At 43.6% G+C, this 71,092-nt stretch overlaps 3 protein-coding genes across 3 annotated transcripts; all 3 read left to right on the plus strand.

Annotated features, from left to right (window-relative positions):
* Positions 1-2,482: 2,482 nt before the first annotated feature.
* LOC136652387 (vomeronasal type-2 receptor 26-like) lies at positions 2,483-29,653 on the plus strand. Its single transcript, XM_066629323.1, has 8 exons — positions 2,483-2,571; positions 14,383-14,674; positions 17,698-17,788; positions 18,952-19,048; positions 21,435-21,726; positions 24,533-24,742; positions 27,637-27,763; positions 28,749-29,653. The coding sequence occupies exons 1-8, from the start codon at positions 2,483-2,485 to the stop codon at positions 29,651-29,653; spliced, it is 2,103 nt and encodes a 700-aa protein (XP_066485420.1).
* A 29,985-nt stretch (positions 29,654-59,638) lies between these two features.
* Positions 59,639-60,601, plus strand: LOC136652388 (olfactory receptor 6B1-like). The gene has a single exon (XM_066629325.1). It carries the CDS (start codon positions 59,639-59,641, stop codon positions 60,599-60,601), a length of 963 nt encoding a protein of 320 aa, XP_066485422.1.
* A 5,717-nt stretch (positions 60,602-66,318) lies between these two features.
* Positions 66,319-67,281, plus strand: LOC136652389 (olfactory receptor 5G3-like). Its single transcript, XM_066629326.1, has one exon. The coding sequence runs from the start codon at positions 66,319-66,321 to the stop codon at positions 67,279-67,281; it is 963 nt and encodes a 320-aa protein (XP_066485423.1).
* Positions 67,282-71,092: the final 3,811 nt, after the last annotated feature.

Here is a 71,092-nt window from a genome sequence, read left to right on the forward strand (position 1 = left end):
GGATCTTTGTAACTTAGGAAAATAATGACCTTGGGGACACAGAGGTCTTTGTTCTTGTTTGGATATTGATCTTCTGGGCATTTGACACAATGAACTGCATCTGAAAGAGACAAATAGAGAGTCAACAGGTGTTGTCTTTCATGTAGTATTTGATTCCTTAGAAAGTCAGAGAAAAAGAGGTGCCATGATAGAAAGGAATGATTTTGGGAGGCGGAGCTAATACTCAGTGCAGTAGCAGTGAACTTGGAGGGCTCTCTGGGGGATCTGCTAAATGGATGTGTTTTCCAAAGTTCCTCATTATTGAGGAATACTTCGTTGCCAAGAAGAAGGGATGAAGGCTGAGAGCGTGAACCAGGATTATCTTTTGAAATGGCAGTTTCAAAGATATACTGATTTTGCTCTGTGCTGGAGCACATTCCATCCCAGACGCCATCTTGGATAGATCTGGAAAACTGAGAAGACTCCCCCCCATGGCCCACTAGATTCAACATGAAAGCGAACAAAGGTTTTAACCGTGAGTAATCAGATCATTAAATTTTAATTGAGAAATTTGAAGGAGGGAAAGATATCTTTAGGACCATTTACGTTGGCTGGCAGCCACCCAGAGGGGGGAAGTAGCGAACTCAGAGGTTAAAAAGCCCCGTCTGGAGTATTTTTTTTTCTAATAAGGGTGATTGGAAGAAAAGAAGAGAGATAAGAAGGAAAAAATAAAGGAAGATTATGTAAATCACCCGATTGTAATGGTATACATGCAAAAAGAATAAGCAACACTTTTAAGAGGCTTGTAATTGGATTCAGGCCTGGTGTTGCAGGAGGCTTGAACTGGATTTAGAACTGAGCATTTAAAGAGACAGTAATTTGACTTGATAGTGTTATTGATTGGAATTGGAACTGGATTCAGGCCTGTTGTTGCAAGAGGCTTGAACTGGATTTAGAACTATTTAAAGAGGCAGTAACTTGATTTGATAGTCCATGTCTTTTGAAGACTTGGATCTTTTTTATTTGTTGGAGAAGTCTTGGGACTATAAAATTTGGATTAGCCTTAAAAGAAGGTGAAGCAAGAATAAGACTGAGATTTGAGACAGAGCCTTTAAAGATTCATTGATTTGAGCTGATATTGGAGCAGATATTGGTATTGATTTGTCTTAAAGTGGATTATTGGTTTTTTCTTCTTTTTTTTGATATCGAATTTGGGGATTAGCCTTGCAAGAAGGTGAAGTAAAGTACCCCTTTTTGGATATAACTTGGGGTTTAGCCTTACAAGAAGGTGAAGTAAGATTGAGGATTAGCCTAGCAAGAAGGTGAAGTAAAGTATTTTTTTTTAAATAAACTTGGAGATTTGCCTTACAAGAAGGTGAAGGAGGAAAAAAGACTGGGGGGAATGTTTAAATGTTAGACTAATGACTTTTTTCCTTTTCCTTTTTTTATTTTGTGTTGGTAATTTTGTGAAGTTATTGAATTGTGATTATGATGGTGTTTTGTATTGTTTTGTTTTGAGATATTTGAGATATTGAGAGTGTTATTTTAAGGGATTAGATGGATTAAAAGAGAAAAATAGCAAAAAGGGAAAAATGACATCAAAAAAAGAAGTTAGTAAAACTACGTTGAAGACATCACCATCAGTTGGATCACAAATTGCTACATATGCAGCTATGGAACAAAGGAGAGAAAGTCAGACTTCACTATTTGACCTGATGAAAGATTTTAGAAATGAGATGAAAGAACAGATAGGCAATCTCTCTGACCAAGTGAAGCAGATAAATACTTCTTTGATAAATATGCAGGACCAGATTACAAAAAATAAGCAGGAAGTCAAAAATTTAAAGAGAGCTACAAAGAAAATCAATAATATTATGGAAGAGATGGAAAAGAGAATGGATCGAATGCAAAAGCAAAATGAAGAATTAGAGATTTCTGTAATGAGACATGAGATGGAGAAAGCAGCATTTATTATTAGAATACAAAATTTAAAAAAAAAAATCCCCAGAAGATATTAGAGGTCGAACGGAATAATGGTTGTCAATCGAGCTGGAATTGGAGGAGGATCAGATTAAAGAGATGATAGATACTGTATACAGGGTCAATTCTAGATATGCAACACTAAATAAAAAGCCAAGAGAAATAGTGATGAAATTTATGAAAAGAGCTGCAAGAGATAATATACTAAAATGATTGGAAGAAAAACAAAGAATAGTCGAGGGAGACCAAGTGAGAATTTTGAGAGAAATACCCTGGAAAGTTCGCCAAAAGAGAGCATCGTATATAAACTTTGCTGCAATATTAAGAAGAAATAATGTGAAGTATTGGCAAATTCCAGAAGGTCTCCTGTTTGTTTATGAAGAGAAAAGATTTAATATAAATTCAGTGATGAAAGTTCAACAATTTTTATCAAAATATGGAGAAAGTCTGGGAGAATAAAACAGGGAATTCTCAGAGAAAGAGAGCACTTCCTCTCAAGAAGAGGAATAATTCTTAGACCAAAATGAACAGAATGGAGGAAAGCGAAAAAAGAAAAAGGAGCAAGATACAGATGACAGCCAAGAACAAGAACAAGAAGAAGCACAAGGAGCAGTAGGAGGAAGAAGGACTGTACAAGTAAGACAGAAAACAATTAGATTAACAAGAAAGACAAAACAAATTTCTAAGTGAAAATGGCTGAACAACAAGTGAAATTTTTTTCTGTAAATATTAATGGATTGAATTCTCCTCAGAAGCATAGAAGAATATTTCATCAATTATATCAAACCAAAGCAGATGTAATCTTTATACAAGAAACACATATTAGAAAAAAATGATGCTAGATTTCTTAAAAATAGAAAAATAGGAACTTTATTATTTGCCTCAGACTCACACCAAAAGAAAAGGGGGGTAGCTACATATGTTTACCCCAAATTGGAACCCGAATTGAAATGGCAATCGGAAGATGGGAGAATTTTGATTGTAGAGATCCAAGTTGAAACAAGGAAAGCATTAATTGTCAATATTTATGCACCAAACACCCATCAAGATAAGTTTTATAGAAGACTACATGAGAATCTTTTTCTATTTGGAGATTTTAATGCGGTCTTTCAAATTAAATGGGACAGAAAATTTAACAAAAGACCTTTAAAAAGAGGAGGAACCCTACCCAGATTTTTTTTGGAAATGGCAGAAGAATTACAGATGATTGATACATGGAGAACACAATATCCAGAGAAAAAACAGTTTACATATTATTCAAATTCACATAACTCCTGGTCTAGAATTGATATGTGTTGGGCTTCAATATCCGGTTTAGGTGGAACGTTTCAGTCGGAAATGGAATTTTTTTTTAAGACCAATTTTCATTCAGAAACTAAAACACAAATGGTGTGGGAGGCAAGTAAAGCATTCTTTCCAGGATTAGCAATAAGAAATGCAGCAAAACAAAGAATTGGACAAGAGAAGAAAATGAAAGATCTTGTACAAAGATTAGAGAGTGGCGAAAAGGAATTACAGAAAGAACCTACAAATCAAAGAATCCAACAAAGAATTAAGAAAATACAACATGAAATTAAAATATTCCAAACTCAGGAAATGGAGAAGAAATTGAAAATGGCAAAACAGAATTTTTTTGAAAATGCAAATAAACCAGGAAGATGGTTAGCCCACAAGCTTAAAAAAGAAAGACAAAAAAATCATATTAAGACATTGAAATATTTGACTGGGAAAGAAGAAACAGAAGTAGAAAAGAAGTAGAAAAGAAAAAATCAATTATTGATCAATTTTATCAGTTATTATATGGGAGAAAAAATATAGAACACCAGAAACAAACAGTATATTTGAAGAAAAATAACAGTATGAAAATTTTAGATTATCAAAAGAATTTATTGGAAAATACAATTGCTATAAGTGAAATTACAGAAGTGATTAAAATACAAAAACTTCAAAAAATGCCAGGCCCTGATGGATTACCAGCTGAGTATTATAAGAAATTTGAAGAAGTATTGTTGTTACCATTTTAAAAAGTCATTGATGATATATGGGAGACTGGAGAAATGCCAAATTCATGGAAGGAAGGAACAATTACTTTGATACATAAACCAGACACAGATGAAAAAGAAATTAAAAATTATAGACCCATCTCGCTTTTAAACATGGATTACAAAATTTTCGCTTCAATTTTAGCTACAAGATTAAAACAAAGTATTAAATCAGATAATTAAAGAAGATCAAACTGGTTTTTTACCAAAAAGACAATTGAAAAACAACGTGAGAATGATAATAAATATATTGGAATTTTTTGAAGCCCATCCAGATAAGAATTTAGCTCTAGTGTTCTTAGATGCTGAGAAGGCTTTTGACAATTTACATTGGGACTTTATGATTAATTGTCTGCAAGAATTAGATTTTGGTCCAAAATTTATCAAGATGATACAAGGAATATATTCGGACCAGAAAGCTGGACTGGTGGAATGAAATGCAAATAAGAACAAGATTACGAGAAGACCAAAAAATAGGTCTAAATGAAGAAGATATAAGTTTTGATAAAATATTTTTGATTGATGAGGGAAAGTATATAAGAAAAATGTACAGTTTTCTCCTGGAGATAAGAATGGAAGATGAGATAGTTAAAGATGCAATGGTGCGTTGGGCAAAAAATTTTGGATATAATATATCAATGGATGATTGGAATCAAATTTGGAATACAGTGGTGCCTCGCAAGATGAATGAAAAACAATGAAAAACTCGCAAGACGAAAGTGTTTTGCAATTTTTTGGTGACTTGCAAGATGAATTTTAATGACCATGCTTCACAAGATGAATTTTTTTTTATGCTTCATGCCAGTTTATGCTCACATTCACCCTAAGGAAGGGGGAGGATCTTCATGCCAGTTTATGCTCACATTCAGCCTAAGGAAGGGGGAGGATCTTCATGCCAGTTTATGCTCCCATTCACCCTAAGGAAGGGGGAGGAAGAATGTGATGTCAGTGATTGTGAGCAAATGAGCTTCATAAATTCTGACTCTAGCGATGATGAGTTCTTGGGGTTTCCAGAAAACTAGAGTACTCAAACCTTTAAATCTCTCCATTTGTTAATGACAGTGATAATGGTTCTTAATGCCACTGTTGACTGCTGTTCACTTTACATGGAGCAAAAAATATGGTATGCCTTTAAAGAGCACTTAATAAACACTTTGTAAACCAAATTTGACTTTGTTCTGACTCTTTTTGCCCATAGGAACGCATTAATTAAATTTCAATGCATTCCTATGGGAAACCACACTTCGCAAGATGAAATTTTCGCAATACGAAACGACTCACAGAATGAATTAATTTCATCTTGCGAGGCACCACTGTATAAATATTAAGATAACTAAAGCAGTGTCTTTTAAAGAGAATTTATATAAAATGTTTTATAGATGGTATTTAACACCAGAGAAGTTAGCAAAAATGTACTCTGGGTTATCAAATAAGTGTTGGAAATGTAATGAGCTAGAAGGAACTTTTTATCATATGTGGTGGACATGCGAAGAAGCAAAGAAATATTGGAAAATGATACATAAAGTGTTGCAAGAGATATTGCATTGTGTATTACTATTCAAACCAGAAATACTGTATTCCTCCTAAATGTGATATCAGAAATTAAAGACCAATTTAAGAAACACCATATTGTACATATTGTTACAGAGGCAAGAATATTGTTTGCGAAAAAATGGAAATCTATAGATGTGCCAACTAAAGAAAATTTAATAGATAAAATTTATGAAGTAGCAGAAATGGAGGTTTTAACAGAAAGAATGAAAGAGATTTAGATAGAGTAAGAAAATATTGGAAGTTTTTTATGATTGGGTAGATAAATTTAGTTAGATAAAATTGAGTGTTTCGTAAAAGTCAATTTTTTATATTGATAAATATGCGAGCCTTTGTATTGATGATTATTGTGTTTTTTCTGTGTTAACTGAATGATGTATGTTGGAATCTGGGGCCAAACTTTATGTATAACCTGTGTTGTACCCACCCAAAGTTAAACCTATTTCCTTTCCTGTATCTGTAATGAATAAATAAAATATATTAAAAAAAAAATAAAAATAAAAAGGAATGATTTTATTTTTTCCTGTTTGGCAATGCTCATTTGATGGGAATGGCTCAAATCCAGCAAAGGCAGCAGCAGGATTATAGGTGCATAACTTTATGATGGGAAGCCCAATCCTACCCTGCACTGGAAGAGGCTGATTGACTGGTTTGTACTGTAGGCCATGCAGGTTAGGAGGTGACTGGAGAGCAACTCAGGCCAAGCAGATATTTTTCCCTTATCACATATTGAACCCCAACCACCCATATGTGGCTACACAGATCTGCACATTTTGTTCTGGAGTCTCACATTTTGTATTCTCTTCCTACTTAGCTTCCAAATGTCCTTTGCATATTTCAGCTCCCATTCTGTTGCTCTTTATCTTTGGGAGAACACAACTTGAAAGAGTTACAGTACTTGTCTATTCAAACCCTGGTGTGTGGTGGGCTGAACAAGGGTTGGTTTGGGCAGGAGGGGGGAGGACTTTGGTGGCAGGAGTGCCTACCAACATCCCATCCCTCTTTTCTCAGCTTGACACACACCCCTCCAAGGCTCCTCTGCCAGTTAAATATCTGATATAGGTCAGAGATGACCCATTGGCAGTCAGATAGGGTGAAAATCATTGGTCCTTACCTCACCTGGGCCATTTGATTGCTCCCCCCAGCACAGTATGCAATGCCAGCTCTGTCAGACTGGGCTAGAAATGTCATTATAACATTTTATAAATTAAAGACTGAAAGGAAATTTTTTGTCACTAGGAGAATAACTAAAATGCTCAGGGAAGAGACAACCATATGAGGACTTGAAGTTGGGCAAATAAATATTTGCAAATGTTTCCACGCTGCTCTGTGCACTTGGACTTACCGGTCTGGTTCAATGTCATGCCTTCCGGATATGGAGTACACTCGTAGCAACAAACTGGTTTTCCTTCTTGAACTCTCTCGCTCTCTCCCACACAGCAGCTTTTGACACATTTTGAATGGGGAGGAATCTAAGAATGGAAAATGGGATCATCACTGAATCTGCCTGCTTCATTGGAAAGTTCCATGTTCATTCCATGAACACACCTCCATTGCACCACACATTTTGCCTTCTGAAGAACTGACTAAGAACTCTTAGGAACTGCCTGACTTACAGCAAACAAATTCTTAGCAAAACGAAAGAAGGATCCTTAATGCTTTTACTCATCTCTATGTTCATTCCTATTGAAATATACCTCTTGCTATTTCACAATGGCTGATTGCCATTGACTGCCATCTCCCAACATTGGATACAACATGTGGCTTCATGACATGGTTGTGGATTGGCACCAGTAGCAGGGGTAAAATTGGGGCACTAGCTAGTAGCACCTGCAACTCAAGTTGTGTACTTTATTTCTACCTGCTGAAATCTGCTATTCCACATGATGGCATCATCACTGATGGTAAGAATCAGTGACCTGTTGACCTGATGAAATTGTTCCATCTCGGAGTTTCAGGAAGGATTTATTGGGGAAAAAGTTCCAGTTGATGAGATCAAATCCAAATGATGATTCCTCATCTGCAAGCCAGACCTCCTGCCCAGCATCATGGTTAAAGTGGACATGTTTGATGAAAGAGTGCCACCAATGTGGGAGAGAATGTTGAAGGTTCATTCAAATCCTTCAGTACAAATTATATACTCTCACATCCAGTTAACTACCAACAATACTTCCCCAAACTCTTCCAGACTAATGTGCACCAATTATGAGAATTGCAGCCGATTTCTCTCAGCTTCCTCTAATCTTCCAGCCATATGGAAATTTCCTACTTTCTATGAATTTTTTTTTACTTTGTTTCTCTACATAGAGGGATACAAAGAAAACCATGAAAGTGACAAAGTTCATTCAGTAAATGTATCTTTTGCCTCATTCCTCCTCTATGGAACCCAACACTGTGTTCACAGTTTTCCTAAGAGGCTTTTCCTTAAGGTCATACCTTGAAACAAATTTGCCTATCTAGGGCACATAGTTCATCTCATTCATCTACATACCAGGGCCTGGAAACACAACTACTCAGAAGTAGTGCCCACTATGGAAAAGATTGAAGCTATCTATGTTAGGGAGGATTTCTGAAATTAAGATGGATGTATTACCAAAAATGTTGTTTCTCTTCCGGACTATACCAGTTTTATTCTCGGATAAACCATTTAAAGAATGGCAGAAAGATATGACAAAATTTATATGGCAAGGGAAAAAAACCAAGAGTAAGATTTTGCTGGATGCAAAAGAAAGAGGAGGTTTAGGGTTGCCAGATTTGAAAATTTATTATGCATCATGTTGTTTTTTGTGGATGAAAGAATGGTTGTTACTGCAAAATAGAAAAGTGCTGAATCTAGAAGGACATGACTTAAGATTTGCTTGGCATGGATATTTATGGTATGATAAAGTGAAAGTACAGGTCAAATTTAAGAGTCATTATGTTAGACATGCTTTGTGGAGGATATGGAACTGATATAAAAATAGGTTTTACAGCAAAATTCATTATCGACTTCACCACCAGAAGCACACTTTGAATTAACTACAGTACAGGGAGGTAAATGGTTATTGTATAAAATGAATGAATGAAATATTTATAACATTTATAAAAGTTTATTTATAAAATTTGCAAATGTTTTGAGTGTCTGCAATCTGCATCTTAAAGGGAAAGGTCAACGAGTCATCCAGTCCAGTAGTCTCTTTTTTTTTTCTAGTGGGCATAAGAAGCCTAAATGGCTTGTTTCACCTTGAGAGCATAGTACTCCAGGACACTGTCAGTTCTTTGCAAGGCAGACAAACTACTTCATGCAAGGTATGGCCACTTCGGAAATGAGGAGGAGGGATTAGAAAGGAGCTAAGCCTGGTCTAAAGAGCATGCAAGCCTAGCACTCACCCTGGGCAAGAGGCACATGTCAAGAGCAACCAAAGAAACAGGGCAACCACAAATCAGGGCCATTGGGAAAGGGCTCGAGAGTAGAACTCCTCTGAATATCACGTCCCTCTATAAATCTATAGTGCTGTCATATTTATAATGCTGTGTACAGTTTTGGTCACTATATCTCCAAAGGATTTGTAAAGGTAAAAACAGTGCAAAAGACATCAATAAAAATTAGCAGTGAGCTTCCTTACAAAGGTATTAGCATGGACTAGAGGCAACTAATGAGGGATATTAATGAGATTTATATCATGATGAAAAAGACAGGGAAAGAATGGAAAGAGAAAACGAATCTCCTTCTGGAACTGCTAGGACCAGGGTCCATCCAGTGAGACTGATTATCTTCATAGGGGGTGGTGCCTGAAAGTCATTGGCAGACCTTATGGGTTGCATTAAAGACAGGACCCCACCAACAATAGTGTCTCCTGACCTAGCAGTTTGTTTCCAACCATACAGTCAGCATGCATATCCTCTGAACATACAGGTGAAGGCAGCAGCAGCAGCAGCAAGAAGAGCAAAAACAGCCACCAGGCTGCAGGTTGGTGCCTAAGCCTGTCACAGCTGCACACCCACATTCTTTCCTATAGTACCTGCTGCTCTAATATGTATGGCAGGCACCCTGCAAGAACTTTGCTAAAGAGCCATATGGAAGCAGAATTCTGTTCCCACAGATTCTGCTCAGAAGCCTTTGCCTGTGTGGTGAACTGAGCAAATACTAGACAAATCCTGGGTGCTCAAGGGAGCAACACGAGTCTTCTGAGTAGCTGTTTGGAATGGAATCACCGACATTTTCATCTGAATCCATTTGGTCTTAGAAACCACCAAGAAGGAAAATCACAGTGATCCAGATAATGTCAGAGTATATTAGCAATTCCTCCCTGTTGGCCTAATTCTTTGTGCCACTCTAAAGACAGACATGTTTGTAAGAACCAGGGCTTTTTTTCTAATGGAACGCGGGGGGACGGAGTTCCCACACCTTTTTGCAGGGGCCCCTCCCCTTTGGAGGCATTCCAGGAGGGGGGGAGCAAAATAGAGGCATTCGCTGGGTGGGTGCTGGGGGGTGCAGGGTGGGCGGGCTCCTGGCCCCTGCCTGACTGCACAACAACCCCCTCCTGCCCCATCTCCAAGCTCTTGCCTGAGCCCAGCCCGCCTCCCCTCCCCCCGCGCTCTGCTTCCACTTCCACAGTAAGTTCCACTGTGTTCAATGGGGCTTACTCCCGGGAAAGTGTCATAGCCTTGCAGCCTGAGTAGACAAGCAGAGGAGGGGCTCTGTGGCTGCAGTCCTCTCCACACTTTCCTGGGAGGAAGCCCCACTGCCTCTAGTGGGACTGACTTCTGAGTAGACAGGCAGAGGAGGGGCTCTGAGGCTGCCATCCTGTCTACAGTAAGCCCCATTCACTAAAGTGGACTTCTGAGTAGACATGCATAGGATTGGGCTCTTAGGCTGTAATCCTAGGCACTTTCCTGGGAGTAAGCTCCATTGACTAGAACAAGACTTATTTCAGAGTAGACATACCTAGGATTGGGCTCTTAATCCTGGCAGAGATATATATCTGCACCCGTTTTCACATGCTAAGGGCAGGTGAAAAGGGATTCTATGTGTGTACAATGTGCTGTCCAGCCTTGCCAGAGATCCTCCTCATCCTTCCCCCACAAGCGTGCCCTCCGCCAGCCAGCCTTTGCAGCTCCTCTCCAGCAATGCACAGCAGCTGCTCAGGGCAGCAGAGAACATATAATTGCATGCCAAGTGCTTTCCCAAAGACACAGAATATTCTGATACCTGAATTAAACCATACTTAATTGCTTGTTTGCAAACGTAGCTGTTTCTATGTGCACCTAAGGACAGAATTCCTTTTTTGTTCTTACTCCCACAGTTGCTTAGAGTAATTTTACTACATGGAACTTTTCAGAATCCATTCACTGCTTCCTCTCCTTGAAGTAGTGCCACACTACATACTACACGCTACAAGTGCACCTGTACAGTATTTTTCCCCATGTGTAGAAAAAGTAGCTAGGGGGAAGGGGATGTGGAGATTGACAGCCCAATCCTATGCATGTCTACTCAGAAGTAAGTTCATCTTTAGGGGGGAAGCACATAAAAAATATTATATTTCTCCAATAAAAATGGTTTATAAATAAATAAATAAATAAATAAATAAAAGATTAACAAGTTGTGAGTTCCTGCACCTTTTTATTACAAAAAAAGCACTGGGTGCAGATATATATCTCTGCCAGGATTAAGAGCCCAATCCTAGGTATGTCTACTCTGAAATAAGTCTTGTTCTAGTCAATGGAGCTTACTCCAAGGAAAGTGCCTAGGACTGCAGCCTAAGAGCCCAATCCTATGCATGTCTACTCAGAAGTCCACTTTAGTGAAAGGGGCTTACTGTGGATAGGATGGCAGCCTCAGGGCCCAATCCTGTGCCTGTCTACTCAGAAGTCAGTCCCATTAGAGGCAGTGGGGCTTCCTCCCAGGAAAGTGTGGACAGGACTGCAGCCTCAAAGCCCCTCCTGTGCCTGTCTACTCAGAAGTCAGTCCCACTAGAGGCAGTGGGGCTTCCTCCCAGGAAAGTGTGGAGAGGACTGCAGCCACAGAGCCCCTCCTCTGCCTGTCTACTCAGGCTGCAAGGCTATGACACTTTCCTGGGAATAAGCCTCATTGAACACAGTGGAACTTATTTCTGAGTTGGGCTCTCAGGCTGCAAGGCTATGCACCCTTTCCCAGGAGCAAGGCCCATTGAGCACAATGAGACTTACTTCTGAGTAGACATGTCTAGGCTCGTGCTGCAGATTGGCACCGGGCTGCACCAGCCAGTTTCCTTCCCCTCCTCCTCTGCCAAGCCAGTACCTGGGCGTTCCGTGGGTGCCGCAGCCCTTCTCCCTGGCTGGCTGGCTGGCTGGCTGGCTGGCTGGCTGTCCATCCTCCTCAGTGTCAGCGCGTGTCCCCCGCGCCCTCCACCAGCTTGGAAGCTGCGCTGAGAAGCAGAGCGCGGGGGGAGGGGAGGCAGCTGGGCTCAGGTGAGAGCTTGGAGATGGGGCAGGAGGGGGTCATTGTGCAGTCAGGCAGGGGCCAGGCGCCCGCCCACCCTGCACCCCCAGCACCCACCCAGCGAATGCCTCTATTTTGCTCCCCCCCTCCTGGAATGCCTCCAAAGGGGAGGGGCCCCTGCAAAAAGGTGCCGGAACTCCGTCCCCCCGCGTTCCATTAGAAAAAAAGCCCTGTCTGCACCCATTTTCACATGCTAAGGGCATACAGTTGCATGCCAAGCGCCTTCCCAAAGACACAGAGTATTCTGATACCTGAATTAAACCATATTTAATCACTTGTTTGCAAATGTAGCTGTTTCTATGCACACCTAAGGACCCCGCTTGTGTAAGAATTCCTTTTTTGTTCTTACTCCCACAGTTGCTTAGAACACAGTTGATTACATGGAACTCATGTAAGCCATTTTTTGGAATCCATTCACTGCTTCCTCTCCTCGAAGTAGTGCCACACTACATACTACACGCTACAAGTGCACCTGTACAGTATTTTTCCCCATGTGTGTAGAAAAAGTAGCTAGGGGGAAGGGGATGTGGAGATTGACAGCCCAATCCTATGCATGTCTACTCAGAAGTAAGTTCATCTTTAGGGGGAAGCACATAAAAAATATTTTATTTCTCCAATAAAAAATGGTTTATAAATAAATAAATAAATAAATAAATAAATAAAAGATTAACAAGTTGTGAGTTCCTGCACCTTTTTATTTACAAAAAAAGCACTGGTAAGAACCAAAGTAGGCAAAACTTCCTGGGGCTTGTTATGGTGTCTGCTATCATTCATTATGCCATTTGAAAGTAAAGCCTTTGTGGAGGTTTCTCTAGAGCAGGGTTTCTCAAACTGTGGGTTGTGACCCCACTACTAATTTTACTTTATTTAATTATTAGTAGCCCACCTATCTAAGGAAAATGGCATGATTTCAGTGCTTGCTGCATTCTCAGAAAAGCACTTCCTGCTTGATGATGTCACTTCCCACCATGACATCACTTCCAGTTAAATGACATCACTTCCAGTGGGTCCCAGGCAGATTGGCATTCTGAAAAGTGGTCCTCATGCTAAAGGTTTGGGAACCACTGCTCTAGAGGTTGTAATGTAATCATCTGAATTAAGTGGAGTGAGACAAAGTGCCTTTGCCATTGTCCCAGTTGAGATCACCGTGTGTTCCACCTCAGTGGCTGCAGATGAAACAAGGAGGAGAAAGTGCATAACCACAGGCCAAGTCACACATGGTGCTAAAAGTCATTCCTCAGTCTTGTGTGTTGCTCATATAGCTTCTGCCTTCTCTGTACTAGTGTGAGGTCCTTCTGTGCTATGCTGGGGGGAAGTGAGATATGGCTGACCTTCCTTCGCTGTTTCAATAACTTAGCTCAGGAGTGTCCAAAATAAGTCCCACAGGCTGGAAATGTCCCCCTTGAAAATCGGGCTCTCCGAACACCACCATTAGCTGCTCTCAGCTGCTGAGCTTCCATGTTGCACTGGCAGAAGCTGCACGGCTGAAAGGGTCACACTGGGAGAGGCCACTTATCATGAGGGCCACCCTTTCAGCAGCATCACTTCTGCCAAGGTGCTGGAAGGGAGAGGCTGAAGGAGGCCATAGGTGGTGGGAAACAGAATGAGGGGAGAAACCGACCTAGAAGAGTGAGAAATTATCATGCAGGCACTCTTTCAGCACCTGTCAACTGCTGACCTGTGAAGTGGTGCCTTGGCAGAAGCGGTGCTGCTGAAAGGTTGGCCCACATGATAATTGGTTGAATTATTTTGAAGATATGGTCAAGATGTGCATATTGTCTCTTCTGTCATTTGCAGGTAATTAGTTCCTAAGTGAGGCAAAAAACATGCTTATTTCTAGGTCCCTCCTCTTTAATGACGTCACCTCCTGCTTAGTGACATCACTTCCAGTTCTCAGCAGGCATTGTGGATGCTATTCAGCCCTCTGTATGAAACAAGTGTGAGACCAGTGGGCACAGCTCAGAGGGCGATGTGACAGCCATGGAATCTTATCACAGTAGAGTAGGGGTGGACAAATTCTAATTACATAAAATGTGGGTTTAGTCTTCCCTAGAGTTAAGTGACATTTGAAAAGTCTGGACAACCAAAGCAATTTATTTATTACAATAAAACACAATTTATGCAAAGTGGTTTTGCTTTTGTCCAACTTTTAAAAGCAGAGCTGACCATCACACAGCACTGGAGTACTGTGAAAACGGGAGGATGTTCAGAGTGGAAAATAACCACCACCTTCAATAATTATTGAGGCATCACCTGCCTCCTTTTTTCATTCTGCTTGATATATTCAACACACAGTTATAGGTGGTGCTAGTGACAATGCAGTAGAGATTATCTCTTAGTGCCTTAGCCTCAATGTCAATCTCATTGCAGATTAGAGCCTAAGCATTATCAGCATCTCTTCTCCTTCATTTTCACCATTGATGAGATCAATAAGAACTCCAACCTCTTGCCCAATGTAACCCTGGGATTTAACATCTATGACAATTTTTTCAATGAAATGGCAACTTCTGAGACCACCGTAGATCTCCTCTTCCATCAGCAAAGGAATAGACCTAACTACAAGTGTGGAAACAAAGAGAATGTCTTGCCTGTCATTGCAGAACTCACTGTAGACTATGCCATTCAAATGGCCTCCATCCTGAGCCTCTATAAAATTCTACAGGTATGTGCAATTGTACTCCTGTATGGATGGAGTATGACTGCTGTTCAGGTATCCTTTGAAGCATTCCTAATCACTGGTGAGGGGTGAAACCAGGGGCCAGATAGGATGGGCTGTGCGCCAGCAGCTATCTTCAGGAACATCCACAGTCTCATCAGTGACTGGAGGGTGTTATAGGGGCTCACTGCAGTACTTTGCCCCAGTGCTCCACGAACATGGAATTGGTACTGTGCCTGTTAGTTGAATGTGTGGAGATTCTAACAATGTTTTAAGCTGGCAGCAGTACGGCGTCGCTCCATTTACTGACAAGCTGAGAGAAACCCAGCTTCAATGGTACGGCGATGTTCTGCACGCCAACAGGGATACGCTGGCACAAAAGGGGCTTCACTTGGAGGTCAATGGCAAATGACTGAAGGGCAGGTTGAAGCAGTGCTGGCTTGACGCACTGCACAGTGACATGAAAATCACGTGCTGATACCCAAACCAAGCCTACAATCAAGAGAAATGGCTGCTCCAATCCAAAATAGCTGACCCCGCCATGACACGGGACAAACGTAGAAGAAGAAGAAGAAGAAGAAAAAGAAGAAGAAGAAGAAGAAGTAGTAGTAGTAGTAGTAGTAGTAGTAGTAGTAGTAGTAGTAGTTCTTTCTAATTAAGGGGCTGTATGTACTGATGTATGAAGATAATCAGGATCACCTCACTTTATTTACTCACTTCTTTATGGCAGTGAGACCAATGACATGACACAACAGACAGCAGTAGGAGGCTTGACACAGGGCCCAATCCTATCCCACTTTCCAGCACCGGTGCAGCCGCAGTGCAGCCCTGAGGTAAGGGAACACGTGTTCCTATACCTTGAGGAGGCCTCTGTGACTGTCTCCCCACCACAGACTGCAGTCCATGTCCCATTGACACAGGCACTGGAAAATTGGATAGGATTGGGCCCTTAGTGGGCAGAGCTCCAAAGTGTACTTTTCACATTCCTGAAAAAGCCCTCCCATCCACCCTAAGCCTCTTACTGGTGTTTGTTCCATCAAATTTGGCCTCTCGCTCTGGAGATAATTGGTAATGATCAGTTACCAGTCACTTTCAGTGGTATTTCCAATAGGTAGACCATGAGAAGTGGTACAGTGGGGGACAAATGTTGAGAAACACTGCTCTATACTATGGTCCTGATCCAGGCTACACCCTTAGAAATGCATGACCTACTCTCAACCATTATTAGCTGAAAAATTCTTAAACGTGCCAAGTCAACTGTGCGTTTTCCACAAGTCCTCCATCTGCCAAGCAGGGCAAGAACATTCCCACTTTCTTCACTGTGTTCAAGGGAAAAATGAATACAGCTACAGTTCATATGATTATTCTTCAGGAATACCACTCCAATGGACAAAACTGCACCTGTTGAATGTTTTTATGCTCACTGTCTTACAATGGGAACCAGTTTTTCCAATCCCCATCATCCCCCTGTGCACTATTTTAAATAGCAAAAATGCTTTTAGTTGAAATATTTGTGGGTTTGTTTGTTTGTTTTTTTGTATTTAATATTTAATGTAGTGCATAGAAGGGTGTGCCCATCAGCTGAACCAAAACAGGAGCAAACCTTCAAGAGGCCAGAGAGCACAATCCTGACTGTGCCTTTGAGTCCCTTGCACCAGACTCCTGATATTACACTCAGAAGCAGGCTGCTCTGGCAGAAGGACGAGTGCCGGCCTGCTCCCGTTGGATTCAGCCCTGGACCCGGTAGGTGGGATGGTTGGCACAGGGACTGAGAGGGCAGGGGGAGGGTGTGAAGGAGGAGTTCAGGGGCAGGGGGAAGGCAGGCAGCAGATGGGTCCATGGGGGTGGGGTCAGGATCTGGCACATATGCTGAATCCTAACCCCAGTCCCAGGCAACCTGGAGCAGCTCTGGGCTGCCTGTCTCCTGTCTCTTTTCCTTCCCACTCCCAAACCTGTGTTAAACAGGATAATAACAGAAGTTCCATCTACATGCATGCTTCGCTTGCAGAAACTTGGGCCCTATTGTGTTTACTTCTGGCGGGGATGTCAAAAACAGGATCTGCCCCATAGATGGATATTAAAGCAGCATTTGAAAAAAAGAATAACAACAAAGAAGAGGGGAAGGAAAGGTGGAATACCCAAAAATGGGAAACTAAGGCAGAGGTTGTTTAAAAGGGGAAAAAAAAATTGGAGCAATCTCTTTCAAAAATGAGGCTTCTTTTGTTCAATTTGCAAACATTTCCACAGATCCCCCAGCTACCATGGGGAGATGGAGGGCTACATCATCTCTCACCAACTATTGTGTATTGTTTCTTGGATAGAGGGAAAGCGCATCCTAAGCTTGCCACAACTGGGGCTGCAGACCCTCCAGGCTGTTTCCCTTTTGCGTTACAAAACCCCCTTGTCTCTGTCACTTGTCAGGGTTGAAGGAGAGATTGTCAATGACCATACACTGTGATCTAGGGCAGTAGTGACTAGTGGTTTTCACTCACTCACTCACTCACTCACTCACTCACTCACTCACTCACTCACTCACTTCTGTTTGGACACACAGCTTAAGGGGGAAATCCCTTGGTAGAATGGCTCTGCTGCCAGCAGCCCAGGAGATCAGATTAAAAAAAAATTAAATGAACAAGAAAAGAGTATGGAGAATTGAATTTAAGAGAAAAAATGTGTATGTGCAATAATACTGAATCACCAGCAGATGGCAGTGAGACGCCCTTCTCTTCATCAGTTGATATTCCTTTTCTTTTCCACTTGATGGTCCAGATTGTCCCTGTACATATTCATGTGTTCAGGCATTATTAGCTGTAAGTCTATACACATGCCTATTCAATTTGAGCATCCTTCCCTCCCCCTGTTCCCCTTTCTCCAAGCCAGCAGTCTCCAAACTGGAGACAGCTATGCTCCAAAAAAGAAAAAGGCCCCCCCCCCCCAACCAGTGCTTACATTCTGCCATGCTGCCACTTCATTCTTTGCCTGATCTGGGTACAGGGATGCTCTGGACAGTCAGGTGTATTATCCAATAGGCTTTGCAGCAGGATGACTGGGCAGATGCGACTGTCCAGAGCATCCCTGTGCCAGACCGGGTGAAGAATGAAATGGCAGTGCAGCAGAATGGTAAGCACTGCTCATGGGGGAGAGGGCTCTGGCCAGACACCAGATCCAGCCCGCAGGCCACAGTTTGGAGAGCTACTCCAAGCAGTGCAAGAACTTTCCCCCTTTCTTCACTGTGGTCAAGGGGAAAATGAAGACAGCCTACACAGTCTTCAAGATCATGAGTCTCTTTTAGAAATACCACTCCAATGACGAGTACTAAAGATGGAGAATGTTCTTTTGTTCATAGTCATGCAATGGGGACCAGTTTTTCCTATTGAGATCATGCTCCTTTAAATTGTTTTGAACAAAAAAATAACCATCCATTGAAAGACAACGAATGTTGTAGCTAAAGTCATGAGTAGGAGGGTCTGGGTTATCAGCAGAACCATGGCAGGTGCAAAGTTCTAAAGATGGCCCAACCTCCAACATGATTCTGCTTTGTTTTATTCTTCTCCAGCCGCTATTTTTTTTTTTTTTAAAGAAGAATATTGTGCATTGACTGCAATGTGATTTGGCCCATATGGTCAAACTTGATGGGCCATGGGTTGCTCTATAGTTCACTATCAGGCTTGCTTCATCTTCATCTGCTGGGACAAGGAATAAGAAAGCAAACTGGGAACATATCAAAAGGACACTCTCCCTCAAGTCACAACCTCAGTTTAGCTCAACGCTATACACATGCGCACACACACATAAAGAGGGAGGGAGGGAGACTTGCCTACTTTCATCATGCAGACAGACATGTTTTTCAACTCAGGCCACCAGGAAGTGTTTCTGTACTCCGTCATTATCAAAATTACTGTTATTTTCTATCCTATACAATTTGTAGGACAGGAAAAAAAAGGACCCACAATAAAAACTGTAGTGATTTTGTTCTGAATTTCCACTAAGAACTGAGGGATTGATTAGGGATTCGATCTTCAGCTTACCAAGCAAAATGCTCTTGGAACATAATTTCTCTTCTGTGGGGCTCCTGAGTGCAGTCCAAGCAAAGTGGCTGCCACTGAAATCATTCTAGGAGGAACTCTTGTTCAGGATGCAGACATGCAGCGTGGACTATGTTACACAATCATTTGCAGCCCGGTGGTTGGTTATGGTCTTGTTGTTGCTGCTTCTCCCTTCTGTTGTCTGTTGGGAAGAAGCACAGGATCAATGTGCATTCGTAAATAATGTTTATAGGTCAGGAGATACTGTCATTGGTGGGGTTCTATCTCTTCTACGCCCTATACTGAGTCCAGACAAGCTTCGGAAACCATTTGATACTGTGCTAGAGTCTTACACGTAAGTTCTTTACAGTTTGGTACCCAATCAATGTTTTTTGCCTGATGAAGAGCTCTGCTGGATCAGTCCAAAAGCCCACCTGCTCCAGCATCCTTTTTCTCACAGTGACCCACCAGTTGCCTCTGGAAAGCCCACATGCAGGAGAAAAAAGCCAGCTTCTCTCCCAACATTGCTCCCCTGCAACTGGTATTCGAGGCATACTGGCACACTCTGAAGGTAACACAAAGCCATCCTGATTCGTAGATTTCTTCAATTACCACAATTTCTTCAATTGCCTTTTAAAGCCAATGAGTGTCCATCATCCCATCCTGTAGCAATGAATTCCACAGACCAATTATGTGATTGATGAAGAAGAACTTGTTTTCTGTCTGTCTTATCTCTTGGGAGCCATTTCATTCTATGACCCTTGGTTCTTGTGAAGAAGAAAAGCTTATCTCTTTCTGCTCCCTCCACACCTTGCATACTGTTATAAGTCTCCAACCTCATTCTTATACACACTTTTCTGGTAGTAAGCCCCATGTACCACAATAGGACTTACTTCTGAGTAGACATTAATATGCATGTGCTATCAATCATACCCTCCTCAATCATACCCTTTTATCCCAAGCTATATAGTCCCAAGCATTGTTGCCTTTCCTTGTAAGGAAGAACTCTGAACATTTTGGCTGACCTCTTTTGCATGATTCTCTGCTGTATACTGTAATTCTTGAGGAACAGCAAACAAAACTGTGCACAATATTCTGAGTGTGGAATATTCCACAATATTCCAATCTATTGGTGCTGAATAGATTTGTTTAGGGACATTATAATATCAAAAGCCTTATTTTCTCAAATTTTTTTTCCGAAGGAGCTTGTTAGCTTTGTGGTTGTCCTAGGGAAGCCCTTGACACATGAATCTGGTTCATGCTGGTATGGAGTGTTTTCGGCCTTTTTGATCACAATTGATGCTGACATGCATCAAACCACATTCAAAGCATTTTTTTCTATTCCTAGTTGCTACCCCCTCCTTTGCTTTCCCAAAGAAGCCTTTTGGAAATTTCCAAAGTGGCTCTATCTTTCCTGTATTAATTTTCGCTGTTTGCAAAGCACTGATACAATATAGGAATTGCATGCCCTCAAGGAAAACTCACTTTTCAGCAAGTCCTCTCATTCATTTTGAAAAAAGGAGATATTGACTCTTGCCCAATACTATGGTATTGTGAAAAAAAATGTGTGTTCAAGGTAAAAACACACACATCATTCCTTCAAAAATCATTAAGAGATCAGTAATGAATAGGTGAAGATGAGCAAGGAAAACATGATATACCAGGAGCCAGGGATGTGCCAGAGACATTTTGCCCGAGTCTTGAGGAGTCTCAAGTCAACACGATCCCATGACTCGACTCATCCATAAATTATAACAAGTGCCTGTTGCAACTCACCCTGAGCCACTTACTGAGGGCCCAATCCTATCCAATTTTCCAGCACCAGTGCAGCTGCAATGCAGCCCCAAGGCAATGTTGCCATGCCATAAGGAGGGCTCTGTCACTGCAGAATTGCAAGCATATACAAAAGCGAGCCATGACTCGAGTCTGTTCAAGTCATGTGACTCTTTTCTGAGTCACTGCCACAAGTTTTGAGTCAGCCCTAAGTCATTGGCCTGCGTGACTTGAGTTTCCCACAAGTGGCATAGAGCCACTTTTTTCATGAGTCCTAGTCTCAAACTCAAGTTTCCATCCCTGTCAGAAGCCAACCATGAATAAAAGTGGGATGGACAATAGTTGGGGTGTGTGCAAATGCAAGCAATGTGAAATGAGGAACACTGAGATGTTTGTAGTGAGAAATACAGTCTTCCACAAACAGGAAAACAAGAACAGAGGGCCCAGTTTAAAGAGGTTGCCTGTCTGCCAAAATCTTTCTTGGTACTTTCTGGCTTCTGAACAGAGAGTGATGCTACCCCTATGTATTGAAGATACATTTTATGTTTCAGTGATATTCTGTCTACACCATTTTCTACTCTGCAGTTGAATTCTTCTATAGAATAAAAATCCACTTTCCACTGTTTTACCATCTTCTTATCTTCATCTCATTGTCCCATTGCCTTAGTTTCTTAGAATATCATGTTTCAGTGATATTCTGTCTACACCGTTTTCTACTATGCAGTTGAATTCTTCTAGATACAGAATAAAAATCCACTTTCTACTGTTTTACCATCATCTCATTGTCCCATTGCCTTAGAGACGATAATTATTTCAAGTGCACTTGTGGAGCAGCCTTGAAGAGCTTGATGAAGCAGAATGGTAGAACATTAGCACCCAGATAAATAAATAAAATAAAACATGGTCCTTGCAACACAATGGCAGACATATCTTTGTATGTGTGAGTCTCAAGGTTAATCTCATTGCAGAATAGAGATTAAGAATTATCAGCATGTCCTGTCCTTCATTTTTGCCATTCATGAGATCAATGGAAATCTCAAACTCCTGCCCAACGTGACCCTTGGGTATAAAATCTATGACAATTATTTTGAAGGAAAGAGCACATATGATAATCTCCTGGATCTACTCTTCAAACAGCAAAAGACTGTACCCAATTATAGGTGTGGTGATAAAGGGAACATCTTGTCAGTCATTGCAGGGTTCACAATAGAATATTCCATGCAAGTGGACACCATCCTGAGTCTCTACAAGATTCCACAGGTATGTCCATTTGTGTTCTTTAAGGCAGGGGTGTCCAAACTTTTTGACAGGAGGGAGGGCCACATCATCTCTTTGACACTGTATCAGGGGTTGGGGAAAAAAGAATTAATTTACATATAAAATTTGAATAAATTTACATAAATGAATATATTAGAGATGGAACTTACATGAGTAAATGAAGGTTTCACAATAGCTTAAAATCTATAATAGGCCTTGCACAAAGCAAGGCTGGCCTTTCCTTCACTGCTACTGCTGCATCACAGAAGTGAAACAGCAAGCAGTGGAGGGAGCCCTCATCCCACGGCTCACGTAAGAGGTCAAACAGTCACCCTCACGCTGAGAGTAGTTGCGTTGGGCCAGCATGGGCTCCAGCAAGCCTCCAGAGGGCCAGAGGCTAATTGGAGACTGGGGGCTCCCTGAGGGCCAGATTGGGAGGCCCCAAGGATTGCAAGCGGCCCCCGGGCCAGGGTTTGAACACCCCTGCTTTAAGATGGTGACTGCTGTTCAGCTAGCCTCTGATAGCTTGTCAGAGGTTGGGCAGCTCATCAACTGGTCAGGGGTCTACACTGGTCAGAATATTTAAAAAAAAATCCTGATGACATTGGTAGAGTCCAGCGACAGTGGGCAGAAGGGTGCCAAGAGGAACCCAGTACAGGGCTTTGCCCCAGTCCCAAAGCAAGATGGAACTGGTAATGTGGCTGTGGCTGAATATGTGAAGATTTTTTGACTACAAGAAAGTGATGAGGTTTCAAAAATTAGAATTTGTTCGGAACAATAAACTCCTGTAACCTCAATTATGAAAACCTTTAATTGGGAATGTTGCAATTTAAAAGCAAACATTGTGCACAGTATGTAAACTATAGTCAATAAGAGGAAACCTGGACCTTAATACTGGAGAGAAGCTCATTGAACTGGAAATACACAGTTATTCCTTGAAGCTCTTACGAGTCACATTTTCCCCCAGGTCCCCTATGGTGTATATGAGACTCCATCCACTGGATATAATTTCCCTTCTGTGTACTGGAACACACCAAGAGAAGCTACTGTTCACAAAGGAATAGTTCGCCTACTGCTGCATTTCAAATGGACATGGACTGGCCTCATTGTTTCGGATGATATTAATGGAGAAAGCTTTCTGCACATCCTGACCCCTTTGTTTGCCCAGAATAGCATTTGTGTTGCTTTCTTGAAAAGGATTGCTGGATGGGAGCATAATAATATTCCTCAGCTCTATCATCATGTTTCAGGCATACTTTACCTACTTATATTAACAAAAGTCAATGTGATTATTGTAAATGGGAATACACAGTCACTGATTTCTTTTGTGATGGCCTTATGTGTGGCTGAATACAGAAGGAAGGCCACGATAGGCAAAGTTTGGATTGGTCTCCCTCAATGGGATTTCACCAATGAACCCAGCTTTTTGGACTTCCCTACAGAAACATTCCATGGAACTCTGTCTTTCTCAGTCTCCACCAGTCCTGTGCCAGGATTCCGGGACTTCCTCCAGAACCTAAAGCCTGATGAGTCCATGACACATTTTTTCTGCTTTTTCTTGAATACGGCATTCAGGTGTTGTTTCAATGGGATTACAGATCATTGTGAGCACTGTACAGGCGAGAAGAAGCTGGAGATGCTGCCTAGGTCTCGGTTAGAGATGGAAATGAGTTGGCAGAGCTATCATATTTACAATGCTGTCTATGCTGTAGCACATGCCTTACATGCTATGTATGTGTTAAGACAAAGAACAATGCAGGATAGAAAGAAACTTAAGGGTCTCAACATTGAACCCTGGCAGGTACACTCCTGATTATATTGATTGTTTTGCATTGCTATCCTGAGCATTTACTAGGGAGAGGGCCGCTACTGAACTCAGTGTGAATTACTTTTCAGTAAGGATGTATCAATTTCCATGGATATTGTGGCTCAAATAATGTTCCCAGGCTCTAGTCTGGAAGCAGAAGAGACAGAGGCATTGAAGAAGTGAAACAGATCTATATTCTGTCAGAGTCTTGATGATAGGCCTCTTGGGAATGCCAGGAACCTTGTTCTGTGCCTATAAAGGTAGCAAGGTGCTGGCCAGAAACACAGGCCAGGCTCATGCTGCCTTTGATGATGCCAGGAAACTATCAGGCCCTGCAATCATTTTGGAAAAAGGCTAACTTTGGCTCATTGGAGGGGCAGCAGCTTGCCCTGGCATCCTACAAAACAATGCCATAGTCTGGGGAAATCTTGGTCTTAACAGAATCATTTTGGTCATCAAAAAGTGCCTCTGGGTTCTGCCATCCTCTCACCAATGTCACTGACAATTCAGTCAGAGACTGATGTCCATCAAGGCCCAAACCCCATGAACACTCACAGAGCACCCAGCCCCACCCTCACCAAAGCACAACACAAATCTGGTGGTCATTTTAGTTCTGCCACTGCACATGGTACTGCCAGAGGCCCAATTCTGCACCTGGCTACCTCTGGCAGCAAAGGTAAGCTGGTGGTGTCAATAAGGGAATGACAGGGTGACCAGAACCGGGCAAAAAGGGGAAGGAATGGGGGGGTTTGTGGGCACGGAGGGGGTGGGATGGAGGGAGAATGGGAGAGGGAGTGGTGGATCTTGGTACAGCAGTATGTCCTGCATCCTGACCTCTTTCCTTATCTTCTTCCCTCTCCCTTACTCTGCTTGGACTTCCACCAGCAAAATAGCTAGTGCAGATTTGAGGAGACCTATTGGGGCAGGAAAACCTTGCCCTGGAGTAAGAGAATGTACAAGACTTGTAAACTTGTTCTACACTTTTTTTTCCTCCCAATTCAGCTGCACTCCTTTCTGAGAAATGTCCACTTTAACAGTGGCGCCGGCCATGAGGTCTGGTTTGCGAATGAGGAAGTGTCATCTGGGCTTGACATCATCAACTGGATCACTTTCCCCAATCTGTCATTCCTTAAGGTTCGAGTTGGAACAATTTCAACCCTCGAATTTACCATCAGTGACAATTCCATTGTGTGGAATAGCAGATTTAAACAGGTAGGGAAAAATGGTACTTAGAACCTAATTCAGTGCTTCCCAAACGTTTTAGCACCAGAATCCACCTTTTAAAACAACAGTCTACTGGGACCCACATTACTTTACCAGACAAAAAAAAGAGATTTAGAAATATTTTTATTTAATTATAATTAATAATTTATTATTTAATAATAAGGGTTCTGTGCTCCCAAGACTGCTAGAGACCTTACTTATAGTATATCCATATTTTGGATATGGATATAGTATATCTGTATTTTCTACACTCTTCCTGAAAATCAAGTTCAAGGACTATTTCCCCAAACCTTTACAGTCATTGCAGGGTACCCTAAAGGCTGAACTGCAGAGCAAGATGTGCAGCTAGAGACTTCCAGGCTAGACAAAAGGCTGAAACTGGATTCACATGTGACCTATGGCATGCCAAGAGAAAATTGGAAAGTGTGATATTTTAATGTGGGGTATGAAGATTACCTCATACCACAGGTCAGCATGCCAGCCACAAGACTGGTCTCTCCATCTGAATTGCCCCCACTGCTGCAATTTTGTTCTGCAAACTGGGCAAAGGTGCTTGCAATTTTTTTTTTTTTAACATTTCATGACTCACCCAAAAAAGGGCTCATGACCCACTGGTGGGTCTCGACCCACAGATTGGTAAACACTGACCTAATCCTGTGGGCCACATGCAACAGTGGGAGGAGCCTCCCGCTGTGGCAAAAATGCACAATAATGGAGCACAGAATGCACCAGTCTCGACTGCTGCCACAAAGCAGTCACAGCACTGGAGCCTTGCTGCCATGGATTCTGGGCTGCATCGGACTGGGTAAGCTGGCGGCAGGGGCATGTCATGGGTGGGGAGGACAGCAGGGAGAGTTCTGTGGAGGATGGAGAGCGGGCATGGGGCATTTCCAGAGAATGTCAGAATGGATCCTGATGGCAGCAACTTGTACCAAGATCCTATCCTCAAATTCCGCCTTGGAATGCCCCCTGGGTCTCCTCTGACATACACCAACAAAATGACTAGCGTGGATCTGAAGAGGCTCAAAGGTGGCCTGTACCCTTGAGAGAAGGTAAGCAAAAAGTTTTTACTTACTTCTGCTTTGACTTCAGGTCACCCCCACCCACCATAGCATACAGCAGGCAACTTTTTGGGAAGGCTGCACGACATAGCGATCTGACAGAAAAAGAAATGCGCTGTTATAGCTCAAATCTAAGTAAATTCCCCCAGCTCAGCTGCCCCAGTGGAGCATGTACTGTATTATGTGGGGGGGGGCAGTCCCAGAAGACTCCTTGAGTTAAGGCAGGGGTGTCCAAACATTGTAGCAGGAGGGCCACATCATCTCTCTGACACTGTGTTGGGGGCCAGGGAAAAAAAGAATTAATTTACATTTCAAATTTGAATAAATTTGCATAAATGAATATATTTGAGATGGAACTTACATGAATGAATGAAGGTCTTGCAGTAGCTCAAGGCCTATAAAAGATCTTGCACAAAGCAAGGCCAGCGTTTTCTTCACTGTCACTGCTGGACCACAGATGTGAAACAGCAAGTAGTGGAGGGAGCCCTCATCCCACAGCTCAAGTGAGAATCGAACTGTCGTTATCACAGTGAGAGCAGTTGCGTCGGGCCAGCATGGGCTCCAGCAAGTCACTGGAGGGCCAGAGGCTCATTGGAGACTGGGACCTCTCCACGGGCTGGATTGGGAGCCCCCGAGGGTCACAAGTGGCCCCTGGGCCAGGGTTTGGCACCACTGTTCTAAGGGAATGTTACTTTAGGACAGGGGTCTCCAAACCCTGGCCCGGGGGCCTGATGCGGCTTGCGGAGACCTTCTATGCGACCCGCGGCCAGCCTCTGGCCCAGTTGACCAAACACAACCAGAGTTGTGCTTGTGGGGTGGGGGAATGGGGGTCCATTTAAGTGTGTGTGCTTTATTTCTTGGGCTGTGTTAGTGCTTGGAGAAATCCTGGACATTTGAGCCTAGTCATTCATTTCAGTCATTCATCTAAGTTCCATCTCTAACGTATTTATTTAAATTTTATATTTAATCTTTTTTTCCAACCCTTGACACCATGCCAGATATTTGATGCAGCCCTTCAGCCAGAAAGTTGAGAGATCCCTGCTTTAGGATATGCCTCCACTTCCTTGATAAATCTACTCAGATCTGCACAAGTAGAGTCACAGGCACCAATAACTATTCCCTTCTTTCACCCATTCTTCGAAGACCCTGCTCTGTCCTGCCCACCCCAGCCCACTTCCTGACCTACCCACCACCTTAGCAGTGTCAGGGCACCTTTGTTGTCACATGGCTGCAGCCCTGCCATTTGCCATTCCCAGCAGTTGCAGGATGGGGGCAGGAGGAGGATGGAATGGGACAGTGATAGAGGCAGGAAGGAGGAGGGATCAGGTTTGGGAAAGGGGCAGGTTTGGTGGCAGCGGTAGCAGCAGCCAGGAATTTTGCTGGTGCAGGTCTGAGAAGACCCATCCACACCTTGGAGGCTTATCCTGGAGTAAGCAAACTAATGTTCCCTTACCCAGAGGAAGCTTCCAGAACTGTTCCCTGCAGGATGCAGTGCAAGCCGTATTTGCATTGCTGCGTTGGTGGGGGGAGGAGTGGGAAATAGGATTTGGCTGCAGAAATCACTCACAATTGGGCTTAATTTCCTCTGACAGGAAGAGCAATGTGGAGTGCTATGAGAATCATGATGGAGGGCCATGCAGGTGAAACATACCAACTCCAGTTGGTCATCATGTGTTCATCAAGACCCTTGGCAAACACTTACAAACAAGCTCACAGAAATGAATATGTTTCCCAAGTTCGGGAGATGCATATTTTTTTTTTTCTCACACAATGAAGTATTGCATCCACCTGTCTCTCCATTATTTTTATTTTTATTTTTAGAGGTTGCCCCGTTCTACGTGTGTTGAAAGTTGCCGTCTTGGACACAGCAAGAAAGTTCAAGAGGGGAAGCCAGTTTGTTGCTATGGTTGTACTCCATGCCCAGAAGACATGATAGCGAACCAGACAGGTAAGTAGCAGTGCACAGATCTGCCTGGAAGTGGTTGCACAGATTTGTCTGTGCAAAACCTCTTATATCTTCATATGGCCATGTCTTCTCTGAAGCTTTTACATGACCCAACTCATTACCTCATCCAGCAGTGTCACTTAGATGTCAAGCAGTGCAGGTGAGATAATAGAACTGTGTAGGGCACCACAGCACCAAAGCCATACTGCCGGGTTGTGTGGGAAATGTAAAACCTTGAGGTTGAAGACTCCATCTTGAAGCACTAAGGAATTCATTTTCAAAGGTAGTTGACAGGTATAAAAGCCTTTTTTTGGGGGGGGGGGAGTTGAGTAGTTGCCTCCTGTTGGCAGACCCAGCATTGCAGCCAGTCATTCTGCAGGATAGTGGTTCAACATTCTACACATGCTCAGGAGCTATGTTCATATGTGAGGTGTTAAATTAGGAGCTTCATGTTTCCTTGTTCTGTATTCTGTAGACTTCCCAGAACAATATAAATGAGTCTTATGGTTGTTTTATTCTTTTTGCTCTGTAATGAATTCTTAAACTTTACCGCAGTGTGAGGGGAGGTCTTGTGTCTGTTTGACCGATTGGGCTGTCAATAGCCTGCATGAGAGGGCCAGGCCAGGTCAAGTTCCCTCTGCCTACCAAGACACTGAAATTAAACACCAAGGACAGTGGCTTCCTCTTATCCTGTTGATCTGCATTTTGTGAGGTGCCTCGGATAGGGCTATGGGGGGGGGGGTTTATCACCATGCTTCTCCCTCACCATGGCTGCTACATTGCCTCCTTGAGCTAACCTTCCAAACCTTTTGGGGCTCTGATAGATCTTGCATGATCAGCCACCATCAGACCCAGATATGATTGGGCCATAAGACTATCCGGACTCAGGCCGTTTAGGGAAGCTTTTCTTAAGAGAGGGGTGCTTGCTCATAACAGACATGCAGCACAGTATGAATGAAGAGAGCTACTGACATTCTGTTCTTTTCAGATGCAGCTTATTGTGTCAAATGCCCAGAAGATCAATATCCAAATGAGTATCAAGATCAGTGTATCCTCAAAAGCATAACCTTCCTAACATACAAAGAGCCCTTAGGGATTGGTTGCATATCTGTGGCTTTCTCCTTTGTAGTGACCACAAGTCTGGTGTTACTCACCTTTGTAAAGAAATGGAACACACCCATTGTCAAAGCCAACAATCGAAACCTCACCTGTATCCTTCTCAGTGCCATCCTTCTTTGCTACATTTCGTCCCTGCTCTTCATTGGCAAGCCTGGCAAGGTGTCCTGCCTATTCCGTCAGTCAGCTTTTGGCATTCTTTTCGCTGTGGCTATTTCTTGTGTGTTGGCCAAAAGCACCATAGTGATTCTGGCCTTCATGGCCACACAACCAGGAAACAGGATGAGGAAATGGCTGGGGGAAAAAGTGGCCAACTCCATTGTTCTTTCCTGCTCCCTCATTCAAGTGGGGATTTGCATTGCATGGCTGTCCACCTCTCCTCCATTTCCAGACATTGATTTGTACTCCCAGACTGGGCAAATCATTCTGGAGTGTAATGAAGGCTCTGTTGTCATGTTCTACTCTGTACTGGGCTATGTCGGTATCCTGGCCATCATCAGCTTCACTGTTGCTTTCCTTGCCAGAAAACTGCCTGACGCCTTCAATGAAGCCAAATTCATTACCTTCAGCATGTTGGTCTTTTGCAGTGTTTGGATCTCCTTCGTTCCTGCTTATCTGAGCACCAAGGGGAAATATGTAGTGGCTGTGGAGGTTTTTGCCATCCTGGCTTCCAACACTGGGCTTCTAGCTTGCATGTTTTTCCCTAAATGTTACATTATTGTTCTAAAAGCAGATCTCAACTCCAAGAATTTACTAAGAGAGAAAAGAAATTATTAAATTTTCCAATTTCATCATTATATTATAGCTGTGTTTTTTTTTGTTTTTTTGTTTTTGAATTTGCCATCTATTACTGGAGGGGTGAGAATTTCATGGAGAGATATAATGGAGAGGCCAATCTAAGGGAAGAAGAGGTCTACTAAGACCAAGAATCTACTAAGTAAGAGAGACAAGGAATTGTTAAATCTGGTGGTAAAATTACACATGTTTCATAGGTTGTTTTTTTTCCTCTATACCTATATATCCATATGTTACATATGAAAACACAAAGCAGCACACTTGTAACTCTATCCAAGCTTGTTACTCTGGGATTTGCATGATTTAGGAAGCAATATTTGCATCTAACATGCAATACTAACAATAGCATTTTCCAATGGTAATGTTGATAATATAACAAAGAAACAGAATTCAGAAATCAGCAAGTTAAAATAATGAAGTCCACATTGTAAATCAGAGGTGCAGTGATCAGGCAACATTAGGGTCATGAATGTCATTCAAATCCCAATCATATACATGCTTTGGAGAACCAGGTGTCCTCAGTTCTCCCCTTGCGTCTGTCAGTGCACGACTTAGTTTGCTGTTGGCAGCATTCACAGGAAGTTCTGAGCCTTCCCACCTGCTTCATCTTTCCTCTCATCACTGGTGGAGGTAAAATGGTGTCGGAGTGGCAGGAGGGGGGAACAAAGTGGGGAGAAGCAAAATGGGTTTGTCAGCCTTAAGGAAAGAATATTTGGGAATGTACAGCAGGGACCAGTGTGAAGACAGTGGCGATCCCCATGCCCACAGCTGATAAGCTCCTGAAGCTGCTTGTGGACAACACTTAACTGCACAGACATAATGCTGTCCACAAAGAGAATGTGATGGGGGAGAGCACGGCTTGACAGCATGCTTGTTTGACACACCAGTTGTTCCCAACCCATGGTTCGTGGACTACAGGTGGTACACGGGAACCTGAGTAGTGGTCCACGAGGTCTCAAGAAAAAAAGACATCACCCTCAATCACTTCCAATGACTTGATGAGTGGGTGAGCCCTCCCCCCACTGACCACCAAAGAATAGACCACCTGCAACCAGCACTGAAGTGCCGGCTGTGTCTGTGGGCGGCCCATTCTCTGCCTTCTCTGATAGTCCGTGGGGAAGTGCTCTCTCGACTAGCTGTTTCCCCACCAGAGAGACCAAATGGACTGCCCACAGTTGGCACTTTCAGCATCTCGCTGACCACTTGCATGGACTACCCAGTTTAATTGTATCTTTTGTGTTCAGGGGTGTGTGGGAGTGGGGTGTTGCATGTGATCCATGATTCCAATTTTTGCCTCAGTGGTCCATGGGCTCCTAAAGGTTGGGAACCAATGTTCTACCCACTTTCCATAGTAACTAAACAGGGGCTACAGAGTCAAACCAGATGAAATGCAAGATGTTCCACAGCTGCTTTTCCCATTTATGGCAGCTGTGTACATAAGAACATAAGAACAGCCCCACTGGATCAGGACATAGGCCCATCTAGTCCAGCTTCCTGTATCTCACAGCGGCCCACCAAATGTCCCAGGGAGCACACCAGATAACAAGAGACCTCATCCTGGTACCCTCCCTTGCATCTGGCCTTCTGACATAGGGGCAATCTGGATTAAGATCCTGGCAAAGATGAACTATCCCACACCATGGTCCAGATCAACTTCTGTAAAGTCTCATCTAAGTTTGCTGTACACAAACACATGTGTTTTTTCAAGCTGCATGGAGAATCTGTGGCATCAGGGAAGCATTTATATCCTTGGTAATTATCCAAATTACTGTAATTTTCCTTTATGTACAACCAGTAAAAAACAAAACAAAACACAGATATTAGAACATGTACTTGGATTCTTAACTGTCACTGAGAACTGGAGTGTTGTTCCACTGAGAAGGAGTGAATAAGTCATCTGGTCTGTAGTCTGATAGCAGATAGGCAAAAGCTTTCTTGCAGATTCTCTGTGTAGGTGACTTCTGCTTCTGTGTAGTTCCATAGGGAAGTTCTAGCAAGGTCTCTGTAGCAGGAAGTCTGGTTCAGGATGCAGGCAGGCAGCTGTGACTGGGTTGGGCATCCACCTGCCGCCCAGTGGTTATTTTTGCTCTTGGTGCTGCTGCTTCTCCCTTCTCATGTGTGTTGGGAAAATGGACACAGTGAATGCATTGTTGAAAGAAAACTTGATCACAACATTTATGGGCCAGGAAATGCTATTATTGGTGGGGTCCTTTCTCTTATACATCCTAACATGTTTCCAATCAGCTTCAAAAAGCCACCAATTAAGGAAGTATACAATTTTATGTAAGTGTTCATTATTGTTTAGTAGTGGCAAAGTCATTTGACAGCAGCTTCATGGATTTGAGAGTTCAACGGGTGTAGCTTTTCACATGAGTCTGAAGTGATTGGGAATGCTTTTTCATTTGTACAACCTTGATTTATGGAACCGGAACGTCTGTTATCTGTGAATGTGGCAGCTCTAATGATCACTCTAAGCCAGGGGTGGGCAAACCCTGGCTGGCAGGCCATTTGTGGACCTTGGGGACCCCCAATTTGGCCCATAAGAAACCCCCAGTTTCCAATGAGCCTCTGGCTCATTGAGAATTGTTGGAGCCCATGCTGTCCTCTGAAAAACTTATGTCCCCATGTGTTTTTGGCTTTGCTTGTATGATTTCACTGTGTAAGAAGTGTGTGGCAAACAGTTCAAAGTTCTCGTGTGGTTCTACATTTCCTATATTATAGTTCTCATGTGTATTATAAATAAGCTCAATTAAATTCATTCATTCATATAAGTTCCATCTCTAATGTATTCATTTGCGTAAATTTATTCAAATTTGAAATGTAAATTAATTTCTTTTCCTGGACCCTGACACAGTGTCAGAGAGATGATGTGGCCCTCCTGCCAAAATGTTTGCCCACCCCTGCTCTAAGCTAAGCTATGTATACTGGAGAAGTCTCAGAGTATAAGGTTAAAAAACAAACATTAAAGTGACAGAAGTCAATCTTCTTCAGGAACATTTTAAAAAAAACTCATGCATTGTATTTTTTAATGTGGACATTGAAGACTCTGCTTCTATTACATTTTTTTCTGTTGTAGTTGCAGAGATCAAATCTCTGTTGCATTCTCTGTTTCAAAAACCAGATCTCTACTGCAATTGCAGAGATTCGGTTTTTGCACAAAAACCATAACAGTCATTCCATAACTCACATGCTGTACAGAGGTGAATGAAAGCTTGGTGGATGGGAGATTTGGAGTTGGTTTGACTCAGTAAACCAGTGGCTGAGATGTTGCCAACTTCTTAAAAAAAATTGGCTTAGTTTTTTAAGTCCACCCTGGGAGGGAGAATCCTTCTCTGATGGGGATAAATCACTTGTGAACCTGGCCCATGTGCCATCCAGGGTCTCTCAGAGCCTCATAAGGCATTAAAAACATCACCTCCAGTTTCAAGGAGAAACCAGAAGTGCCTTTTTCACCATTGGATTCTGTCTGAGCCGGGCAGAGGCCACAGATGGATATCCAAGGCCTCTGTTGGGCTCAGAGGAGCCTCCAGAAGTGAGCATGTATGTGGTGGTGGTGTGGGCCCAATCCACAGATAATGAATTCATGAATACAGGATCTGTGGGTACCAGGGCTCTCCTATTTAAATCTCTGAATCATATCCCAGATTTGCAATGAAATATCTACCTGGCCCTCCTTTTGCTACTACCCAAAAAGCTCTACTTTTGTATACACAAATACATTCTTCTAAGGCCCAATTTCTTACTCACTTTCCAGCACTGGCATAGCTGTGCCAATGGGATGTATGCTACATCTTGCAGTTGGGGGGTACTCACAGAGACCTCCTCAAAGTAAGGGAATGTTTGTTTTCTTACCTAGGAGCTGCAGTGCCCTTATGTAAGTGCTGGAAAGTGGGTTACGACTGCATCCTAAGTCACATTTCTGATTATCTTTCCTGTCCTTTCTCAAAGTTCTCAGTAACTTTTCCATTAGTAACAATAAAACAGATATTTTCTCTGGATTTTTAAACTCTCAACTTCATTCTCATTTCAGACTAGTTTTAAAATATTATCAACATGTCCTATCTTTCATTTTTGCCATTCACAAGATTAATAGGAATCCCAAACTCTTGCCCAACACAACCTTGGGGTTTAAAATCTATGACAACTTTTTTGATGTGAAGGTCACATCCGAGACAATCCTGGATCTACTCTTCCACCAGCAAAGGAAAGTACCCAATTACAACTGCAATAAGAAAGAGGAATTGTTGTCTGTCGTTGGGGGGTTCACTTTAGAAAACACCATCCAAATGGCTGCCATCTTGAGCCTCTACAAGATTCCACAGGTATGTACATCTGCATTCAGTTACAGATCAAGTACATTTATTATCCTGTAATACTTGAATATAACATCCTTTGTTTTATTAACATATTTTTGAAAATCCTGTACTTAGCAAGAGACAAACACAACCCATTTTGCCAACTACAAATGAGAGTTTCCAATAAAAAAACACTTATACCCCAATCCATTTGGGCATTTATGATGGCAGATCGTGTGACCCGCCATTGTAAGTGCAGCTGCAGCTACATAAAGGCCACACTGCAGGTGTGGATGTCAGAGCCATGTGCATCAATAACTAGCAGATCCATGGATATAGCTCATACTGAAATAGGTAAGATGCTGCCAAAGACAGGTAATGGGCTGCTTGGGGGAGGTTTGCAGCATGGTGTGGGGAGGGCATGGGGCAGTTTAGGGGGAAGGAGGGAGTGGATCCTTATGGCAGCAGTGCATGCTAGGATGCTATCGCCATTTTCCCTGGTTGACATAATCCCTGCCTCTCCTCAGACGTACTCCAGGTAGGTCCAAAAAGAACAACTGATGGCCAGGCAGCCTACGGAGAGGTAAGTAACAAATACTTTTCATTACGTCTCCCAGACTGTCTGGTTGCCCCTCCGACATCTCTATTTATGAGAATTTTACCCTGTCTTTTTGCCTCCAAGATGCATCTCAAGGCAAGTCATGTAAACTGAAAAGTCTAATGAAGTGACCAAGATACTCTTTTTCACATGAGATGCTTTTGTTGTTTGGATGACACTTTGATTTGCAGAAGTAATCATTTGAGGAGGTCATTATAGCTTAGATTGTGTAGTTTGGCATGCAATGGCTAATGGTCCAATCCAAACTAAAGGATGCATGTCCTGCCCGTGATGGCTGCTGCAAAAGTACTGTAAAGCAGGCAGGACATTGGGAAGGCCAGAGCATCAGAGGACCGCCAGAGCAGGTTAGCCTGGCATGAGGGCGGAATTGGATGGAAGAAGGTAGAATTGGGATGGGTGGGAGGAAAGTTCAGGAAGGGGGTGGGATCAGCGGCAGCAGTGCTCACTGAATCCTGGGCCTATTCCCAGGAGTGATCCAACTGTACAGATCAATGAGATTTGTACCAGCTTATTTCGCGGGAGCAAATCCAAGTTGACCCATTGTGGTTGCTGGGGCTTCCCCTGGGGTGAGGGGACAAATATCCCCTGATCACAAGGAGACCTTCAGCAGCCAAACATCCCCCATGGGATGCAGCACAAACCATGCTGGTGCCACTTTATTGCTGTGGGAAGATTTAGGTTGAATTGGGCCATTAGAAATCTTTTTTGGGTAGATGGCTTTTGAGTCTCTCTCTCTCTCTCTCTCTCTCTCTCTCTCTCTCTCTCTCTCTCTCTCTCTCTCTCTCTCTCTCTGTGTGTGTGTGTGTGTGTGTGTGTGTGTGTGTTTAATATGTAAAGAATTGAGGGCAGGCATTTTTATAATCTCGACATAAGAACCGACATCCAATGCAGAATGATGTTTTTCACTTACAATGACCTCATTCAAAAAGGCATGTTCATAATACTGTTTAATATCGAATCAAACAGTGAGTCAGCATCTTAGTTCTCATGATAAACACATCCATTTGAATGTTCTAATGAGCCATGTGCTTCCCCTTAGCTCACCTATGGTGCATATTACACTATGCTCAGTGGCAAAACTGAGTTCCCTACTTTGTGCTGGATGACACCAAAGGAACACATTCAGTATTTGGGGATTGTCGGGCTGCTGCTGCATTTCAAATGGACATGGATTGGCCTCATTGCTTCCGATGATGACAGTGGGGAAAGCTTTCTGCAGACACTGACCCCTCTGCTTGCCCAAAATAGCATTTGTGTGGCCTTCTCAGAAAGGACTAAAATAATCAAGAATGCTGATGTGGATCGTTATATTATGAATATAGCAAAAATACATTCCAAGCTTTTAATACCCGAAATCAATGTGATTATAGTCAATGGGGACTCTCAGTCTCTGTATGCTTTACTAATCATCTTATACAATACTGAATTTGGGACAAAGCCCTATGTGGGGAAAGTTTGGATCACACCGCCTCAGTGGGATTTCACCAGTGAAAGTAGTGCAGCCGGCTTCTGTACAAAAACGTTCTATGGTGCATTGTCTTTCTCAGTCTCTGCACACGCAGTGCCCGGATTCCAGCACTTTCTTCAGAACCTGAAGTTTGATAAGTCACTGACGCTTTTCTTTTGCATGTTCTTGCAAGAGGCTTTTGACTGTCGTCTTACCATTACAAAATCGAACAATCGTCCAAAGTGTACAGGAGAAGAAAAGCTGGAGAGCCTGCCTGGATCTCGGTTTGAGATGGAGATGAGTGGTGAAAGCTACAGTATCTACAATGCTGTCTTTGCTGTTGCGCATGCTTTACACGCCCTACGTGTGTCCAAACAAAAAACATTTTTGGCTGGAAGGAAAAAAAAGCATTTGAATGTTCAGCTGTGGCAGGTACATTCACCATCATAGTGGACTACTTCATATGAATGAAATTATATTTGTTGGCTACAATGGGATATCAATATGATCACCAGGAACCTCTGTGAAAACCTTGAGGCTGAGATCCAGATTAGATACATTGAACTGTGGAAAGATGATAGGAAGATGGCTGAAATCTCTTAGGACAAATTTCTGTACAATTCAGGTGTGAATTTTCTATAGTAAGCAGAAGGATAGAATGGGGAGGGGGGAAGGCTGTGGCTCAGCGGTAGGGCACTTGCTGTGCAAGTAAAAAGGTTCCAGGTTCAATCTTTGGCATCTTCAGGTAGGACCAAGGAAGATCCCAGCCTGAAACCTTGGAGAACCACTGTGATGAAGTGCCAATAGTGCTGAATGGAGGTTCCCTATGTAGAGTGAAGGCTACAAGGGAATGGACTGCATTTTCTATACTCCATTCTATTTTCTCCCAATCTAGCTCAATTCTTTCCTCCAAAACATTCACTTTAACAATGGTGCAGGGCATGAAGTCTTGTTTGTGAATGGGGAATTGTCAGCTGGCTACGACATCATCAACTGGGTGACTTTCTCCAATCAATCCTTCCTTAAAGTCCATGTAGGAAAGATTTCACCAAGCCAAGTGTTCAGTATCAATGCTGATGCCATTGTGTGGAACAGCATATTTGAGAAGGTAGGAGTCTTGCGAAACTCGAAGCTGGATGAAAAGTTGTTGCTTTCAGGCTGTTGTAGCACAGCTGTTTGTGAAGCTCCAGTCTAGGGCGCACACAAAGTCACAAGATACTTGCATCTCGCTGCCACTCCCCTACATCAGGCATTCTATTTAACTTCCCCCCTCCCCCAGTGAGGACACCAGACCAGGGTTTAACTTGGGCCACTTGATTAAACACAAGTGACCTTGGCCATGCCAAGGGGGGCACAATTTTTGGAACAAGGGATGGGTTTTTTATATGCTGACCTGGGACGAGACCCAGATGCTGAAACACAGTGTGTGGTGCTGCAGAGGCAGACAGGAAGGAGGAGAAGGGAAAGCAGGATTGGTCCCTCTTGAGGAGAAGGCACTGGTAGTGGTGGCAACCCCACAGTCTGGCCATAGCCCCTCTGTTCCTTCTCCTTTCAAGAGCCTTTTAACAAGAGCCTCCAAAAGAGAAGAAATGAAGAAGGGGCCAATTTGCAGGGTCACCAACACTGCCAGTGCCTCCTCTTAGGAAGCAGACCTGGAAGTGACATCATGATGCCATGATGTCATCACATCATTGCCCTGGGCACTACTGCCTCGAGAGACTGAGGAACACACCGGACCTGCATGCAAATATACGATCCAGAGATGTTCTTCTATGTGGAAGCATGTCCATTTTCTCAAAAGAGACCATGGGGTGGTTTGTGGTGACCAAAACCAAGATATGAGGAAAGGAGGTTCACTCTTTCCCATGGGCGGTTTTTGATTTATTTTGATCCCCCTCCCGATTTTTGCCCCAAATGGTAAACTTCATAGAAAAAGTTAAATCCTTTTTATCCTCCACATAAGACTGAGAACTCTGAATCCCTGAAGAATTCTGGCAGTCAGAATATTGACAGGAACTCCTGTTGCAGTATAGAGCTAGGTATATATGGCAATTTTCTGTCTCATCTTGAAGACGTCTTGTAAAGGTTATACTGATAGACATCCAGAGATTGATTCAATATGTCTCCCATTGTCTTATGGTTAGATGCTGCCCCAGTCCAGGTGTTCTGAGCACTGTCAACGTGGACACAGCAGGACAATTATAGAGGGGAAAACTGTCTGTTGCTATGGCTGCTCTTCATGCCCAGATGACACAATATCAAACCAGACAGGTGTGTAACTGCGCATCGACAAAATGTTGTCCTACAATATTTTCAGATATTTGTTTGTCTTCACATTTCAACATATCCTTATATAGCTCGTTCAGACACAAATCTTATATGGTGACTTTGGAACAGTCATCATCTCTCAGCCTAACCAACCTCACAGGGTTGATGTGAAGATCAAAAGCAAGGGAGAAGTTATGTACACTGATTGCCTGAGCGGCTTTGAGGAAGGGTGGTGCATAAATGTGAGAAAAACATCAAATCCATATATAAGGACAGCTTGGGGGTTCACCTGGACCTGCAGCTGCTCCTGGATTCCCAGATAGCGGCTGTGGCCAGGGGAGCTTTTGCCCAGTTTTGGTTGGTACTCCAGCTGCGCCCGTACTTGGAGTGTGTGGACCTAGCCCCGGTGATCCACACCACAGTGCCATCAAGATTGGACTATATTAACAAGCTCTACATGGGGCTGCCCTTGAAGACTGCTCAGAAACTGCAATTAGTGAAGAATGCGGCAGCCCGTGTGCTTGCTGAAGGTCAGTGGTTCTACTCTGTTGGGTACCTGCTCCAGCAGCTGTAGTGACTGCACATTCATTTCTGAGTCTAATTCAAGGTGCTGGTTTTGACCTTTAAAGCCCTATACGGCTTGGGACCAGGATATCTGAGAGGCCACCGTCTTCCATGCAATCAGTCCCATCCTCTCCAGTCATCATAAAGGGCCCTTTTGCGGGTGCCGCCACTGACAGAGGTGAGAGAAGTGGGGGCAAGGAGAAGGGCCTTCTCTCTAGTAGGACTGGTTCTATGGAATACTCTCCCTCTTAGCTTATGAACGGCTCTTTCCTTAGAGGCTTTCTGTGGGGGGGGGGCTAAAGATACTTTTTACTTTCAACGTCTGAATTTTGGGCTTTTAAAATGGGATTTATGCTATTTAGTGGGCTGCTTTTTATCATTTTATCGTTTCCTGCTGGTTTTTTAACCCCACTCTGAGTTTTTAAGTGGTTTTTAAGGGTGTTCACTTTTTTACGACATTTTAACAGTTTATATTTATGTATGTGTAATTTTGTTAATTTTCTGGAATCTACTTTGAGTGCCCAGCAGGGACAGAAAGTGGAGTAAAATTCTGTAAATTACATACATACGTACATACATACATACATACATACATACATACATACATACATACATACATACATAAGAAATATATAATTTTCTATTTGTATCATTTCTTCATTTGAAAAAATCACATTTCTTTATTTGAAAAAAATAAATGTGGATGAATAGAGCTATTGACACTTTCTTTAGTCTTTTCAGATGCACTTTATTGTGACAGATGTCCTGAAGATCAACAACCAAACTGGAATCAAGATCAGTGTATACCCAAGGTCGTCACCTTCCTCAGCTACAAAGAGCCCTTGGGCATCACTTTGCTTTCACTTGCTGTTTTCTTTGCTGTGTTCACACTTTTGGTAATAGTAATCTTTCTAAAGAACAGGAACACACCCATTGTCAAAGCCAACAACCGAAACCTCACCTGCATCCTTCTCTGCTCCATCCTGCTTAGCTACGTCTCCTCCCTTCTTTTTATTGGCAAGCCTGGCAAGGTGTCCTGTCTTCTCCCGCAATCTGCTTTTGGTATCATTTTCACTGTGGCTGTTTCTTCTGTGTTGGCCAAAACCATGACTGTGGTCTTGGCCTTCATGGCCACTCAACCAGGCAGCAACATGAGGAAATGGCTGGGGAAAAAAGTGGCCAACTCCATTGTCCTTTCCTGCTCCCTCATTCAAGTGGGGATTTGCATTGGGTGGCTGTCAACCTCTCCTCCATTTCCAGACATTGACTTGCACTCCCAGGCTGGGCAAATTATTCTGGAATGTAATGAAGGCTCCAGTGTCATGTTCTACTCTGTACTGGGCTATGTTGGTATTCTGGCCATCATCAGCTTCACTGTTGCTTTCTTTGCCAGAAAACTGCCTGACACTTTCAACGAAGCCAAATTCATCACCTTCAGCATGTTGGTCTTTTGTAGTGTGTGGATCTCCTTCATTCCTGCTTATTTGAGCGCTAAGGGGAAGTACATAGTGGCGGTGGAGGTTTTTGCCATCCTGGCTTCCAACACTGGACTTCTAGCTTGCATGTTTTTCCCCAAATGCTACATTATTGTTCTCAAAGCAGATCTCAACTCCAAGAATCTATTCAGAGAGAAAAGGAATTGTTAAATCTGGTGGTAAAATTATACGTTTCACAGGTTTGTTTTTTTTTTCTTTCTCTATACCATATGTATCCATATGTTAAGACAACAGGTACACAAAGCAGCACACTTGTAACTCTGTCCAAGCTCATTACTTTGGGATTTGCAATGATTTTGGAAGCAATATTTGCATCTAACATGCAATAGCAACGATAGCTTTTTCCAATGGTAATGTTGATAATACAACTCAGGGCGCAATCCTAACCCACTTTCCAGCACTGACATAACTGGGGCAGTGTGGCATGTGCTACATCCTGCAGTTGGGGGCAGCCATGTAGGCCTCCTAAAAGTATTGCAATGAAGTATTGCAATGTTTGTTCCCTTACCCTAAGTTGCATTGCCCTTATGTTGTTGCTGGAAAGTGGGTTAGGATTGCACCCACAGAAACAGAATTCAGAAATCAGCAAGTTAAAATAATGAAGTCCAGATTGTAAATCAGAGGTGCAGTGATCAGGCGACATTAGGGTCATGAATGTCATTCAAAACCAAATCATATACATGCTTTGGGGAACCACGCGTCCTCGGTTCTCCCCTTGTGATGGCACTGACAAAAGGCACTCTGACAGTACCTGACTTAGGCTGCAATCCTAATCCCACTTTCCTGAGAGTAAGCCCCTTTGAGCAAAATAGGACTTACTTCTGAGTAGTCCTGGTTAGGATTGTGCCCTTAGTGTGCTGTTGGCAGCATTGGCAGGAAGTTCTGGGCCTTCCCACCTGCTTCACCTTTCCTCTAATCGCTGGTGGAGGTAAAATGGTGATGGAGTGGCAGGAGGGTGGAACAAAGTGGAAAGAGGCAAAATGAGTGGGGGCGAAGAGGGGTAAGGGATGGGCGAACTGGTTCTTGGAAGGGAATCTGATTCACATTTATGGCTCTGACAATATCCTAATCCCTTCCCTGGGCCTGATCCTGCGGCACAGGCCAACCAGGTTTGCAACAGCAAAATAGCTATCACAACTCCAAGTAGACCCGTCTGCACTGCAGAGGCTTACCTCTGGGTAAGGGAACAATTGTTCCCTTTCCTAGAGGAGACCTCTACAATTGCCTCCCACCAGAGGATGCAGCAGTCACCATTTTGGTACTGCTTCATCAATGGGAGTGGAAAGGATAGAATTGGGCCCCATAAGCTCTTTGTAAGCCTTAAGGAAAGAACATTCGGGAATGCACAGCAGGGGCCAGTGTGAAGACAATGGCATTCCCCACCCCCATAGTTGATAAGCTCCTAAAGGTGCTTGTGGACAACACTTATCTGCACAGACATAATGCTGTCCACAAAGAGAATGTGGTGGGGGAGAGCACAGCTTGCCAGCATGCCTGTTCCTATACACCAGGGGTGTCCAAAGTTTTTGGCAGGAGGGCCACATCATCTCTCTGACACTGTGTTGGGGGCCAGGTTAAAAAAAGAATTTACATTTAAAATTTGAATACGTTTACATAAATAAATATATTGGAGATGGAACTTATTTGAATGAATGAAGGTCTTGCAATAGCTCAAGGCCTATAAAAGGCCTTGCACAAAGCATCACAGAGGTGAAACAGCAAGCAGTGGAGGAAGCCCTCATCCCACAGCTCACACGAGAGGTCAAACAGTCGCCCTCACACTGAGAGCAGTTGTGTCGGACCAGTGCGGGCTCCAACAAATCTCTGGAGGGCCAGAGGCTCATTAGAGACTGGGGGCTCCCTGAGGGCCATATTGAGAGGCCTCGAGGGCTACATGCGGCCCCAGGGCCGGGGTTTGGGCACCCCTGCTATACACCAATGGTTCCCAACCCATGGTTCATGAACAACATGTGGTCTATGCGACCCTAAGAAGTGATCCGCGAGGTCTCAAGAGAAAAAGATACCACCTTCAGTCTCAGTCACTTCTAGTGGCATGCCAAGTGAGCACACCCCCTCCCACTGACTACCAGAGAATGCACCACTAATGTGGCTGTGTGGAGTCCATTCTCTGCCCTCTCTGATAGTCCATGGGGAAGTACTCCTTGGCTAGCCGCTTCCTCACCAGAGAGGGCAGACGAACAGCCCACACCTGGCACTTCCAGCATCTCTGAACACCTGCAAAGACTACCTGATTTAATTGTACTTTTTGTGTGCAGGAGTGTGTGTGTGTGTGGGGGGGGGGGTGGGTTTGCATGTGATCCATGATTCCATATTTTGCCTCAATGGTCCATGGGCTCCTAAAGGTTGGGAACCACTGCTGTACACACTTTCCATGGCGACTAAACAGGGGCTATAGGATCAAACCAGATGAGATGCAAGATGTTAAACAATTGCTTTTTTGTGTTTTAGTCTCATTGATGACAGCGTTTGTGTAGGGGTAATCTGGATTAAGACCCTGGCAAAGGTGAACTGTCCCAGGCACCATGGTCCAGATCAACTTCTATAAAGTCTCACCTAAGTTTGATGCACACAAACACAAGTGTTTTCTTTTTCTTTTTTTTTCCAAGCTGCATGGAGAATCTGAGGCATCTCAGGGAAGCATTTATATCAGGGCATCAGGGAAGCATTTATATCCTCGATGATTATCCAAATCACTGTCATTTTCCTTCTTGTACAACCAGTAAAAAAAACACAACACAGATATTAGAACATGTACTTGGATTCTTAAGCGCACTGAGAAGGGGTGAATAAGACATCTGGTCTGTAGTCTGATAGCAGTTAGGCAAAAGCTTTCTTGCAGATTCTCTGTGTATGTGACTTCTGCTTCTGTGTAGTTCCATAAGGAAGTTCTAGCAAGGTCTCTGTAGCAGGAAGTCTGGTTCAGGATGCAGGCAGGCAGCTGTGACTGGGTTGGGCATCCACCTGCCACCCAGTGGTTATTTTGGCTCTTGTTGCTGCTGCTTCTCCCTTCTCATGTGTGTTGGGAAAATGGATACAGTGAATGCAATGTTGTAAGAAACCTTGATCACAACATTTACGGGCCAGGAGATGCTATTATTGGTGGGGTCCTTTCTCTTATACATCTTAACACGTTTTCAATCAGCTTCAAAAAACCACCAATTAAGGAAGTATACAATTTGATGTAAGTGTATGTTATTATTTGGTAGTGGCAAAGTCATTTGACAGCAGCTTCATGGATTTGAGAGTTCAATGGGTGTAGCTTTTCACATTATGAATCTGAAATATTAGGAATGCTTTTTCACTTGAATTTCTACCTGTACAACCTTGATTTCTGGAACCCAAACTTCAGTTATCTGTGAATGTGGCAACTCTAATGATCACTCTAAGCCAGGGATGGGCAAACCCTGACCTATGAGCCATTTGCAAACTCAGGGAACCCCAATTCAAGCCAGAGGGAAACCCCGGCCTCTTACCCCTTTGGAAACTGCTAGAGCCCATGTTGTCCTCTGAACAACTTATGTCTCCTTGTGTTTTTGGCTAGGTCTGTATATTTTCACTATGCAAGAAGTGTGTGGAAAACAGTTCATAGTTCTCATGTGGTTCTACACGCCTATATTATAGTTCTCATGTGTATTATAAATAAGCTCAGTAAAATTCATTCATTCATTCATATAAGTTGCATCTGTAATGTATCCCTTTATGTAAATTTATGTAAATTTATTCCTATTTGAAATATTAATTTTTTTAATGCCCCTAACACAGTGTCATACAGATGATGTGGCTCTCCTGCCAAAATGTTTGCCCACCACTGCTCTTAGCTAAGTTATGTATACTGGAGAAGACTCAGAGTACATTTTAAAAGACAGACATTAAGTGACAGAAGTCGGTGTTCTTCAGAAATATTAAAGAAAAAATTGCATGCATTGCATTTTTTTTAATGTGAACATTGAAGACTGCTTCTACGACATCTTTTTTTCTGTTGCAGTTGCAGAAATCAAATCTCTGTTGCACTCTCTGTTGCAAAAACCAAATCTCTATTACAATTGCAGAGTTTTGTTTTTTTGCAGAAAACTAAATCTCATTTGGTTTTCTGTTCTCCATAACTTACCATCTTGTACAGAGTGGATGAGGGATTGGTGGATGGAATGTTTGAAGCCGACTGGGTTTGACTCAGTAAACCACTGGCTGAGATGTTTCCAACTTCTTAAGAAAAATCTGGCTTAATTTTTAAGCCAATCCTGGGAGGGAGAATCTTTCTCTGCTGGGGATAAATCACTTGTGATCCTGGCCCATATGCCAACCATGGCCTCCCAATGCCTTAAAAGGCATGAATAACGTCCAGTTTCAAGGAGAAACCAGAATGACTTTTTTCACAGTTGGACTCCGTCTGACCCTGGCAGAGGCCGCAGATGGAGGTTCATGGCCTCTGCTGGGCTGAGAGGACCATCCAGAGGCGAGTACAGAGGTTGTGTGCAGTGGGGCCAATCCATGGATAAGTGAATCTGCAAATACGGGATTCGAGGATACAGGGGCCCCCGTATTTAAATCTCTGAATCATATCCCAGATTTGCAATGAAATATCTAACTGGACCTCCGTTTTCTACTACTCAAAAAGCTCTATATGTGAATGCAAAACACAAATATGTTCCTCTGAGATTGTAATCCTATGCATGCTAACCTGGGAGTAAAACCCATTGACTGCATTGAGGCTTACATCTGAGTAGATGTGCATAGCATTGGGCTATAAGTAACATTTCTGATTATCTTTACCTTCCATACTCAAAGTTCTCAGTAACTTTTCCATTAGTAACAATAAAACAGATATTTTCTCTGGATTTTTAAACTCTCAACTTCATTCTCATTTCAGACTAGTTTTAAAATATTATCAACATGCCCTATCTTTCATTTTTGCCATTCACGAGATTAATAGGAATCCCAAACTCTTGCCCAACACAACTTTGGGGTTTAAAATCTATGACAACTTATTTGATGCAAAGATCACATCCGAGACCATCCTGGATCTACTCTTCAATCTTCAAAGGAACGTACCCAATTACAACTGCAATAAGAAAGATGAATTGTTGTCTGTCATTGGGGGGTTCACTTTAGAAAACACCATCCAAATGGCTGCCATCCTGAGCCTCTACAAGATTCCACAGGCATGTACATCTGCATTCAGCTACAGATCAAGTACACTTGTTATCCTGTAATACTTGAATATAACATCCTTTGCTTTATTAACGTATTTTTGAAAATCCTGTACTTAGCAAGAGACAAACCCAACCCATTTTACCAACTTCATATGAGAACTTCCAATGAAAGACACTTACAGCCCAATCCTACTGGGCATTTACAATGGCAGATCTTGTGATCCGCCATTGTAAGTGCAGCTGCGGCTACATAAAGGCCACACTGCAGTTGTGGGAGTCAGAGCCACCTGCACAAACAACTGGCAGCTTCATGGACATAGTCCACATTGGAACAGGTAAGATGCTGCCAAAGGCAGGTCATGGGCTGCTTGGGGGAGGTTTGCAGCATGGTGTGGGGAGTGCATGGGGCAGTTTAGGGGGAAGGAGGGAGTGGATCCTTGTGGCAGCAGTGCATGCTGGGATGCTATCCCCATTTTCCCAGGCTGACATGATCCCTGCCTCCCCTCAGACGTACTCCAGGTAGGTCCAAAGAGAACAACTGATGGCCAGGCAGCCTACGGAGAGGTATGTATCAAATACTTTTCATTACGTCTCCCAGACTATCTGGTTGCCCCTCCGACATCTCTATTTATGAGAATTTTATCCTGTCTTTTTGCCTCCAAGGTGCTTCTCAAGGCAGGTCATGTAAACTGAAAAGTCTAATGAAGTGACCAAGATACTCTTTTTCACATGAGATGCTTTTGTTGTTTGGATGACACTTTGATTTGCAGAAGTAATCATTTGAGGAGCTCATTATAGTTTAGATTGTGTAGTTTGGCATGCAACGGCTAATGGTCCAAACCAAACTAGAGGATGCATGTCCTGCCCATGATGGCTGTCACAAGTACTGTAAAGCGCATTGCAGCAGCACAGGGAGCAGGCAGGACATCGGGAAGGCAGAACATCAGAGGCACTAGAGGCATTGATGGTATGCATTTTTATACTCTCGACAAAAGAGCCAACATTCAATGCAGAATGATGTTATTCATGACCTCATTCAAAAAGACATGTTCAAAATACTATTTAACACTGAATCAAACGGTGAGTCAGTATCTTAGTTCTCACGATAAATACCTCCATTTGAATGTTCTAGTGAGCCATGTGCTTCCCCTTAGCTCACCTATGGTGCATATTACACTATGCTCAGTGGCAAAACTGAGTTCCCTACTTTGTGCTGGATGACAACAAAGGAACATGTTCAGCATTTGGGGATTGTCAGGCTGCTGCTGCATTTCAAATGGACATGGATTGGCCTCATTGCTTCCGATGATGACAGTGGGGAAAGCTTTCTGCAGAAACTGACACCTTTGCTTTCCCAAAATACCATTTGTGTGGCTTTCTCGGAAAGGACTAAAATAATCAAGAATGCTGATATGGATCGTTATATTATGAATATAGCAAAAATACATTCCAAGCTTTTAATACCCAAAATCAATGTGATTATAGTCAACGGGGACTCTCAGTCTCTACATGCTTTACTAATCATCTTATACAATACTGAATTTGGGAGAAAGCCCTATGTGGGGAAAGTTTGGATCACACCACCTCAGTGGGATTTCACCAGTGGAATTAGTGCAGCCGGCTTCTGTACAAAAACGTTCTATGGTGCATTGTCTTTCTCAGTCTCTGCACACGCAGTGCCCGGATTCCAGCACTTTCTTCAGAACCTGAAGTTTGATAAGTCACTGACGCTTTTCTTTTGCATGTTCTTGCAAGAGGCTTTTGACTGTCGTCTTACCGTTACAAAATCGAACAATCGTCCAAAGTGTACAGGAGAAGAAAAGCTGGAGAGCCTGCCTGGATCTCGGTTTGAGATGGAGATGAGTGGTGAAAGCTACAGTATCTACAATGCTGTCTATGCTGTTGTGCATGCTTTACACGCCCTACATGTGTCCAAACAAAAAACATTGTTGGCTGGAAGGAAAAAGAAGCCTTTGAATGTTCAGCTGTGGCAGGTACATTCACCATCATAGTGGACTGCTTCATATGAATGACCAATTCCTATACAATTCAGGAATTTGTGAATTTTCTATAGTAAGCAGAAGGATAGAATGGGCGCGGGGGGGGGGGAAGGTTGTGGCTCAGTGGTAGGGACACTTGTGCATGTGAAAAGGTTCCAGTTTCAATCTTTGGCATCTTCAGGTAGCACCAAGGAAGATCCCAGACTGAAACCTTGGAGAAGCATTGTGATGAAGTGCCACTAGGGATGAATGGAAGTTCCCTATGTAGGGTGAAGGCTACAAGAGAATGGACTGCATTTTCTATACTCCATTCTATTTTCTCCCAATCTAGCTCAATTCTTTCCTCCAAAACATTCACTTTAACAATGGTGCAGGGCATGAAGTCTTGTTTGTGAATGGGGAATTGTCAGCTGGCTACGACATCATCAACTGGGTGACTTTCTCCAATCAATCCTTCCTTAAAGTCCGTGTAGGAAAGATTTCACCAAGCCAAGTGTTCAGTATCAATGCTGATGCCATTGTGTGGAACAGCATATTTGAGAAGGTAGGAGTCTTGCGAAACTCGGAACTGGATGAGAAGTTGTTGCTTTCAGGCTGTTATAGCACAGCTGTTTGTGAAGCTCCAGTCTACATGCCTCAGGCTACAATCCTATCTATATTTTCCAGGGAGTAAACCCCATTGAATATAATTGTACTTAGTTCTGAGTAGACATGCATAGGATTGGGCTCTCAATATCCTCATGGTCTTGAACAAAATCCAGTTGGGATACTATTATCAGCATAGATATATACTATTTCAAAAAACACAGGCTGCGATGCTGATCAACATACTGTCCTCATTGAAAGGGACATAAACTGAAACTCAGAGTGAGTCAGGGTCACCAGATGTTTAACATGGTTGTAACCTGTGGGTCACCTGCTCCAGGTGCTACATAAGATCATAAGAAGAGCCCTGCTGGATCAGGTCCATCTAGTCCAGCTTCCTGTATCTCACAGTGGCACACCTGTTGTCTTAGGGAGCACACAAGGTCACAAGATACTTGCATCTCGCTGCCACTCCCCTACATCAGGCGTTCTATTTAACTTCCCCCCCTCCCCCAACGAGGACAACAGACTGCACCAGGGTTTAACTTGGGCCACTTGATTAAACACAAGTGACCTTGGCCATGCCAAGGGGGGCACAATTTTTGGAACAAGGGATGGTTTTTGATATCCTGACCTGGGACAAGACCCAGAGGCTGAAACATGTAGCATCTGGTGCTGCAGAGGTAGACAGGCAGGAGGAGAAGGGAAAGCAGGATCAATCCCACCTGAGGAAGAGGCACTGGCAATTGTGGCAACCCCATTCGGGTTTGGCCATCGCCCCCCTGTCCTTCTCCTTTGAAGGTTCAAAAAGAGACTCCAAAGGAGAAGAAATGAAGGGAGGGACCAATCTGCAGGGTCACCACCACTGCCAGCGCCTCCTCCTCCTCACCATCATTGCCCTGAGCCAGTGGCGTAGCTAATGATTGTGTAGCCTGGTGCCAAGCTCAAAATGTTGCCCCAGAAGTGATGTCGCAACCAGAAGTGACATCACACCTCGGCTTTTTAAAAAGTGAAAATTGGGAGGAACCCACTTCCTCCCCCCAGCAGCTCACCACCCACTTGCTCTGCTGCCTCCCGCCAGTCAGTGGTGTAGCTAAGGCATCTATCTGCTACCTGGGGTCAAAGAAGATTTTGTAGCCCCCCCTGCATGAAAAATCAAATTTAATCAAGTAAATAAATAGAAAGTTATTTGTTCCATGCTGTATCATAACAACATCTCATTGACACTCAGAATAATCAGTCTCACTGGTCAGTTTGGAGTTAAGCAAATCCACTTTTTGTTGCACAAGACAGTTGTGTTTTCATTTTCATTTTCATGGTTAATTAGCCATAATATTTGATATAATACAGATATTCCAGTGCAGTTTATTTCACTGCATTCTGCATTAAATTACCTTTCCAATGATGTATAACATGATGGTATTATTCATACATACCAAGATTTTCACAATTTTGGTCACTACTGTCAAGCTCAGCTTGTTGCCCCCCTAAAGTCTGATGCCCAGAGCAACTGCTACCCCCTGCACCCCGTTAGCTATGCCACTGCCCTGAGCACCACTGCCTCGAGAGACTGAGGACCACACCAGACCTGTATGCAAATATATGATCCAGAGATGTTCTTCTATGTGGAAGCATGTCCATTTTCTCAAAAGAGACCATGGGGTAGTTGGGGGTGACTAAAACCAAGATATGAAGGAAAGAGATTCACTGTTTCCCATGGGCGGTTTTTGATTTATTTTGATCCCCCTCCCGATTTATGCCCCAAATGGTAAATTGCATAGAAAAAATTAAATCCTTTTTATCCTCCACATAAGACTGAGAACTTTGAATCCCTGAAGAATTCTGGCAGTCAGAATATTGACAGTAACTCCTGTTGCAAGACAGAGCTACGTTTCTTATAGGCTATACTGATAGACATCCAGAGATTGATTCAATATGTCTCCCATTGTCTTATGGTTAGATGCTGCCCCAGTCCAGGTGTTCTGCGAACTGCCAACGTGGACACAGCAGGACAATTATAGAGGGGAAACCTGTCTGTTGCTATGGCTGCTCTTCATGCCCAGATGACACGATATCGAACCTGACAGGTGTGTAACTGCGCATTGACAAAATGTCCTACAATATTTTCAGCTATTTGTTTGCCTTCACATTTCAACATATCCTTACATAGCTCATTCAGACACAAAGCTTATATGGTGACTTTGGAGCAGTCACCAACCCTCAGCCTATCCAAACTCACAGGATTAATGTGAGGATCAAAAGCAAGGGAGAAGTTATGTACACTGCCTGAGCAGCTTTGAGGAAGGGTGGTGCATAAATGTGAGAAAACAAACATCAGATACATATATAAGGACAGCTTGGGGGTTCGACTGGACTTGCAGCTGCTCCTGGATTCCCAGATGGCGGCTGTGGCCAAGGGAGTCTTTGCCTGGTTTTGGTTGGTGCTCCAGCTGCACCCGTACTTGGAGCGTGTGGACCTATCCACTGTGATCCATGCCACAGTGCCATCAAGATTAGACTATATTAACAATCTAATCTAACAATTAGAATATATTTATATTAACGTGGGGCTGCCCTTGAAGACTGCTCAGAACTGCAATTAGTGCAGAATGCAGCAGCCCGTGTGCTTGCTGGAGTTTAGTGGTTCTACTCTGTTGGGCACCTGCTCCAGCAGCTGTACTGACTGCACATTCATTTCTGAGTCTAATTCAAGGTGCTGGTTTTGAACTTTAAAGCCCTATAAGGCTTGGGGGCAGGACATCTGAGAGACCACCTTCTTCCATGCAATCAGTCCCATCCTCTCCAGTCATCGGTAAGATCCCTTTTTGTGGGTGCTGACACTGATGAAGGTGAGAGAAGTGGGGGCAAGGCCTTCTCTCTAGGGGTACCAGTTCTACAGAATTCTCTCCCTCTTAGCTTATGAACGACTCCTTCCCTAGAGATTTCTGGGGGGGGGGGAGGCCTCAAGACACCTTTTACTTTTGCCTTCTGAGTTTAAGGCTTTTAATATGGGGGCTATTTAGGGGGCTGCTTTTTATCATTTTATCGTTTGCTGCTGGTTTATTAATCCCACTCTGGGTTTTTAATGAGTTTTTAAGGGTATTTATTTTTATGACATTTTAACAGTTTATGTTTATATATGTGTAATTTTGTTAATTTTCTGGAATCTACTTTGAGTGCCCAGCAGGGACAGAAAGTGGAGTAAAATTCTGTAAATTACATACATACATACATACATACATACATACATACATACATACATACATACATACATACATACATACATTAGAGATGTATAATTTTCTATTTTTATCATTTCTTCATTTGAAAAAATCACAATGTGGATGAATAGAGCTATTGACACTCTCTTTATTCTTTTCAGATGCACTTTATTGTGACAGATGTCCTGAAGATCAACAACCAAACTGGAATCAAGACCAGTGTATACCCAAGGTCATCACCTTCCTCAGCTACAAAGAGCCCTTGGGCATCACTTTGCTTTCACTTGCTGTTTTCTTTGCTGTGATCACACTTTTGGTAATAGTAATCTTTCTAAAGAACAGGAACACACCCATTGTCAAAGCCAACAACCGAAACCTCACCTGCATTCTTCTCTGCTCCATCCTGCTTAGCTACATCGCCTCCCTTCTTTTTATTGGCAAGCCTGGCAAGGTGTCCTGTCTTCTCCGGCAATCTGCTTTTGGCATCATTTTCACTGTGGCTGTTTCTTCTGTGTTGGCCAAAACCATGACTGTGGTCCTGGCCTTCATGGCCACTCAACCAGGCAGCAACATGAGGAAATGGCTGGGGAAAAAAGCTACCAACTCCATTGTTTTTTCCTGCTCTGTCATTCAAATGGGGATTTGCATTTCATGGCTGTCCACTTCTCCTCCATTTCCAGACATTGACTTGCACTCCCAGGCTGGGCAAATTATTTTGGAATGTAATGAAGGCTCTAGTGTCATGTTCTACTGTGTACTGGGCTATGTTGGTATTCTGGCCATCATCAGCTTCACTGTTGCTTTCTTTGCCAGAAAATTGCCTGACACTTTCAATGAAGCCAAACTGATCACCTTCAGCATGTTGGTCTTTTGCAGTGTGTGGATCTCCTTCATTCCTGCTTACCTCAGCACCAAGGGGAAATATGTAGTGGCTGTGGAGGTTTTTGCCATCTTGGCCTCCAACACTGGGGTACTGGCTTGCATCTTTCTCCCCAAGTGTTACATTATTGTGCTAAAGGTTGACCTCAACATCAGAAAGCTGCTAATAGAGAAAAGGGATTATTAAACAGAATTCTACACACTGTAGTTCTGATTTTTTTTCTTTCACATGCATCCCTTTTTGTCTAATTTGCTCAGTGCATTAAAGTTCTCAGTGAAGAGTAGTGGTAACTTCCTTTGGACTAATTGGTATGGATTTAGAGCAGTGGTTTTCAGATTGGGGCATCGCAACGCCCCAGCCTGAAGGCCCTGGCCTCTTTTCCCCTTAAGGGGCAGGGGTAGGAGGGAGGCAGGGAGGAAGCAGCAGCATGACCCCCAGGATTGTGCTGCTCAGGAGGACTGCAGGAAATGGGATGCACTCACCAGTCCTGGCACCAGCCGGTCAGGGGTGCGGAGAGCCCTGTGCAAGCGTCTGCAGGGCTCCTCAGCTCGTTAGAAGTGAAAGTGAAGTGACTGCAGAATGGAATGAAACAAACCAAGCTGAAGTATCTGTATTCTATCAAATGCAGAGCCAGTGAGATGTTATTATGACACAGCAAGAAACCAGGTCTTAGTATGAATCCACTCTCTTTTCCATGTATCAGAGCTAATGTTAGAACTCTTGTTCAGTTGTGTGCGTGTCATCAAGTTGGCCACTGGTTTTTTGTTGGCTACTGATTTGTTGGGTGACCTGTACTATTATATATTAAAATAAAATTAATGGGGATTACACCAACCTTAGTGATGCCTCAGCATTTAGGATGCGCTTATGATATTGTAATTTATTTTGTATGGTCTGGTTCAAGAGGAGGTCCATCGTGGGGGTGATGCAATGAGTTCTCGCATTGGGTGATGCAAAGCCTAGTGATGCTATTGTCTATACCTGGTGTAAGCCAAAGGAGAGTAAACAGGCAGCATGGGCCAAACCAAAGGGAATTATTTTTGGTGTGTGCAATTGCCACTGAGATCCTTCCCCTCCAGGTTGGTCCCCTGTTCTCTTCCTCACCCACAAACTGCCCCTCTGTGTTGGCTTACCTGCTCCAGTTCAGGTGACCAGCCATTGTAGTGGACTTCCAATCTGCCATTGGACTTCCAATTGGAGTTGTAGTGGACTTCCAATGCTCCCATTTTGCTGCACATGCCTTTGTAACACAGTTTATGACAGTGAGTATCATCATCGGGCAGCCCATAGGACAGGGCAGCTAGTCACCGCTTAGGTCACAATAGGAATATTTTTTCCTATCAAATAATTGTCTGTATTATTGTGTAACACTTCATAATGCCCCCCCATAATTTTTTTCCCCCTAAATAAAAGAATGCCCAACTCTTCTAGTCTCTCCTCCTCAGGAAGGTGCTCCAATCCCTTGGTTGCTTTGGCTACTCTTTCCTATACCTTTGTACTAGTATTCCATATTCTGTTTTGGATTGAATGACTGGAACTGCAATTTTATCCGCCACCACTCTCAGGTCTGCAGTCATGCCATGGAGTCTTGCTTGGCATAATACGGTATTGAGTAGGAGGCCTATTCAAAGCAGTGGGGTCACTGGAGGTTGAGGGGGTGTGGACCATACTGGGAGACACCATCAAAGGAGAAGTAACATGGAAAGCTCACTCCCCCAACCGGAGCCCAGGTCTCCCCAGACCTAGGCAGAACTGGTTATTGCTGGAATCATCTCTGGAACCCAGGTCATGTAGACATATTTACCTTGTGTCTGTGGCATCACTAGGGAAAGTCTCCAGAGCCCAGACCTACCAGGTTTCCCAAGGCAGAGCCCAGGACTACCTGCCTGGTAGACCTGGCCTCCCAATCAGCCTGGCCTCCATCTTTCACTCTCCGCAAGGCTTGGCCTACCAGGTGGATAGATCTGTGCTCTGTCTATTAAGTTTTGAGCAGTCTACTACATGCTTTATGGCACATTAGTAACAGCCTATAATGGTGGAGCAGTCGCTCTGTCAGTGCAGCAGCACCATTGGATAGTACCATCATTCTATAAGTGGTAAATAGAAAGCTTCAGAATGTGACTGTCACCAGGGGTAGATGTTCCTCAAAAAGATGTGTAAACATTGTTTTGGAAACACATTTGAAGGCTTCCCAAGAGGCTCGTTAAGATGTGTATACTTTGTTTTTGTCTCTGTTCTTCACATGCAATTAACAGTTATAATTGCATACATAACTGTAAATAAATAAAAGACCTGAACATGAAAATGTCAGCCGTTGTCAGTGCACCTGATCTATGAGAATGCTTGAGGTTTCCCAATATTTAAAGGAAATGAATATTTAAAGGAAATATTTATGAAAATGAACCCAAAAGCCTTTGCACACAGACTTCAGTTTTTTGTTTTTGTTTTAAATCTTAGAATCTTTCTAACTAGAGATTGGAAACCCTAACACTGTCTTTCCGAGATGTGTACCACCTTGGATTTCAGGTGAGCATTGCCTGCCTGAACAACAGGCAATCCTATTCAACAATAGCCCACCACTCTCCAGTAAGAAAAAAGTTAGTGTGTTCTGGACATCATTTCCTTTTTCATGTATTAGTTCATAAAGAAGGCAGCCTTTGTTACTGTGAGAAGTTTTAATATAGATAGTCAGAAGGCACAGTGTTGCTGAATCAACCTTATTGAAAATTCCTGCAGATTTGTAAGAGAGAGTTGAGTGTGAGGGGAAAATTCTGTGAGGGTTAGAAAACAACCCGGGAAAATTTGGCCTGGATAAGGTAAAGTCTAAGCTATGTGAAATGCTGAGTCACCATGAATCAGGTGAACTAACTAATTGTAACAGGTGTTGAGCTTGCATCAGGAGGAGGAGACACCACCCTCCTAATTCCCGCACAGTGCTTTAAAAGGTCTGCAAGAACCATCATGTCCCTGGGAAGACAGGGAAGCTGTTATCGTGTATGTAGCACGTTGTGCTGTCTTTATGTTTCGTTATTATGCTGCTGTTATCTCCATTGTAAATATAGACTGAACTAATGAAGACTTTGTGACCGAAGTGCTCTTTTGTGGGCTCAGAATCTGAGGCTGCATTCCGCTGGCAGCAAACAGATAAGACGCTGCTCCTTCCCCAACAGAGGGGAAAATTCACTTGCAGTGTTGGCGCTGACAAAATTGGGTGTCTACTGAGGCCTATGCTTTAGCAAGGGGCTGGCTGCTGATCCAAGTCCTTGAGTTCCGCTGCTCCTCTTTGCTGCCTGTTCACTTTCTCTGTTCAGTTGCCCCATTGGAGTAGTGAGCAACAAAAGGAGCATAGGGAAGGAGCGACATTTCTCAGCTCACATTGACCTCTCACCCTGAGCAGCAGTGCCGATTTTGCCCATAAAGGACAAGCAAATGGCCATGGTAACAACAACATGGAATAGATTTGTGTTCTATGCCTGCTTGCCCCCCCCCCCAAAAAAAAACAAACCTGAAATTGACATTGTCTACAGAGATTCATCTCCCAGCACCCACCTCCCCTATTGTCCCCTTTCTCCTTTCTCCCCTTTCTCCTTTCTCCGAAGTCTACGAGCAAAGGTGGGAGAACTGGAATGTCTGGTGACAAGGGAAAATATTGACATAGTGGGCATAACGGAAACCTGGTGGAATGCGGAGAATCAGTGGGATACTGCAATCCCGGGCTATAAACTCTACAGGAGGGACAGGCAGGGGCGTGTTGGAGGTGGGGTGGCCCTTTATGTTAAGGAAGGGATAGAATCCAGCAAAGTAGAGATTGAAGGTGGGTCCGACTCCACCGTAGAATCTCTGTGGGTTAAATTACCAGGCTTGTGCAGCGATGTAATACTGGGGGCGTGCTATCGTCCTCCAGACCAGAAATCTGATGGGGACCTTGAAATGAGGAAACAGATCAGGGAGGTGACAAGGAAGGACAGGGTTGTAATCATGGGGGACTTCAATTATCCTCATATTGACTGGGTCAATTTGTGTTCTGGTCACGATAAGGAAACCGGATTTCTTGACGTGCTAAATGACTGTGGCTTAGATCAGCTAGTCACGGAGCCCACCAGAGGACAGGTGACTCTGGATTTAATTTTGTGTGGTACGCAGGACCTGGTTAGAGATGTAAACGTTACTGAGCCATTGGGGAACAGTGATCATGCTGCGATCCGTTTTGATGTGCACGTTGGGGGAAGAATACCAGGCAAATCTCTAACAAAAACCCTTGACTTCCGACGGGCGGACTTCCCTCAAATGAGGAGGCTGGTTAGAAGGAGGTTGAAAGGGAGGGTAAAAAGAGTCCAGTCTCTCCAGAGTGCATGGAGGCTGCTTAAAACAACAGTAATAGAGGCCCAGCAGAGGTGTATACCGCAAAGAAAGAAGGGTTCCACTAAATCCAGGAGGGTGCCCGCATGGCTAACCAGCCAAGTTAGAGAGGCTGTGAAGGGCAAGGAAGCTTCCTTCCGTAAATGGAAGTCTTGCCCTAATGAAGAGAATAAAAAGGAACATAAACTGTGGCAAAAGAAATGTAAGGTGATATGGGAGGCCAAGCGAGACTATGAGGAATGCATGGCCAGCAACATTAAGGGGAATAATAAAAGCTTCTTCAAATATGTTAGAAGCAGGAAACCCGCCAGAGAAGCAGTTGGCCCTCTAGATGGTGAGGGAGGGAAAGGGGAGATAAAAGGAGACTTAGAGATGGTAGAGAAATTAAATGAGTTCTTTGCATCTGTCTTCACGGCAGAAGACCTCGGGCAGATACCGCTGCCCGAACGGCCCCTCCTGACCGAAGAGTTAAGTCAGATAGAGGTTAAAAGAGAAGATGTTTCAGACCTCATTGATAAATTAAAGATCAATAAGTCACCGGGCCCTGATGGCATACACCCAAGGGTTATTAAGGAATTGAAGAATGAAGTTGCAGATCTCTTGACTAAGGTATGCAACTTGTCCCTCAAAACAGCCACGGTACCAGAAGATTGGAGGATAGCAAATGTCACGCCTATTTTTAAAAAGGGAAAGAGGGGGGACCCGGGAAACTATAGGCCGGTCAGCCTAACATCCATACCGGGTAAGATGGTGGAATGCCTCATCAAAGATAGGATCTCAAAACACATAGACGAACAGGCCTTGCTGAGGGAGAGTCAGCATGGCTTCTGTAAGGGTAAGTCTTGCCTCACAAACCTTATAGAATTCTTTGAAAAGGTCAACAGGCATGTGGATGCGGGAGAACCCGTGGACATTATATATCTGGACTTTCAGAAGGCGTTTGACACGGTCCCTCACCAAAGGCTACTGAAAAAACTCCACAGTCAGGGAATTAGAGGACAGGTCCTCTCGTGGATTGAGAACTGGTTGGAGGCCAGGAAGCAGAGAGTGGGTGTCAATGGGCAATTTTCACAATGGAGAGAGGTGAAAAGCGGTGTGCCCCAAGGATCTGTCCTGGGACCGGTGCTTTTCAACCTCTTCATAAATGACCTGGAGACAGGGTTGAGCAGTGAAGTGGCTAAGTTTGCAGACGACACCAAACTTTTCCGAGTGGTAAAGACCAGAAGTGATTGTGAGGAGCTCCAGAAGGATCTCTCCAGACTGGCAGAATGGGCAGCAAAATGGCAGATGCGCTTCAATGTCAGTAAGTGTAAAGTCATGCACATTGGGGCAAAAAATCAAAACTTTAGATATAGGCTGATGGGTTCTGAGCTGTCTGTGACAGATCAGGAGAGAGATCTTGGGGTGGTGGTGGACAGGTCGATGAAAGTGTCGACCCAATGTGCGGCGGCAGTGAAGAAGGCCAATTCTATGCTTGGGATCATTAGGAAGGGTATTGAGAACAAAACGGCTAATATTATAATGCCGTTGTACAAATCGATGGTAAGGCCACACCTGGAGTATTGTGTCCAGTTCTGGTCGCCGCATCTCAAAAAAGACATAGTGGAAATGGAAAAGGTGCAAAAGAGAGCGACTAAGCTGATTACGGGGCTGGGGCACCTTCCTTATGAGGAAAGGCTACGGCGTTTGGCCTCTTCAGCCTAGAAAAGAGACGCTTGAGGGGGGACATGATTGAGACATACAAAATTATGCAGGGGATGGACAGAGTGGATAGGGAGATGCTCTTTACGCTCTCACATAATACCAGAACCAGGGGACATCCACTAAAATTGAGTGTTGGGCGGGTTAGGACAGACAAAAGAAAATATTTCTTTACTCAGCGCGTGGTCAGTCTGTGGAACTCCTTGCCACAGGATGTGGTGCTGGTATCTAGCCTAGACGCCTTTAAAAGGGGATTGGACGAGTTTCTGGAGGAAAAATCCATTATGGGGTACAAGCCATGATGTGTATGCGCAACCTCCTGATTTTAGGAATGGGTTAAGTCAGAATGCCAGATGTAGGGGAGAGCACCAGGACGAGGTCTCTTGTTATCTGGTGTGCTCCCTGGGGCATTTGGTGGGCCGCTGTGAGATACAGGAAGCTGGACTAGATGGGCCTATGGCCTGATCCAGTGGGGCTGTTCTTATGTTCTTATGTTCTTATGTTCCTCACATTTAGCCCAACCTACCCGAGTTTGGAAGCAACTAGATCAACACCTTAAGGTAATTAAAATGCACTCCTGGGAGCAAGCCCCACTGAACACAGTGTTAGCCTCAAGAGGCTATTCTAGCGCATAAGACTGCATCAGTGTTTATAATCTGTGTGAAATCTCCCTCATGAAGACCAGTTGGCCCCTTCAAGGTCAATCTTTAACAAATCACCTAAGGAATTTATATTTCATTTGGATTTTTGTTAGTTAATAATGGCTTTTGTGTCTCTCCACTGAAATTAACTGCTGCTGCTCTGATTCCACTTGAGATTCATTCTTGTTTGTATAATCTTTGTTTCAAATGTTCTTATTTCAAATTGTTCTTGTTGCAATGTTGATAGCCTTTTTAATGGGACCAAAAGGCAGCAAACCAATACCTTAAATAAATAAAATGTCTTTAGTTTGCTAGGATATTTGGGCTATGATTCTATCCACACTTTACTGGGAGTAAGTTCCATTAAACACAGTAGGACTTACTTCTGACTAGACATGCATAGGATTGGGCTTTTCATTTCATTGAAATTGGATAATATTTGACCATTGTCAAACACTTTTTCCTCTTTTTTTTTTTTTTTGGTGATAACAAGGCAAAGATGGAGTCAATTATTTATCCAGATATATTTCATTAATCTTATACTCACCAGAATCTACTGGAAGATTTGAACATGTTTTAACCCTAAAACACAATCCAATCAGTTAATCGTAGAGTCTAGCTCTGTGCTAGATATTGATAAAGAATGGACAGTTGTTGAAACTGACTGTGAAAAGAGAATATTGCTTGCTGAGACAGTATTGCTCCCACTAGATGTAAACCATGTACAAATTAGATTGGAAGAACCAAACCATCATCACAGAATTCATCCTTCTTGGATTTGGTGATCTCCAGGACTTGCAGCTTCTTCTTTTCTCTGTGTTCCTAGTGATCTACATCATGACCATGGCTGGAAACCTCCTCATAGTTTTCCTAGTTGTAACTGATCAGCATCTACACAACCCCATGTATTTCTTCCTGGGCAATCTGTCCTTCTTGGAGACCTGCTACAGCTCCACCATCCTTCCCAGAATGCTGGCCAGTTTCTTAACCAAGAACCAAAGCATCTCTGTCCATGCCTGCCTTGTGCAATTTGGGACTTTTGGTTTTTTAGCAGCCACAGAATGCTTTCTGCTGGCAGCCATGTCTTATGACCGCTATGTGGCGATATGTAGACCCCTGTATTACTCAGTCCTCATGAAATTCAAGATTTGCCTCCAGCTTGTGACTGGATCGTGGATTGGCAGCATTGTGGTAAACACTGCTTTGTTAATGTTTATATCACAGTTGGATTTCTGTGGCCACAATGTGATAGAGCATTTCTTTTGTGATTTTGTTCCTATGATGAAACTGACATGCAGTGACTCAAGTCAAATACAACTTCTATCAGCTATTCTCTCCTCAGTCTGTACCCTTCCGCCGTTCATTTTAACCATAGCATCATATGGGTGCATCATTATGGCCATTCTTGGAATCCCATCCACCACAGGGAGGCAAAAGGCCTTCTCTACATGCTCTTCTCACCTCATTGTGGTGACCATTTTCTATGGGACCCTCATTGTTGTGTACATTTTGCCAGACACCAATGAACTAAGAGAGTTGAACAAAGTCTTCTCTGTCTTTTACACCATCCTGACACCTCTGATCAACCCCCTCATCTACAGCCTAAGGAACAAAGAAGTGAAGGAAGCCCTGAAGAGAGCAACTAGGAAGTGTGCAAATTACTTAAGATTAAGAGTTAACTGAACATAAAGTCAAGGAAATGTCCTTCCAATGAAATATGAAGATTTTTCCTATTGTTATAGGATGAGAGTTCTGATAACTCCATTCTCACTTTCTTGACAAAGAGTGAATTACCAGGTGCAGAAAATAAAGTTAATGATTTCTGTTAAGGCATTGAATTAAATAAACAGAAAAGAGTAAGAGAATATTTCCACTGCAACCAACACTGATTTGAACCTGCCCTCTTCCCAGACCCATTCTGCTCTCCTCCCACCCTGACCCATCTCCTCCACTGACTCACCTGGGTCTGTGGGCTGGTCCAGAGCCATTTCTGCATGACAGATGTCTAATGAAACTTTGGATACAAATCAGAGAATTTATATTGTCTTCATAAACTACTAGAGTATATGAAACATAGAATGAAATTAAAAACTAGCATTGCATGTACTAAGAAAGAAAGAAAGAAAGAAAGAAAGAAAGAAAGAAAGAAAGAAAGAAAGAAAGAAAGAAAGAAAATTTCTAGGAAGGGTAGCAGTGGTCCAAAATGAGAAGAAAAGTATTTATGATTCATATAATGGGGATCCATTTTCAGACTCTCACTTTCTACTAATTGAGTTTAGGGTGCTGTCCAGAGCCCATGCTGGGCTGGTGCAAGCATGCTTTAAAGCATATTCACAACTACTCCAGAGTAAGCCAAGGCAGTGCATGAACATGTACTAGTTCCTGGAGGCCAAATCCAGCCCCAGACCCAGTAATTTTGCACTGGCTGGGGCAGGCCGGTGCATGTGTGTGTGTGGCGGGAGGATTTGGAGAAGGTGGCAGGAGGGCAGAATGGAGGCATGGGGGGAGCATTTTGGGGGGGCAGACTGGGAGTTGGATCAGGTCCAGGAGGAGGGTGGGATTGGCCACAGCTCCTTCAGCCTAATCCTAATTCCTGTAACTGACCCAACTGGCCTTACATGGGCCACTCAGATTTGCATCCGTGAAATTGCTGGTGCAGATCTGAGTAACCCCATAGAAGTGGCTGACAAGGAAGAAAAAAATTCCCTTAACCCAAGTTGTGGTCCAGCTGGCACCTAACTTGCGCTGGATACAGAGCAGGCTACTCGACCTGCCTTTTCCAGTCAAAGTTAGGATTAGGCTATTCATGTTTTTTGTTTTTATTGTAGGTTTTTTTTTTAAATGTATATTTTCATTTTAACTATTCCTTCTGCCACTCACTGCTTGTTACCAGGCATGCATGACTGCAACTGTTACCCTGCACATGCTTGATCTCATCTGATCATGGAAGCTAAGCAGGGACAGGCCTGGTTAGTACTTGGATGGGAGACCACCTGGGAATACCGGGTGCTATAGGCTTATACCATAGTCTTTCAAGACTGAAGGTTGCCAACCACTCAGGCACATGTAACATGGACACATGGGGGGGGGGGGAATCTGTTGTATTTGCAGGGGCCAAGTGCAGTGCCTCATGGCACAACTGAATGGAATGGCGTGAAATGAGGAGAGAAGACAAGGTTAAAGGTGGAACAATAGACAGCTTTATTGTGGGGATAAATATACGCTAACTGGGAAAGGGGATCAAAAATGTGATGCAATGTACATAACAACTCACACAATCGGGCCACAGTCCTATTGACACCCAGGACCACCGGAACAAGCATTCCAACTGTGCTAGGTACTTTCTGGTTGTCTCAAAAGATAACAGGCTGGAGTTTGTGGGCTGGCCACCACTGCAAGCAACAATCACCTGGCTTTGCACACCAGCAGACTCCGGACACCTGCTGGGCATGGTAAGTTCTTGTAGGCAGTGGGAGTCGGTGGGTTGGGGGGAACAAAAGTTCCCTTACTTGAAGATGCCTCCATGACTGCCCCCTCCACTGCAGGAGGCAGCGCCCACCCCATTGGCATGGCTATGTCAGTGCTGGGAAGTTGGATAGGAGTGGACCCTTTGTTTCTTTGCAGTGACTCATGGGAAGCCTGGAGTATGTTATCAGGAACAGCAAACTTTCTCTGCATTGTGGAAGACAAGGGATTTGGTTTCCCTTGTGGTAGCAAGGACTCTGTTCTCTAAAGGTTAGTTCTCACCTGCCCATGTGAAGCTTCCTTCTGCCAAAATCAACCAGGTGCTGAGTTTTGCACCACTTCAAATTGGGCAACTGGGGTGTATATGACAAGTGACCCCTGGAAGAGAACAAATTGATGGCAGTGTTGGGAAAACCCAATGGGGCTTGACTCAAATCGAGTCACCGATTCACTGCCCCCCTGCAACTTGATTCAATAAAGAGTCCTAACAGGGGCGTTTTCCAAGTCTCCAAGTCACCCTTTAGTTTATTTATTTAGTGTATGGCATATAATACATGGACTTATATATCAGTTAGACTAGATCAAATGTCAATGTCCAGTTCATGCAGCCATTCAAGGACAGAGAAAAAGAAAAGTCATAGAAAAAGAGAAAGTCAGACCATGAGCCAGTACACACCCTCAGTTTGCAGCCAGACACAAGTGGTACGTGGCTTGGTGGGAGAACCCACAATCACACTGAGGGGTAGATACTAGCCCCCATTTAAACATTGAGTCCTGACAAACGCCATGTAGGGTACGGATTCTGTTCAAAGTTTTCCATTGCTGGCAAGGTAAGTTGAAACCTGGCACCTTAAGTGTAGGATCTATATATCTATATATCTACCCATTTCTGGGTGTTGGACTGCCCATTGAGCTTTCCATTGGGCATTGATGTTAAAATTGTTGTGCAGATGTTGTGTGAGTGCCAGAGAAGGATTCCTGGATTTGAGCCTACCGATTGAAAGATGAGGAACATCAGCATGCACTGGTAAAAGTGGGTTGTTGGGGATTCTTCTGTATTCTTTCACTAAGGTAGGGCTGGTGGTGCTATGTGGCTCAAAATGGGGAGCCAACAGACAGGAGTGGGTCTTATACAGTCACTTAAGATCCTCATGTTTTCATTTAATCTGGCATCAATCTTGCTAGTATGACAACTGTTAAGCCATACTGGAGCACAGTATTTTGCTGCAGAGTAGATCAATCCTAACACTGCTGTTGAGAGTGGTGGCTGAAGCTACCCATCTTGTTCCTATGAATTTCTGGAGTATATGGTTCCTGGTAATGATTTTTGCGGCCGTGTTCTCGAGGTGTGGCTTAAAAGAGAGAGTCACCTTTTAGCGACTATAATGGACTCAACTCGAGTTGCCCTCCCCCTTTAAAAAGCCAGTTGTGCTAAATCAGGGCTGCTGCTGGGCTGTGTGTGTCGGAGCTCTCTTTTCTCACTCCCCTGTTGTCCCCGCCCATCTGTAAACAGGGCAGGAGGGTGGGGGGGGACTGCAAGAGAGCGGGGATGGAAACAGCAAAAGGGAGGAGAGTTACACGCAGCAGCTGGGAGGCTTACCAGGATGACCCAATCCTTGGCAGCCCTACTCACAAGTACTTCCACTGTAGCCAGTCATTCAATGAGGTTTGCCCCACCCCTCCTCCTTCCTTCCCTCAGTCAATGGAAACATGAGAATGACCATCCTTTGTCCAATTATCATCCATTCCTTCCTTCCTATCAGAGATGGGAAAAGAGAGCCAAGTCCCGCCTCCCCCTCCTGCTCACATTAACCCTTTCCTGCCTCCTGGCTCGAACTTCCCTGCTGCTCACAGGATCAGAATGCTGGCCACACAAGGTTTTCCACTTGGTGAAAACATTAAGCAGGTACCTCCAGGCACAGGCAGACCAGAGTCAGCACATGTGGGGACAAATGTCGAGTCAGTGGAGCCCTGACTAGAGTCTTTTTCAGAGTCTTCCATGCACATCGCTCACAAGTTGCTGAGTCATTCAACGTCACATTATTGAGTCGCATTATTGCGACTCAAGTCTGAGGCACCTGACTTGAGTTTCCAACACTGTGCAATGGTCAGAAAGGTACAAAAATAAATGGGGTCTCTTCACTCTCAACTAATTCCCCTCCCCAAGAATATCTCTATGGTATATGCCTGAGGATTAATAATAATAATAATAATAATAATAATAATAATAATAATAATAATAATAATAACTTTATTTTTACCCCGCCTTTCTCCCCGAAGGGACTCAAGGCGGCTTACAACATATTAAAAACAATTTAAAAACAAATAAAAACATATTAACACATAATAAAAAAACAGCAGTCAGAGTAAAAAAAAATAGGTAAAAAGAGCATAGAGCAGCAGCAAGTCATAAAAGAATCAGGCCTGTAAAAAATATTAAAAGATGTTAAAAAGATGTTAAAAGGCCAAGAACTCAGAAGGCCTGTTTCAGGCCTTGCCGAAAGGTCTCAAGAGAGGGAGCCATTCTTAAGTCAAGGGGAAGGGAGTTCCATAGCGTTGGTGCCACTACTGAGAAGGCCCTATTTCTTGCAGCCGCCCCACGTACCTCCCTAGGCGGCGGCACTTGTAAAAAGGCCTTCTCTGATGACCTGAGAGGGCGAGCCAGATTGTACGGGAGCAGGCGATCTCTAACATACCCTGGTCCAGAGCAGTATAGGGCTTTACAGGTCAATACCAGCACCTTGAATTGGGCCTGGAAACGAATGGGCAGCCAGTGCAGCCGCTGGAGAAGCGGACTGACAGAGTTGAACCGCCTACCTCCAGTAACCACAGATTAAACAGATTAAACAGAGATAGACTAAACAAGATTTGTTTTCCTCTCATTTGTGAAGTTTTAAATCCTGGCCCCTATTTATGTCCACTTTAGGCTTTGATCCAGCTCCTTTAAAATAGCTCATAAAGCCCTTTAAAGAAAGCATCCCTGTCCCAAGAGATGGGAATTGCATCATTCTTCTCTCTCCTCCTTCTTTATGTGTTGTGCCCTTCATTATTCACTACAGTGTATGGAGGCATTTAGGACATTTTTTTGTTCCTTACCAAAATAACCTTGGTTGACATTAAACAAATGTTTGCCTTTAAGGAGCTATCCCAAGGGCACATATTCCTCAAAGTGATAGACCACACTCTTGGGAATAGTGGCATAGCTACTGTCCCAAAAGGTTCATTAGGACATGAATGTGACTATCTTCTTAAACAGTGCAGTCAGAACAACAGATGTTAAGAAACCCTGGGTGATCAAATCATGGGAGATAATGAGATCTTCATGGACCAGCTGGGATTCAATGTGATACAACAAAAACACATATTCCAAACTTGATAAATTTGCTCTCTGACTAAAGAAATTACTAACATCCTTCCAGTTTTCCTCTTTAAACCTTTATGCTCTGTAATGTCAGGTGAGTAAGTTTTGATGCTGGTGGTGAAGATGTTGGTGGAGGTGGTTCTCAATAGACCATATTCATTCATGGACTGAGTTTGTTGGAGTCTTCAGCATGAATCTCAGCATGGAGTCTTCAGCAGGAGTCTTCTCAATGACTGACAATGATAATATGGTTTGGAATAATGTCTGAACTGAACCACACTATAATCAAGAGCCAATGATGTGCAGCAATTTTTGGCTTCCATATTTGTATCTACTGTATATTTCTGAGTTTTCAGGAGATGCACGTATCCCTTTCACACTTCATAGGGTTTTTTTTCACTAAAAGTGGAAAAGAAATGAGGATCTCCCAAAGGGAGGTGGACTATATACACCCATTCAACACAGAGACTCTCAACTAAAACGTTAATGTCAGAATCTCAAAATTTTTGATGGGGTAATTATGCGAATCATAAAAGTTAAAGTAGGACTTGTATTTCCTTTGCCAACAGAAAACATGCTGCAATCAGAATGGAAAAATCTAACCATCACAACAGAATTTCTCCTTCTTGGGTTTGGAGATTTCCAGCATCCACCGATCCTTCTCTTCATTCTTTTCTTGGCCATCTATACTCTGACCATGGCTGGAAACATCCTCATAACTTTCCTAGTTATGATTGATCACCATCTCCACACCCCCATGTACTTATTTCTGGGGAACTTGTCCTGCCTGGAGACCTGCTACACCTCCACCATTTTGCCCAGAATGCTGGCCAGTTTCTTGACGGAGAACAAGACTCTCCCTGTTCACGGCTGCCTCGTGCAGTTGTGGCTGGCTGCCTCCTTAGCAGCATCTGAATGCTACCTCCTCTCGGCAATGTCCTACGATCGCTATGTTGCAATATGCAAGCCTCTGTATTATGCAAACATTATGAACAAGAAGGTTTGTTTCCAACTGATGGCTGCATCTTGGCTTTGCGGCTTTGCTGAAAATACAATATTGATCATTTTCATCTCGGAGCTCACCTTTTGTGGCCACAACGTAATCGAGCATTTCTTTTGCGACTTCCTCCCATTGCTCCAGTTGTCCTGCACTGACACCCACAAGGCACAGCTTGCATTGACCATCCTGGCATCCATTTGCACGCTCCCAGCCTTCATCTTAACCATAACATCGTACGTTTACATCATTCTTGCCATCCTGAGAATTCCATCAAGCAGGGGGAGGCAAAAAGCCTTCTCCACCTGCTCCTCTCATCTGGTGGTTGTGTCCATCTTCTATGGAACAATCATTATTGTCTATGTGCTGCCCAGAACAGAACTACTAAAGGAACTGAACAGAGTCTTCTCTGTTTTCTACACTGTCCTGACACCTCTGGTTAACCCTCTTATATATAGCCTGAGAAACAAAGAGGTGAAGGAAGCTTGGAGGAGAACAGTCAGCAAATGTAAGAGTCAGCAAGCTGTTAATGCAATGTAGTGTAAGATTGGGAGGCTATGACAGGGCTGAACCACTGTGTTAAACCTTGTACCTCTGCAAATATTCCTGCATTGTTCGGCTTTCTATGAATTAGAAAGCATTATTCATTGCAAATAATGACTGCAGAAATTTACAACTATGATGCAGAGCAGTGTTTCTCAAACTGTGGGTCAGGACCCACTTGGTGGGTGGTGAGCCAATTTCAGGTGGGTTCCCATTCATTTCAATATTTTATTTTTAATATATTAGAGTTGATGCTATCATGGGATGTGACTGCATTTGGGGAAGTGTTACATATCTGTACTTTTAACAGGCTACTATGTATATGTTTTTAACAGTAAACAAGACTTATTCCTGGGTAAATGTGGGTAGGATTGCGGCCTAGGATTGTTAAACATTTTCCTGCTTAATGACGTCATTTCTGATGGGTCCTGACAGATTCTCATTCTAAAAAGTGGGTCCCGGTTCTAAACGTCTGAAATGCAGAGGACTTTTGTCCTCTACATCAAAAGGTCAATGCCACCTAAAGAATGTTTTGTTATCATCTGTGGTCCTTAGGTACATGTTAAAGTGTTCATTAAAAACAAAACAAAACTGTGAAGAATACCAGAGTCCCCTGGTAGGTTTTCGTCCAGCAGTTTTCTCCTTCCACTTGTTTTACAGAAACCAGTGGAGAAAAAGTGACTTTTATGAGCCCTATTCAACAAACAGTTTGCAGTTTCCAGCAAAGGATTTTGAAGTACTGTGAGGTGGGAGAGGGGATGGTTTCTCTGAAAATTCTGGGCGGTCTCAATTTGTCCCATGACTGTCTCCTTTGACTGTCATGGAACATGGAGTGGGAAGCACAGCTTGTCACCCATACTACAGCTTATCTGCTGCTATATTCCTCAAATTTGTCACTGACATATTCTTATATAGGGCCGGCACTGGGCCGCTAGACACCTTGGGGCAGAGACCTCAACTGAACCCCCATGTCTGCTGATTGTGCATGGTGTGTTACCACTTACAGATGGTCTGAGGGTTCAGAGATCAACCTGAACAGGTGGACACTGTTGGACATCAAGTTAATGCCATCCCAGTCCTCATGTTCTGGCAGGACAAAGTTCCTAACAACACAGTCCTGGAACGTGCTGGAATCCCTAGCATGTATGCACTACTGAAACAGAGACGCCTGCGTTGGCTCGGTCATGTCGTGAGAATGGATGATGGCCGGATCCCAAAGGATCTCCTCTATGGAGAACTCGTGCAAGGAAAGCGCCCTACAGGTAGACCACAGCTGCGATACAAGGACATCTGCAAGAGGGATCTGAAGGCCTTAGGAGTGGACCTCAACAAGTGGGAAACCTTGGCCTCTGAGCGGCCCGCTTGGAGGCAGGCTGTGCAACATGGCCTTTCCCAGTTTGAAGAGACACTTGGCCAACAGTCTGAGGCTAAGAGGCAAAGAAGGAAGGCCCATAGCCAGGGAGACAGGCCAGGGACAGACTGCACTTGCTCCCAGTGTGGAAGGGATTGTCACTCCCGAATCAGCCTTTTCAGCCACACTAGATGCTGTTCCAGAACCACCTTTCAGAGCGCGATACCATAGTCTTTCAAGACTGAAGGTTGCCAACTCTGGCCTCATGTTCTATATTGTTACATAGGTCACCCATCATTAAGTTGTTTCTGCCCAACATTGCATATATGCAACAGGGACCAAATGTGTACACCTGTGGGCCAGGCAAAAATGGCTTAAGTTACAAAAAAATAAGACAAACAAAAAAATCCCATCACGCTCTTACTCTTTGAAACTGGGCAGATGCCCTTGCCCCAGCGTTCCCTCATTATCATGTAAAGTACAATGGAATAGGCTATAGATGCATAGCTTCAGTCACTTTCAACAGAGAAGTTAAAACTACATGTATAATAGAGGCTGTGTACTCTCATTTCCCCTCCCCTCACACGGACCCCCCCCCCCAGAAGACCTCTTAGATAGAACTGTGTGTGTTTTCAGCAGATTGAATGAGAAGTGGAGAACATTCTAACTTGTTTGCACAGGCTATGGCTCCAATTCTATACACACTCTCCTAGGAGGAAGCCTGATTGATTGTAACAATGGTTGTTACCTCTGAGTCGACATGCATAGGACATGCATGCTTTATTTTTAATGTTCATTTTCTTAACCTGTAGCCCAATCCTATGGTCACATGCTGGTGGAATGTGCACTCTGCAGGCATTATACACTTTGCAGCTGTTGCAGCCAGGTCTGTGCAAAGATGGCCCAAGATGCCAGTTAGTGCTGGTAAGAGTGCACAGAGGTCAGGAGGGACACGGTGAGGGTGGCGGTGGACACAATGGCGAGGATATATTGTGGGGTGGATGGTGGATTGGGCATGGGAAGGGAGTGGGTTTGGTGGCAGCTGCACCTGGCAAATCCTTAATCCCTTCCTAGACCTGATCCACCTTCCCAGGTCAACGTGGACTCACGCCAGCAATATTGAGTTGACCCATGACAGCAGCTGGGGCTTATCCAGGGGCTAGGAAACAAATGTTCCATTCCCCTAAGTAAGCTTCAACGTGCCTAAACTCTATGGGGCAAGGGAGGGGGCAGATCAGGCCCAGGGGAGCAAGAATAGTGGCTGTGGCTACCACTGTATCCTATCCCCCCTCCTAGGCTTGGAAGCCAGACACGGGGTGGCTCCAGCAATATTTCTGGCTCACATCCAAGTGGTCCTATTGTGGCTGCTGGAGCTTAATCCAGGTAAGGGAACAAATGTCCCCTTCCTTCAAGGAGACCTCCAAGTGGAGGGACGGGCTCCACTTGAACCAGAATGGAACCAGACTGCTGGCGCATAACATTAAAAAGGTGGCAGAGCAGCTTTTAAACTGATCCCTGGGGGAAGGCCGACAGGAGCCGAGGGGCATCCGGTTCGGGACTCCTCATCCCTATGGGATGAGGATGGGGAGGTTAGAGAACAACAAGACAAAGGCAGGGTAGGAGAAGAAATTGGGAAAGGTAGGGTGATGGGATGTGATAGACGGTTTGGCACAATGAGAGGATGCGGGGACAAAGGAGCGAATAAGCAGCCCATCCTGGGGCATTCCGTGTATAAATGCTTTTATGCGAATGCCCGAAGTCTACGAGCAAAGGTGGGAGAACTGGAATGTCTGGTGACAAGGGAAAATATTGACATAGTGGGCATAACGGAAACCTGGTGGAATGCGGAGAATCAGTGGGATACCGCAGTCCCGGGCTATAAACTCTACAGGAGGGACAGGCAGGGGCGTGTTGGAGGTGGGGTGGCCCTTTATGTTAAGGAAGGGATAGAATCCAGCAAAGTAGAGACTGAAGGTGGGTCCGACTCCACCGTAGAATCTCTGTGGGTTAAATTACCAGGCTTGTGCAGCGATGTAATACTGGGGGCGTGCTATCGTCCTCCAGACCAGAAATCTGATGGGGACCTTGAAATGAGGAAACAGATCAGGGAGGTGACAAGGAAGGACAGGGTTGTAATCATGGGGGACTTCAATTATCCTCATATTGACTGGGTCAATTTGTGTTCTGGTCACGATAAGGAAACCGGATTTCTTGACGTGCTAAATGACTGTGGCTTAGATCAGCTAGTCACGGAGCCCACCAGAGGACAGGTGACTCTGGATTTAATTTTGTGTGGTACGCAGGACCTGGTTAGAGATGTAAACGTTACTGAGCCATTGGGGAACAGTGATCATGCTGCGATCCGTTTTGACGTGCACGTTGGGGGAAGAATACCAGGCAAATCTCTAACAAAAACCCTTGACTTCCGACGGGCGGACTTCCCTCAAATGAGGAGGC

The sequence above is a fragment of the Tiliqua scincoides genome, chromosome 5, assembly GCF_035046505.1.
Source record: "Tiliqua scincoides isolate rTilSci1 chromosome 5, rTilSci1.hap2, whole genome shotgun sequence".
Lineage (NCBI taxonomy): Eukaryota > Metazoa > Chordata > Lepidosauria > Squamata > Scincidae > Tiliqua > Tiliqua scincoides.

What these genes read in the sequence shown, in the direction of transcription:
- LOC136652387 (XM_066629323.1), top strand. Translation starts at nt 2,483, where the DNA reads ATGAACAGAATGGAGGAAAGCGAAAAAAGAAAAAGGAGCAAGATACAG. An exon ending in GTCTCTACAAGATTCCACAG is followed by an intron (nt 21,727 to 24,532) that starts GTATGTCCATTT and finishes CTCCCAATTCAG; the next exon opens with CTGCACTCCTTTCTGAGAAA. An exon ending in GGAATAGCAGATTTAAACAG is followed by an intron (nt 24,743 to 27,636) that starts GTAGGGAAAAAT and finishes TTTTATTTTTAG; the next exon opens with AGGTTGCCCCGTTCTACGTG.
- LOC136652389 (XM_066629326.1), top strand. Translation starts at nt 66,319, where the DNA reads ATGCTGCAATCAGAATGGAAAAATCTAACCATCACAACAGAATTTCTC.
- LOC136652388 (XM_066629325.1), top strand. Translation starts at nt 59,639, where the DNA reads ATGTACAAATTAGATTGGAAGAACCAAACCATCATCACAGAATTCATC.